The 55,000-nt window shown below is 43.3% G+C and overlaps 1 protein-coding gene and 1 gene segment (V, D, J or C); one reads left to right on the forward strand and one right to left on the reverse strand.

The window, feature by feature from the left end:
• Positions 1-25,640: 25,640 nt before the first annotated feature.
• Positions 25,641-27,414, reverse strand: LOC308380112 (immunoglobulin kappa constant-like). The segment is given in 2 exons: positions 27,312-27,414; positions 25,641-25,969 (listed from the first exon to the last, which is right to left on the reverse strand).
• A 12,177-nt stretch (positions 27,415-39,591) lies between these two features.
• On the forward strand, positions 39,592-44,433 carry LOC308381076 (alpha-N-acetylgalactosaminidase-like). Its single transcript, XM_080858586.1, has 9 exons — positions 39,592-39,621; positions 39,978-40,134; positions 40,438-40,578; positions 41,440-41,651; positions 41,813-41,907; positions 42,112-42,273; positions 42,560-42,757; positions 43,577-43,717; positions 44,014-44,433. The coding sequence occupies exons 2-9, from the start codon at positions 39,980-39,982 to the stop codon at positions 44,233-44,235; spliced, it is 1,326 nt and encodes a 441-aa protein (XP_080714712.1). The 5' UTR covers positions 39,592-39,621; positions 39,978-39,979; the 3' UTR covers positions 44,236-44,433.
• Positions 44,434-55,000: the final 10,567 nt, after the last annotated feature.

The following is a 55,000-nucleotide window of genomic DNA, read 5'->3' on the forward strand; positions in this document are numbered from 1 at the left end:
TACACTTGTGAAACACACAGACACACACATGCACACATGCGCGCACACACACACACACACACACACACACACACACACACACACAGATACTCACACACACACAAACGCACACACATACACACACACACACACACACACACACACACACACACACACACACAGGAGATGGGGAAAGGGGTGGGACTGAAATAATGTGTGTGTTAAAACATGCTGAAGCAATAATGCTCTCTAATGTGCTCCATGTCCGTCTCATAAAGAACTGTACCTGGTGCCACTCTGGCTACTGCTCCACCTCACAGAATCACACAGCTGATGAAAACACACACACACACACATCTTTAACTTGCACACACTTGGCACACACCCACACACAGACTTACATGACACACTACACACTCACATACACACACACACATAGACATACACCATCACTAACACCACAACAGCCCAGCAGAGAGTTCATGTCATACAGTACACAATGAGATTATACTAAATTGGTGTCTCAAATTAATTTAGTTACATTACAGACATATGCATTCACACACGTACACACGTCTGTAATCCTTTCAAATATACTATGGGGGCTCAAGTACTTTTTTGCCACACATTCTAACTATATATCACTTTGGTTAGAGAGATGGGTAAAATCTTCACAGAACAAAAGGCATTTTTCACATTTTTCGCCAAGTGCGGCCGTCTTTGTCGGCTGTCTGTAACAGATGCCGAGGCCCTAAGAGAGGCTGTATATCTTTCACATAAAACGTTTGCCTTTCACAGGGGGAGCGGGACATTAATGAGGAGCCCCTCTTTGCTCTGCCTTAAGACGAGTAATAAATGACCGGGGTATAGGCAGCAGGGGAGAAAGGAGAGGGAGGAAAAAAAGACAGAAGACACAGAGAGAGAGGGAGACAGGGAGAAAAAGACTAAATGATGTTAAAGGAGAGACAGACCAACCTACCATCAAGAGAGAAAGACTCACTGAATAGATACCAAAAATAAGAAGTAGTAAAGAAAAAGTGATAGAGTGTGAGAAAGGAGAAGAAAGGTGGCCGGGCGGGAGGTTTGAGTCAGACACATCTGTACGCACGTTCTACTCCGTGAAGCACCCAGCAGAGAGCTGCCCGGGGTATTTGGCAGCGGTACAGCTCAGGGCACATGGGAGCCCAGCCCTCCACCAGGAGAAGGGAGGACCAGATGGACCATCTCAGGCCTGCCCTGCCCTGTGTTTTCTAGATTATTTTGCATTCATTTGTGACCTCTGGAGTGTGTGCAAACAGAGGCAAACAGTACTTCTAAAATACACACCATACATATAGACAACATGGAAATACTGAGAGGTGCTGTCTCTTAGCTACATTGTTGTTACAGGCCTTGTTACAAGCATTTGTAACTTTCATCAGTAGACCACAAACTCCTCCCTGTACATTATACACAAATGAAGAAGAGAGAGCCTGTGTGTGTGTGTGTGTCTCACCCTCTCTGTGTGTAGGTATCTCACTCACTCTGTCTGTGAGTGTGTGTGTGTGTGTGTGTGTGTGTGTGTTGAGCGTCATGTCTGTGATATCTCAGTTGTTTGTGGTGCTGATAGAGACTGTGTGTGTGTGTGTGTGTGTGTGTGTGTGTGTGTGTTTGTGTGTGTGTGTGTGTGTGTGTGTGTGTGTGTGTGTGTGTGTGTGTGTGTGTGTGTGTGTGTGTGTGTGTGTGTGTGTGTGTGTGTGTTTGTGTGTGTGGGTGGGTGGGTGGGTGTGTGTGTGTGTGTTTGTGTGTGTGTGTGTGTGTGTGTGTGTGTGTGTGTGTGTGTGTGTGTGTGTGTGTGTGTGTGTGTGTGTGTGTGTGTGTGTATGTGTGTGTGTGTGTTGAGCCTCATGTCTGTGATGTCTCAGTTGTTTGTGGTGCTGATAGAGACTGAGGCAGGCCATGTTTGTGGCGCTGGTCTGTTTTATATTACCTTTCATGGCTGCTTTACCGTTCTGCCTCTGAGAAGAGATTTTATGTGAAATTGACCCCAGGAAACCTTTTCATCTGCCAGAATGCAGACCCCACCGCCCACACCCCCGTCCCCCTCTCTCTCTCTCTCTCACACACACACACACACACACACACACACACACACACACCCACACACTCTCACACACACACACACACCCAACCACCCCCACCCACTAATTTGAAAAGCTTGATCTTCCGTGTGCATGAAGCTGCCACAGGAGATTCTTGTATTTATAGTGGAAATAACTCGTTTGATGAATTCTCGCACCTTTGAAATCCATTCTGCATCCCACTCACTTCAACTATCGCTACGTCCAACTGGGGGAGTTTACGAAGCGTTTTTATTGCGATGAGGAGCAGGAGCTGACCAGCAGTTCCTTTTTCGACACTTGAGCCAGTATGTAAAACACTCCTTAGCTCCTCAGTTAAAACACAGTGGAGCACTTTGACTCGCTTTCTTTTTTTCTCCCCCCTTCATCACCAACACAAGTGTGTGTGTGTGAGACACTGAACAACTGTCTTTTCACACACTTATCCCCCCAGATCTAGAGACTAGCACCAGATGAAGACCTTATGGCCATAAACATTGCGACTGATAAAAAGCATACCTTGGAAAGCACTGAAGAGTTTGGAGATATTTGACTGTCCTTTGCTATATTTTTTTTGTCCTTTATAAAAATCGCTCGCCTGTGCCAAAGCTCTTCAAGACATGGCTCAGATTCTCGACCATTAAGCACCGCTCTCCCCCCGCGTTCAGATACTCAACTCAGATAACACACTTGATAGACAAAATACAGATAAGCCTGAGCACATTTCAATTGCGATGCTGATTCGATAGAATAACAATCTGATGATTTTACACACAGTGGACGGCGAGTCAGTCTCGAAAAAAAAAGGTAAGCCAAGCTCGAGACTTACACGCAGATGACTCATGCACATTAGTGGTTAAGTCAGTAGTTATTGTTCCACTGATGCTAGGCTATCAAATCTCATGAAGTTTACAACCCATCACTGCTGTTCTGTGGATTAGACATAATACTCCTGCCTGAAGAGAGCCCTTTGTAAAAACGTGGCCGGTTGACATTTTCACTGCTGGTGCTGTGCCTTGCTGAGCAGCCGTTGTAACCCAAACGAGCCCGGGCCTCCACGGCGATGAGCGATGCCGCTGTCATACTCTCCCCCAGTCTGCTCTGACACAGCACAACAGGCGGACAAACACTGCCACTGGAAGAGTCATACAACCTTTGCCCCTGCAAAACAAACTGTCTGGCAAGCCTTGTGCGGGGTCACGGCGAACTCTTTTCTCTTTCAAACTAATTGAGAGCATTTTAATGGTGAGTGTAGACAGTGGGTCCATTGGGGTACGTGAAAACCAAGGCAAGAGAAGAAGAAAAAAAGAAAGAGTGTAATGAGAGAGCGAGTGAAAGAGAGATGAGAGTGAAATGAGAGAGCGAGTGAAAGAGAGATGAGAGTGAAATGAGAGAGCGAGTGAAAGAGAGATGAGAGTGAAATGAGAGAGCGAGTGAAAGAGAGATGAGAGTGAAATGAGAGAGCGAGTGAAAGAGAGATGAGAGTGAAGTGAGAGAGCGAGTGAAAGAGAGATGGTATTTGTTCCTTGTGGAGTCTGAGACACTGGCCTGTCTGGGGTGTTCATTTCCTGTTGGGCTCAGATGGAGGTGAGAGGTGGGCGGACCGTTTCCTGCCTTCTGCTGATGCAGTAGTGGAGAGGAGAGAAAGAAAGGAGAAGAGAGGAGGAAAGGAGGAAAGGAGAGATGAGGAGAGGAGGGGTAGAGAGAATGAGGAGAGAGAGAGACCTCAGAGAGGTGAAGGAAAGAGGAGAGAGAACTGGAGAGAGAGGAAAAGTAAAGGAGAGAGGAGAGAGAATACTAAAGATAGAGAGGGGAAAAAGAGAGAAGAAAGTAGAGGGAAGAGGAGGGTGGAGACATGTTTGGAAAATGTCTGAATCTGCTTCACAATTTGGTGAGAAAGGTGACGTTCCTAAAGGCCCCAGGCAAACAGGGAAACCGCTGACCTTTTACGACGTCACACACACACATACTCATACACACACACGCTCACTTTCCCACTACATCCACAAATACAGCTGACCCGATACCTCTCTCACCCCCGTATGTACACATCAACAGCCAGGTTCTGGTTTGTGCGGGCAACCATATGAAGGCTCCACAATGAGACGCCACATTGTGGGGTGGCCTGGAGACGTCACTCCAGTGACCGTAGACACGACCGTAGACACGACCGTCTGGACGAGCGGTGCTTTCCCCCGCTCCTAGTGACTGCCTGCTGTGTGGGAAGCTTGTGTGTGACTTAGGGAATGTAGGTTAGATCAACAACGCAAGGGCTTCCGCCGAAACACAAGATGTTTGATGGGGTAACATCTCCATCTGTTGGTCATTGCAGGAACAGCTGTATCTGTATGTGTGTGTGTGTGCGTGTGTGTGTGTGTGTGACCTTAAAAAGGTGTGTGGGGTGTTGCCATTTTTGCCCTTCTCAGAAAAAGTCCCCTTCCTCTGACTAAGTTGAATGTGAGGAAACATTGTAATGGAACTTGGAATGGAAAGTGGTTTCACTGACCCTGCTTTGATGTGTGTGTGTATGTGTGTGTGTGTGTGTGTGTGTGTGTGTGTGTGTGTGTGTTTGTTTCAACATCCTTTCATTCTGACCCAAAGACCCCCTCAAACATTTCCATTAAACCTGGTTTCTTTCTTTCATCTTTCAAATAAAGCAATTGGATGCCATTCCTAACACGATCAAAGGCCTCAGGAGTTTTACGGGGGAAATATTTGGCTAGTGTTTTATTATGAAAAAGACCAAATCCAACCTACAGCTTTTTTTCCCCCTTTCTCTCTCTCTCATAGTTTTCAGCGCTGTCCCACGTGTTGCACTGCTCCTGAGCCAGTCTCGTAAACCTGACCTGCTATCCCAGGGAAGCACTGCCAAATTGCAGAGGTAAGTACTTAGCAACAAAGATCTCTCAACAGCCTCATTACTCCAGTGGACAGCACTTCAGATTGCTGCTACACTGTGTTTTATGTTACGCTAACTGAGATTATGGTCCATTTCCTTTGTGCTAATGAGCTGACAATTAATGGCCCATAAACCAGCCAATCACGCGGACGTGAATGGCAAACCCGGCCAATAAGAAGCAGCCTGGGTCAATGGGCACTTTTAGGGTATCATAGCAACCAACATAAGTGCCTCTTGGATAATAGCAGAGTCTAGAGACAATCCAAAGACTAAAGAAGTACACTAGACTTCAGAGCAAGTGACCAAAGCAACACCAGTCACTCTGGCTGGTTGTATGTATATTTTAAAGGCCTGGACACAGAAGTAGATGACATCTAAACCACTCACTGTAATGCCATTAGGCCCCAATAAAAACGGCTTAATTGGATGAGATAATCAGCGATTTACTTCATTGCTTCGGTGAATGGTGTTAGCCTTCTATGCTTTCGGACTCCTAACGATTCCCATAGTTGGTCTTAAAACATTCTGGACGGCCCTTCGTGGTGCCGTGGATACCTGCCAGGCTTGTCCTCTGGGATGGCCGATCAGCTATATCATTTTTACAACCCTTCACAATACATCAGGAAACGGCAATGTAGTACGGTAGTCAGAGAAGCCAGCTCAGGCAAAGGACTGTTTCTCCGTTTTGACAAAGAGGGATTGGAAGCAGATTCTCCACAGATGTTGACCGATCAGCCTCTAACACAGAGGGGGCTTGGTATGACTAACGGTTACAGTAGGCATTTGCCACTGTTTCCACAACACTGGGGCCTTGCCTAGTCCCTGCTGATGCTGTAGAGGCATGGACAGAGTCTGGAAAACATTTCCACTCAAATGCTGTGGTTTGCTGGGAGCTGTTTGGTGAAAATCAGATTCCTCTGCTGCCCTGCTGTGCTACCCTAAACAGTCTGAATGGCTATGAGTGCAAACACACACACACACAGACACACACACACACACACACGCGCACACACCGACACACACACACACACACACACACACACACACACACACACACACACACACACACACACACACACACACACACACACACACACACACACACACACACACACACACATTCAGGCCTGCTCTTTCGCTCCAAACTGTCATAAACACAAACAAAAGAAATATTCTTCATTACATATCAGTGGTTTCTGTTGGCTCCACGGCACAATGGATAATGCTCTGGACGTCTAGTAAAACATATCAGTGGTTTCTTACTGTCGATCCATACTCTCTTTCTCTCTCTCTCTCTCTCTCTCTCTCTCTCTCTCTCTCTCTCTCTCTCTCTCCCTCTCTCTCTCTCTCTCTCTCTCTCTTTCTCTCTCTTATTCTACCATACCGTCTGTGAGGAGACTTTTTCACAGAGTGTCCTCCACTGATTTATGTGCGTCTTTATGATCCATCTGTAGATTAGCCCTGCATTCAGTGGGAGGGGTGCTTCCAGGAAGCAGCATGACTGGGTCACCCAAAGTTGGGACTGATTGTACCTATCATCACTATTGAGCGCCCCCAGGTGGAGACAGTAGGAGACCTTTCACTCTACACATTCATATCTCATATCATCGAGAGGCTGCACTAACTCAGATTTTCACCTGCCCCACTATCTGTTTGTAAATGACAGCAAAACATTCTGATAAATATGTTTTGCAAACGTATATATCTTTTGTGGTTAAAGCCAAATGCATTGTCTATTCACTTGCGGTTTGGACATTGGTGTATGGTTTTTCAAAATATGTAATCTCACAAGAATGCAGTGGCACACTCACAGTGGTGCTGGGCTGTTTTTGCAGACGTAAGGGGACGGCTTTTTATTGGCTGTGTAAACTGTTTTGAGAACTTGAACCTCATATTGTATCATTGTATCATATCAATTGGGAGAAAACGGCAAACAATGAGACCGCATCGCAACCTCAAATCAAAGTAAATGTTCAAATCGTCTAATGGTTCATGTCTGATGAACATGTTATGGTGAAACATGATAAGCCATACACACACACACACACACACACACACACACACACACACACACACACACACACACACACACACACACACAGACATCGGGAGGTTCCAAAATCACTCTGAGTGTGTGTGTGTGTTGCTTCTAGTTCTTTCTAGTGTAGTAGTAGTTGTAGTCGCTCGCACTCTCTACCTTCAGCTGCTATCACTGGTTAGCCCTGAACACCCGCCCTGGGCCGTAAAGAGTGTGTAAGTCTCCCTCTGCCAAAACATAGCTTCTCCACCACCACCAAGACTCCTGCATTCAACCCCTGGCTGAACTACAGGGGATCTTGGAGCGGCGGCTGTTTCTGAGGAATGATTACAGGAACTGGGCTGCTGAACCCATTCAACACCTAAAGATGGTGGAGCTGATATACGGAAGGGGAGTTGGTGTTATGAAGATAATGCAGTAGGCTCCCTCTTTCACATAGAACTTGTTCTATTCAAGTATTTCTGATCACAGGCCATGCTACTTTTTTAAGCTTGCCATTCCCAGTGGGTTGAGGTGTGTGCAGGCAACTCTGCAACACCCTGACAGAGTTAACAGCATATCGTTTGGTACTCTAGGGCAGTGATCCTCAAAGAAGGGGCCCCAGATCCCTGGGGGTCTGCGACCGATAGCCAGGGGTCCGCGATATAATTTGCTATAAATTATAAAATTGTGTTGTATCATTTAAAATAAATCTACAAATAGGGGACTATTTGCGCCAATTAAACAAGCATATTTTGTCCATTACTCCCACCCACATTAACTCTAGGCCAATAAAAACTCTGATATGATTTTGACACGTCGATCTGTAATGAATCACTGACTTCACTCAGGGCACAACAGACGCAAAGCACCTGGAATGTAAGGGTTTGCGATGATGAGGGGATCCTTGGGAAATGGTCTGTCCTGTAAGGGGTCCCTGGCCCCAAAAAGAGTGGAGCTCTAAGCCAAATGGGGTCATGTATGTTCCACAAACACCACTCCCCATCATTTTATTCTTTCACTTTGTTTCATTCTATAAAACCTTACACATTACCGTATTTCAGGCACTCTATGTTTCTTTGACCACAGCAGAAAGAAGTTGTAACGTACCATAGGAAAGGACTGATTCCTGATCTGATTTACAAGTCACGTCCTGGAACAACAGGAGAAACAAGTCTGTCAGTGTAGAGATGCAGGCTCTGGCTCTAGGGTCAGCCACAGGTCTCCCCTCTATGAGTACAGTGCGGTATGACCGGTTATGATAAAAATCTCCAACTTGCTGTGTAAAATCTCAAGTCCTGTATCAGTTCTAATGTGGTGTGTGCATGTGATAACAGGTTATATTAGCAATTAGAATAGATGAGCTGAACCATTTTGAGCCTCTTATTGATGGGTTTTTAGAGATCCTGGAGACTATGAGAATATCTGTTTACCTTACCCCTTATGTTCCCTAAGGGTGGGGTCATTTTGATGTATTTTGAGCCAGTGCTGTTAGTGTGGAACTTCAAGCTATCACTTCCTCCATGGGTATATTTCTGGGTGTGGTTACTTACAACTGAAAAGACTTCAGAAATATTATTCACTTCTTCCTGAATAATATGCATACGTTTATGCAGTGCCAACTAACTGTAGGCTTACTTAGTGTATTGACCACATATGGCCTGATGAAAAAGGTACGATGGATTATTATATATTTTTTCGTAATTCCTTATGTAAACCTTGAACCTGAAACCTTGATTGAGTAAGAGGAGCAGAATACATGCAGAGATCAGACTTAAGGATAAAGAGGGAATGTGACGCCGAGTGCTCTCTCTGATAAGTCTGACACGAGTGGAATGATAGCGGAAGTTCCTTCTCAAGCGAAGGGTGTGTCCCCGCGCCTCATGTTTCGATGTGGAGTAGTGCGCGACACCTGCACCTCTCTCATCTCATCCCGGTGCGACTAGCTCAGGTGCTGTTTCAAGGTGCGCAGGGCAAGGGAGAGAGCTACAGTAGTCGCACACTTGAACACACCAGTGCAAGGTGATTCGGATCGTTGCCATGGCTTCACCAACAAACAGTAAGAGCACAGATTAAAAGATGCGTCTTACATTTAGTGCGCCGCAGATCCACGTTTCTGTTGACGCTGTTGCGGGATGTATTCTACTTAACATTGACTAGGGCTAGTGGTGTGACAACAATAATATTAGCTGCTGATTTATATTGGTTTGAATTGACTTAAAGTATAGGTTAATATGTTGTATTCTAAATCCTGATTTTGTAATGTCCAAGTCCTTTGACTGCAGAGGGCGATAAAGTGGATGAGATAGAGAAAAGCGCAACGATCTATATGATTACCCTGAACACTGAAACCTGTCCAACTGGATAAGTGCGTTTTCAGTAACTATTTAGAATAGATAACCACGACAATACTGTATTTGCTGAGGGTTAGGTAAATAAAGGAAACATTTTTGACACAATTTATTTCTGTGTCATTATAGTTTTAATAGTACAGTTCTTACAATAGACATTCAGCCCCATGAGTTGTTCCTGCATGGCAAGTAAGGCAAGGCCCATTTGCAGAGGTAATCCTGTGTGCCTTTAGCTTAACTTTAGAAAATAAATAAGAAGACAGATATCTTTTTATTCTCTGACACATCACTAAATGAAACAATTCTTCTCACAGATCCAGGGTTTTGGTAAATCACAGGGTGTATCAAACCAGCTGTCCTTAGCGGTGTAATACCTGAAGATAATAACACAGAGTTCATCTGGACTGAAAGTAGGCTGATCAACTCCCCAGAAGGTAGTGAAGGCCGTCGTCCCGTCCACCCAATGAAAGACCTTATCAGCCTCCTCATCAGACAGACCAATCCAGGCCATCTCATGAAGACTGTGAAGAAACCTCTGTTCCTCTTCACTGTTGATGATCACTAGGTCAGCACCTCAGTCTTTACAGTCCTGGCGGCTCTCACGCCAGGACTTTGCCTCTGTAGACACGTAGTAGGTGCTGCTCTTAAAGGCCACCCATCCATCACACGTACCCTCCATCCGACAAAGCCTCATCTTTAGCTCCTGATGGTCCTCCTGTAGCTGGTCTTTCTCTTTGATGCAGCTGCTTGCATCTGCTTTCAGCTGCGGTATCTCAGCAAACCTCACGCTGGCCAAGTTGATTAATTCAGCCTTTAGCTGGTCTATCTCGGCAGACTTTGCGCTGGTCAGGTTGTTGATGTCCGCCTGCAGCTGCTCTATCTCAGTGGAGCTCATATAGTGCACTCGAAGGAAGACATTCAGGCTCAGCTGCAGAGCACACACCACAGTGAAACCCACTGCGACCAACAGGTAGATCCACGTCATGCGTCGTGTGTCAGTCAGCGTCTTCTCCTGGATGTCCTGGGTGCCTCTGGTTTTTGTGTGCAGGACTTCTGCAGGTCTAGTCCCAGCTCGCTGCCTTTCTCGCCTTGTCCTTTGGCCCTGAACAGAGAGCGCACTGCCATTTGCATTTGATTCATTATCCATTGTCAGATAGACCCTCTTCAAGTGGACCACCTTTCTGTTGAGCCTTCACTGTAGAAAGTGACTTGGTATCTGTGTTAGATGCTGGGTACCTTCAACAGTAAATGCTGTTGTTCGTGAGCATGTATATCTATAATTATAATTTCAGGGAAGTAGGAAAGTGGAAGTGGGCAACCCAAAGCCTATCACACTGCCCACAGTACCAAGGCATGAGGCTCTTGGACGTTGATAAGGAAAGTCAGTTCTGGGCTTAGGTCAGTGACTTCCCCAAGCCTGAGGGTCGATGGAGAAGTAGAGTTTCTGCAGAATCAGTGTGTAATCATAGCTCGTACTTAGTGAGGAAGGGACCATTTACATACAATGCAGTCACATTTGTGTGTTAGTGAATGAGACGTATGAAACCTGAGACAGACATATCATGCTCCTGCCCCCTCCTTTCCTCTTCTCTCTTGTACTGTCATACCTTACTTTATTGGTGTTTTTCACCAAGCAAAGACAACCATGTTACCTCATGTGCTAAAGCTAGCATGTAAATGTGTGGTAGTGAATGCAGTGTATGACTCATGGACTTCATATACAACATGCTCTTTCTCTCTCTCTCCTGCTTCAGAGGCGAGGAGCCCAGCGATGGAGGTGGCCATGGGCTTCGTCCTGGGTGCGATCGCCGGCTGTGCGGTGGGGGCCACCGAGGGCCCCATGAACCAGGTGATGACGGAGCTGACCTCGGGCCTCCACCTGAATGTCATGATGGACGCTGTGAGGCAAGTGGGGCCCTTGGGCGTGGGGACGCTCCTCGGGGCCACGGCCCTCACCACCGCCATGGTGTCTGCCGTCACAGGGGTGATGCTGGCGGCCCTGGTGGCTCTGGTGCAGCTCAGGGCGAGCGAACATGAAAACGGATCACCAGGAGTCGGGGTGCTGGTGTGGGTGACCTCCGGGCTTGCCGCTGCTGTCGGGGCGACCGCCAGTGGAGCGACGCTTGGGGTGGTAATTGAGATGCTCACACTGGGCTCTGGGGCGGTTGGACTGCTCTGGGGACTGGTAGCGTTCAACCTGCTGAAACCGCTCCTGCTTGTGGTCTTCCAGTTCAGGGGCAAGCAGGACTGCTGTGGGCTCCTGGATCAGAGCGAGAGGGAGGAGAGGCAGAAGGAGGTGATGGAGGACGTGCAGAGACAGAGGGTCACTGTGGAGATGGAGCAGAAGATAACTGTCCTGGAGGAGGAAGGAGGAGAGGTAGACGCTAAGCACCAATCCGTCTGGGAGGCGCAGTGGAAGGAGAGGAAGGAGGCTGAGAGGGAGGAGAGGGAGAGGTTGGCGCTGGAGACGGAGAAGAGGAGCATTTCCAAGCGCATCAGGGAGGTGATGACGAAGTATGTGGACTTCCTGGTATTCGCTAGCATCCCGATGACAGTGACGGCGACCGTGACGACTGCGTTCGGGCTGTTCGGGTTCGGGGACTACCGCTTCGTCTTTGTGGTTCTGCTGGGGCTGGTTCTCCTCATAGCCTTCATACTGATGAGGTCCACCCCGCTGAGCTTCTGGATGTTCGCCGGCTGCATGGGCATGTTCGCCACCTTCGCCATCGCAGTGCTGACCGTGCACGCCGGACAGGAAGTGGCTGGGGCCTCGGCCAAGATGAGAAAAGCGGGGGTGCCGGTCAACCGCGATAACACCATTGCCAACATGAGCCATCGCTCGTCCCTGGAGGCGATCGCCGCTGGCTTCTTCGTGGCCAAGCTGTGTCAGGTCGCTCTTGGGGCCACCGTGGGAGGGCCCCTGGGACGGCAAGAGGATGGGAAGATTGTGGTAGGGGCAGCGGGGGCTGTAGTGGCCACCCTGGGTCTGGTGCGAGCCTCTTCCACATTTCTGGGATTTGGCGGGACGGCGGGGGCCCTGCTCGGGGCAGTTGGGGCAGGTGGGGTGTCTCTGGGGTCTGCGGCGGCCATCGCTGTGGGCTGGTCCACGTGGGCGGGGACTGTTGGCACAACAGTGGGAATGGTGACCGGGGCGTTAGCTACTGGGAAGTGGGACGTTCCCAACTTAATTCAAGTGCCTGTTGCATACATGTTTGCCATGACCAACCCTTTCTGAACTGTGTTACTGCTATTTTCTTGTTTTAGTCAGATTAAACAAACAGCTTAAAGGTTTGAAATAAAAAAGTTTTTGTTTTCAGTGTCCTTGGACGTACTTAGAGTTCACCAAGGCAACAGCATCCACATAAATAGTCCTGCTCAGAGTACAGAATTGTATCCTCAGAGATGCCTCAATCACTGCTGACTGCCAGGACTGTTATCAATAAATGTACTTTTTGGAGAAATTTGGAAAAGTTTTTGTATTTTTACAAAAATAAATGTACATAGTTTTATTAGGAAATGTGTATGAGTAAAGTATAAGATGCAAAGACATGCCACACAGCATTGATATCTTATAATAAAGGATTAATGATCGAGAGAGATTTTGGTATTTGACCATATGTTTTCTCTCAATATTTAGAATAATATTCTATTGTGTCTTACATAAAGCTGAAATGTCATACATGTAGCTGACTGTGGTTACTGCGTCTGCGTGCAGGAGTTAGATCAATGAAGTAATCTGAAACCTCTAGCATATGAACACAAGGGGGCAGTGTTGTAATGTGTGTGTCAGGCCAGACACAGTTTATCATTTTACCAGGAAAAAGAGCTTTGCTGCTTGTGGATGTTGGTTAACTATCTGTTTATCTGTGAAAGTAATCAAGTGCTAATATGTTTTGAGTTTATGTTATATAGTTTTATGTTTAAAAGGAAGGGAACCTTAATCAAGGTATTTATTCTATAATTCTATTTTATACTTATTCATGGGCTCTCTTGGAATTTATTACTGATGTGAATTATCCTCATGAAACAGGAGCGTTTGTGCTGAAGTTAATAAACAGTTGAAGATATAGTTTATAGTCTTAAGACTTTAGACTTTAATTACATTTAGAAGTCTAAGGTGTTGATCACAAAGATAAATAGTTCATAAGTGGGGTTTACTAAGGACCAAATGAAAGTGTCAAATTAGTGGCACCTTTTCAATCCTTTCATCTGTTGAATTCAGGATTGCAGCAATAGGCCTATTACGCAAATTAGATTTGATCTGTTTGCTTGATTTACAAAAATCCTTAATTTTGAATACATTTCTTCAGTAAACATACAAATCTGATTGTAAGGAGATTCAAATCAGGAACTTCTTTAAAAATGTTGTGTTTAATATTTAATTCATCTATGAATAAATGTTTATACTGAATACCACATATACGTAAGGGATAATGGCCGACGAGCTGTGCAGTTCTACAAAGTTAATGTATGCTGCGGGGCAAAGAACTCTGTACAACTGCACAGCTCGGAGGCCGTTATCCCGCTTATCTCCCGTTTACAACATCCAAAAATTTTTGTATTATTATTATTTAGAATTTCCTTTATCTTTAGGAAACTTAATATGCATAATAACCTGGGGCCGTATTCACAAAGCTTTTTATCTTACCACTAAGAGTGCTCCTAACTCGCGCTAAAACATTTTACGTAGGAGTAATTTCTTAAAAGTGATTCACAACGCCTCTGAGACCTACTCATACTAAGGATAATACAAACTCCTAAGCTTAAGATAAAAGCACCGTTGCTATGGATGACGTCGATTCTCATGCACGAGTTTAGAAGGGATGAGGACGGTGATTGGTTGTTGACAGGCTCTCTCATTAAAAACTCATTCGTGACGTCCCTCTAACAATCCCACTATATCAACTGAAAATAAGAGAATAACCTAGGCTTCAAATTAAGTCATATTAAAACGTTATGGACAGTGCAGTTAGCAGAATGCACACGCATGATGACAAGTTTGTGCATCCAACGGGAATGACACTTTGCACGTTAAGAGAAATAGAAGGCGATCAAAATAGTCCTATGGCAATTGCATGTAATCAAGTACATACTGGTCCCAGGACCAATGTCATCCCAGCGGCATCCAGCTGGTAAATTCTCAAAAACCTGCTGCAGACCGCTCTCTGTTGAAATGCACGAGTCATAGGTACATCCAGGCCACGGTGGACGAAATAGTCCTCATCTTTTGATGGGGCAATTATTGTAATGTGTGTCCCGTCACTGGACATTCCTGCGATCGCCATGGAATTTACTTTGATCTTGTGTAATAGGCGATTGTCCAAAGGCAACTGGATAAACTGTTGGATGATGTGGGGTCTACAGTGCGTTGATAGTTTGATGAATTAAACGGCTGACTGATGATTCCCAGTGTCGTCATTTGCGTTTTCCGCGAAGCCAAATAGGCTATCTTTATGTTTCCAAACATTTCACTTCGGGACACATCGTTGTTTAAAGGCGTCATTGCATCCCGCGCTAATTCTACGACAATATTAATACCTTCACGGTTTAAGCAATGTCTTTTATCAATTCCAAGTCGGCTGCAGCCATCTTACGATTTTTTTGTGAATAACTCTTAGTGACTTAGGAGTCCTCATGAGGAGTTTTAAGCTGTCTTAGACTTAGGTGCTACTTTTAGGGATAAAATACTTTGTGAATTGCTCTTAGTAAAAAAAAATAGGAGTCCTACATTTAAGACTGACACGCCCATTATTTTTAGGAGTTTCTCCTAAATCGCCACTTATGAGCTACTTTTAGCCCTAAGATTCTTTGTGAATACAGCCCCTGATGTATTCTTGATTTGAAGCCTAGTGCTCCCGTTAGAGAAAGTAGTGCGTTTTTTGAAGAAAAAAAAAACGTTACGTTGGTTGTCAATGGTAACCATTCAAGAGCATTGATATGGAACGGCGATTTAACTTTTCTACTGGGACTACGTCCAAGGTGTCCATCTATACGAACTTATTGTACACCCCATTAGCCAATCAGAAAACAGTATTTCGTTCCAGAGGGAGATAATCATCTCTAATTAAATGATTAAAACTTGGCCTGTGCTGTATGTACAGGAAGGTCCATAAGGTCAGTGTACATAATTGTGCGAAACAGATTAAAGAAACAGACACCAGGGGCCGTATTCACAAAGAATCTTAGGGCTAAAAGTAGCTCATAAGTGGCGAATTTAGGAGAAACTCCTAAAAATAATGGGCGTATCAGTCTTAAATTTAGGACTCCTATTTTTTTTTACTAAGAGCAATTCACAAAATATTTTATCCCTAAAAGTAGCACCTAAGTCTAAGACAGCTTAAAACTCCTCATGAGGACTCCTAAGTCACTAAGACTTATTCACAAAAAATCGTAAGATGGCTGCAGCCGACTTGGAATTGATAAAAGACATTGCTTAAACAGTGAAGGTATTAATATTGTCGTAGAATTAGCGCGGGATGCAATGACGCCTTTAAACAACGATGTGTCCCGAAATGAAATGTTTGGAAACATAAAGATAGCCTATTTGGCTTCGCGGAAAACGCAAATGACGACACTGGGAATCATCAGTCAGCCGTTTAATTCATCAAACTATCAACGCACTGTAGACCCCACATCATCCAACAGTTTATCCAGTTGCCTTTGGACAATCGCCAATTACACAAGATCAAAGTAAATTCCATGGCGATCGCAGGAATGTCCAGTGACGGGACACACATTACAATAATTGCCGCATCAAAAGATGAGGACGTTTTCGCCCACCGTGGCCTGGATGTACCGATGACTCGTGCATTTCAACGGAGAGCGGTCTGCAGCAGGTTTTTGAGAACTTACCAGCTGGATGCCGCTGGGGTGACAGTGGCTATTGGTCCTTAGACTTAGGTGCTACTTTTAGGGATAAAATACTTTGTGAATTGCTCTTAGTAAAAAAAAATAGGAGTCCTAAATTTAAGACTGACACGCCCATTATTTTTAGGAGTTTCTCCTAAATTCGCCACTTATGAGCTACTTTTAGCCCTAAGATTCTTTGTGAATACGGCCCCTGGTTTAGAGTGATTCACATGTTATTCAACAAACAAACATGTGTGTGTGTGTGTGTGAGTGTGTGTGTGTGTGTGTGTGTGCAAAAATACATTGAACTGGTTCACACATTTAATCGATAACTCCTTAGAAACTGTTCTTAGAGACTCTCCAAATACTCCTGACATTGTTGTTGTTGATGATCTTTTAAAAACTATCGTGATTCTGGAAGTGGGTTGTTGTTTTGATATGTATATGGACCTGTGTTTCTCTGAAAAAATGTTAAAATACCAGCCATTAATTCATGCTCTGTCAGTAGGTGGTTATCATACAAAACTAGTTGTACTAATCTATGGTAGCCTTGGACATGTACATCGTGTTAGAGGTTTGCAAATTGCTGGAGTTGTTAAGAAGAACTCCAAGCAAATAGCCAAATACTGCTCTGTGTCAGCAATCATAGGCAGGCTGCATATACAGTGGGGAAAATAAGTATTTGAACCCCTTGCGATTTCACAAGTTTGGCCACTTGCAAAGAAATGTGTGATCTATAATTGTAATGGTAGGTGTATATTAACAGTGAGAAACAGAATATCAACAAAAAAATCCAGAAAAATGCATTTTATAACATTTATGACTTTATTTGCATTTGATGCAAAAAATAAGTATTTGAACCCCCAAAACTGACTGACAAAAATGACTTAGTACTTGGTGGAATAACCCTTATTGGCAAGCACAGACGTCAGACGTTTCTTGTAGTTGGTCACCAGGTTTACAAACATCTCAGGAGGGATTTTGGTCCACTCCTCTTTCCAGATCCTCTCCAAATCTTTAAGGTTGTGTTTTCAATGGGAGGGAATGAGGGAATGAGGTTCAAGCCCAATATTCCACGTTACATGGCCCCATCCATAGTCCCCTTGATGCGGTGGAGTCGTCCTGTACCCTTGGCAGAGAAACAGCCCCAAAGCATAATGTTTCCACCGCCATGCTTGATGGTGGGTATGATGTACTCTTGGGGTCATATTCAGCATTCCCCCCCCTGTCAAACACGGCAAGACGAGTTGATGCCAAAGAGCTTGATTTTGGTATCATCTGACCACATTCTGTCTCCCAATCCTCCCTAGAATCATTCAAGTGTGCAATGGTAAACTTCAGATGGCCCTGTACATGCGCTTCCTTGAGCAGGGGGACCTTGCGAGTGCTGCAGTACTTCAAAAAATGACGGCGTGGTGTGTTGCCAATGGTTTTCTTGGTGACTCTGGTCCCAGCTGCCTTGAGATCATTCACAAGCTCCCCCTGTGTAGTTCTGGGGTTATTCTGCACCTTCCGAATGATCACTGATTCCGCACGAGGGGATATCTTGCATGGAGCCCCAGACCTAGAGCGGGTGACAGTTGTTTGGTGTTGCTTCCATTTATGAATAATCGCACCAATAGTTATCTGCTTCTCACCAAGCTGCTTGCCGGTGGTTTTTTAGCCCATTCCAGCCTTGTGCAGGTCTACAATCTTATCTCTGACGTCCTTGGACAGCTCTTTGGTCTTGCCCATGGTGGTGAGGTTGAAGGTGTGAAGTATGATTCTTTGGACAGGTTTCTTTTATACAGGTCATCAGTTGAGATCAGGTATACCTTGTTAGACCTAATGAGGACTAATCTGTGTGCTTTTTGGGCACATAACTGGCCATTGGGAGCCAGGATTATTGCTGTTTGCTTGGGGGTTCAAATACTTATTTTTTGCATCAAATGCAAATAAAGTCATAAATCTTATAAAATGCATTTTTCTGGATTTTTTTGTTGATATTCTGTTTCTCACTGTTAAAATACACCTACCATTACAATTCCAGATCACACATTTCTTTGCAAGTGGCCAAACTTGCGAAGTCGGCAGGGGTTCAAATACTTATTTTCCCCACTGTATGAAGAAGGCGCTGCCATCTCTACCCCTGATATGCCTTTTTTTATTCATCTACTGATTCACTTGGTTGCAAATACTTGCACAGTGTTTGTGTTGTTGTGTGAAACATAAGGCTCTTTACTAATATTTGGATGCTGTGGTGTTGTATCAGTATTGGTCATTCCAAATAAATGAATCAAATGTGTGTGTGTGTGTGTGTGTGTGTGTGTGTGTGTGTGTGTGTGTGTGTGTATGACTTCAGGAGAGGAGAGGTCGAGACCTACAAGCATTTAGACACAAAAACAGCAATTATTAGTTAAGTTCAGGCCCGGTTCTGAAGGGGTAGCAACGGGAGCAATTGCACCCGGGCCCGTGTAGAGGGGGGCCCGTTCTCTTTGATCCTTTCTGATATACCGAGTGTGTCTCTAACAGCACAAGTTGACCCTGTGGCCTGTGCAACGCAATCTCCCTATTGGCTGTTAGCGATTTTTTTTTTTTTTAATGTATCAAAACACATGTGGGAAAATCGCGACGCAGCCTGGTTAGTTAGACGCGAGCCTCGCAGCCTGCATTCTATCAACGAATGTTACGAGATGAGGTTACTAAAATATTCTGCATGTCTACTCAGTTTAAGAAGTGCTTCCCAAGTAAAGGTTTGAAAAGAACTTCAAGCTTCAGACTTTCTGTTAGGGAAGCTGTTATCTATCTGCAGAGCAAATGTCAGGCTCATACAAAAACATTAACGTGAATTAATTGATGCTAATACCTAGCACGGTGTCTATAGGATTTCCCATATACGTTTGCATTAAGCTAACGTATTTTCTACCACAGTAAAACATGCAATACTATGTGATTGTTTTTAGAAAACGAATGTTACGTGATGAGATTACTAAAATGTAGTCTGCATGTCTGCTCAGTTTAACAGTGCTACCCAAGCAAAGGTTTGAAAAGAACTTCAAGCTTCAGACTTTCTGTTAGGGAAACAGCTTTCTATCTGCCAAGCAAATGACAACACTCGCAACCTTTGGGAGCATGAACTGCACTGAGTTTTTGCGCAACAATTAACCCCAACCTGAAGCAAGCAGCCGCCTTTAGTAGGCTAAAATGTCGGGACACAAATCCGGTTCGCTAAAGAGAAAGGAAAGTAAACGGAGGAGCGAAGGTACAAAAAAGGAGGCAGAAAATGCGAATTTATACATATTGGCTGAGTAGGCCTAGTACACAAACGGCAGAGGATACGGGCCCTGAGACAGATGTTGGCGCATCCACTAGACTGTCTGCGTTGGCTGTGTTGTCCATCGAAAACCGCACGGCAAGACAAGTGGATTACAGTGACATAATCGCAAGATTTGTTGCGGCCAAGACACGACGCATACAGTTTTAAGGTAGGGCAATGGGGAATCAAGACAGTCCGCTGCGGCTGCATGCTTTCAGTTCAGTTGTGTTGATGTTGTTTAATTGATCGGATTTAGACTAGGTTTTTTTTTGCGGGGGGGGGGGGGGGGGGGGGGGGGTCTGGCTGTGCGATGTTGCACCCGGGCCCAGAATAGCGCCGGACCGGGCCTGGTTAAGTTTAGTTACATTGACATTGATCTTTTTTAGCATTTCTGCTCCATGGTCATAAAACCAATCACTTTTACATATTACGGTGCTCTATCAGTTAAGATACCAAACATTTGGAAAATATCTTTTGATATTTTGACATTTTTAAAGAGTTTTGTTCCTATTAGTGTGATTGTGATCTATGAAAGAGAGGGAGAGTCTACTGTGCGGTGGAAAAGTGCAGCCTGGCCTATCGTCATCATGTAGCTACATCTATGGCATGATGAAGAAATCTTCCTTCTCAGCTACTGTACTACATGCATGGCTACAGACAATTGCACGTCCAACAAAAGATAACTTGCAAGATCTGTTCTTATATCACAATCATTTCAAAAAATGTATAGATCACCAACAAGCACACATTATGTGAGTGACATTAATAACATATACTATATCACAAACAAGCTGCAACAAATTATAAAAAATATATCACCAGCAAGTACACATTATGTGATTGGAGGGCGTTTTGGGTAACCATTGAGAATAGGTTACCACGACAATACTGTATATGCTGAGGGTTAAGTGAATAAAGGAAACATTTTTGACAGAAATCATTTCTGTATAATTTTAATAGTAATGTTCTTGCAATACACATTCAGCCCACATGAACGTAAAGCTTGTGTTCCCAGAGAAATCCTGAGTTGTTCCTGCAGTAAGGCAAGGCCCATTTGCAGATGTCATCCTGTGTGCACTTAGCTTTACTTTAGAAAATAAATGAATACACAGATATATTTGTTATTCTCTGACAGACCACAAAATGAAATGATTCTTCTCACAGATCCAAGGGTTTGGTTCATCACAGGGTCTATCAAACCAGTTGTCCTTAGCGGTGTAATACCTGTAAATAAAAACACAGTGGCCTGAAAGTAGGCTGATCAACTCCCCAGAAGCCAGCGATGGCTGTTGTACCGTCCTCTCAATAAAAGACCATATCAGCCTCTTCCTAAGTAATTAATCCTTAGTGATTATATGAAGAAAAGTATCGCCAGCCAGGTTGTTTAATTTAGCTTTTAGCTGTTCTATCTCAGCAGATTTCACACTGGCCAAGTTGTTTAATTCAGCCTTTAACTGGTCTATCACAGCAGATTTTATGCTGGTCAGGTTGTTTAATTCAGCCTTTAGTTGCTCTATCTCAGCAGATTTCACGCTGGTCAGGTTGTTTAATTCAGCCTTTAGCTGGTCTATCCCAGCAGACTTTGCGCTGGTCAGGTTGTTGATGTCCCCCTGAAGCTGCTCTATCTCAGTGGAGCTCATATAGTGCACTCGAAGGAAGATATTCAGGCTCAGCTGCAGAGCACACACCACCGTGAAACCCACTGCGACCAACAGGTAGATCCACGTCATGCGTTGTGTGTCAGTCAGCGTCTTCTCCTGGATGTCCTGGGTCTCGCTGGTGTTTATGTGTGGCTCTTCTGCAGGTCTAGTGCCATCCCGCTGCCTTTCCCGCCTTGTCCTTTGGCCCTGAACGGAGAGCGTGCTGACATTTGCATATGATTCATCATCCATTTTCAGATAGACCCTTTTCAAGTGGACCACTCTTCTGTTCAGCCTTCACTGTAGAATGCAAGTCGGTGTCTGTGTTTGATGCTGGGCACCTTCCACTTTGAGTAAATGCTGTTGTTCGTGAGCATGTCTATCTATAATTATAATTTCAGGGAAGTAGGAAAGTGGAAGAGGGCAACCCAAAGCCTATCACACTCCCCACAGTACCAAGGCATGAGGCTCTTGGACGTTGATAAGGAAAGTCAGTTCTGGGCTTAGGTCAGTGACTTCCCCAAGCCTGAGGGTCGATGGAGAAGTAGAGTTTCGGCAGAATCAGTGTGTAATCATAGCTCGTACTTAGTGAGGAAGGGCCGATTTACATACAACGCAGTCACACTTATGTGTAAGTGAATGAGACATATGAAACCTGTGACAGACATATCATGCTCCTATCCTCTCCTTTCCTTTTCTTGCACTGTCATACCTTACTTTATTGGTGTTTTTCACCAAGCAAGGACAACCATGTTACCCCATGTGCTAAAGCTAGCATGTAAATGTGTGGTAGTGAATGCAGTGTGTGGCACATGCTACCTATACGACATGTTCTTTCTCTCTCTCCTGCTTCAGAGGCGAGGAGCCCAGCGATGGAGGCGGCCATGGCCTCGTCCTGGGTGCGATCGCCGGTTGGACTGCTCTGGGGACTGGTAGGGTTCAACCTGCTCAAACCGTTCCAGCTTGTGGTCTTCCAGTTCAGGGGCAAACAGGATTGCTGTGGGCTCCTGGATCAGAGTGAGAAGGAGGAGAGGCAGAAGGAAGTGATGGAGGACGTGCAGAGACAGAGGGTCACCATGGAGATGGAGCAGAAGATAGCTGTCCTGGAGAAGGAAGGAGGAGAGGTAGACGCTAAGCACCAATCCGTCTGGGAGGCGCAGTGGAAGGAGAGGAAGGACGCTGAGAGGGAGGAGAGGGAGAGGTTGGCGCTGGAGATGGAGAAGAGGACCAATACAATGTCTTGCTTTAGTCAGATGAGACAAACAGCTTTAGGGTTTGAAAACACAACGTTTTTGTTTTTAGTGTCCTTGGACATACTTAGAGCTCACCAAGGCAACAGCATCCATACTAGTAGTCTTGCTCAGAGTACAGAATTGTATTCTCAGAGATGCCTCAAGCACTGCTGACTGCCAGTACTGTAATCAATAAATGTACTAATTGAGAGAAATTTGGAATAGTTTTTTAGTTTTTAGAAAAATAAATGTACATAGTTTTATGAGGAATTGTCTACGAGTAAAGTATAAGATGCAAAGACATATGACACACATCGTTGATATCTTATAATAAAGGATTAATGATCCAGAGAGGTTTTGGTATTTCACCATATGTTTTCTTAATATTTAGAATAATATTTGTAGGTGGAGTCCAACCAAAGACTTCATTACACACAATTCCCTTATCACCTAAACTCTCTAATCTGCATTTCATTAGACAGCATTGGCTGCCAACAAGGTGTTAAAATCGTGACGTACTTTTGCTTATAAACTGCGTTGAAATGATACATTCTTTCTCTTTCTACACTGGCGTTTGCCAGGCTCACATCTCCTTCCACTCACCTCCAAGGGTGAAGAAACAACTTTCCTTTGTTCTCTCACAACGGAAGAGAACAGACTAAGCTCTCACCTTTGTCCACGGCAAAACAATTGCCTAAGATCTCTCGTTAGCTAAACACTGGCCGCTAACTGAGACGAAGTAAGTTTAGCAAAGCAGCTAACAATAAGACCTGCTAGTTAACTCTCCAGGACAACGAAGCACAACAGTATTCGCGATACTGCAGCATTCCGAGCGATCAACTCCTCCGAACTTAACTGCAGTGAAACAAAGACTTCACAGCAAGGACAACTTTCTCCATCTCCGGACAGCATCATCTCTTCTCTGCCTCCTCAGCGTCGATACGCCACCACAACACTTTTCCAAAGGACTGGTAAAAACATCGACTGGGCAGCTAGCTATCATTTAGCTATTCACAACCTGGCTAAGCATAGGACTGTTTACATATGCCATTGTTCATGTATTGTATCTGTTTTGTTTACCGAACATAACTGTTATATACTTTCATTGTTAGTTGGTAGTTGGCTTCGCCACACCATCTAAGGGTTAACGTTATGATTGCTTCTCATATACATCGGGACTTGCATGCGTTACTAACCATCTCCCTCTTCTAACATGGCATCTTAAATCACATACGATTACAAATACATTGGCCTTCATATAGCCACACACGCGAAGCACATCCTCGAACTTCGCGCTGCAAATATAGGCTCGTCCCTTACATACCACACATGTATGTTCACGAACGTGCATACACATGCACGCGGAACTACGGTGGTCAGGACAAAGGGACACACACACATACTTTCAGGCGCGCTCCTAAAAGCGCAACACCGAGTTTACAAGCTCGCTCACACACACACTCCCTCTCCCTTACACATACATATACTTCTTCAATTAATTAGTTAGATACATTTAGCTAGATTACATATTGTGTTATTTCTTTATCATTGTGTAAATAAATACTTTGATTTATATACGTACGCTGGTTTATTTAATGTTACACAAGAATGGACGTTGCCAACCTCTTCTATTCAGAACTCCAATGACCTTCAACCATACTATTAATAAGGTAACTTTGTTTGTAGTTATTAATTTAATTATTAATCAGAGTTCCAAATTGATAGTATAATATATTTTATGAGACTGATTTGTGGATTATCAACTTAATTGATCTGCCTTTGTGTTGAATGGTTGATCCCTGTCCAATCGGGTGAGATTACCAACATATTGTTGCTGTTGCTAGGACAGCACCAGTGTGTCTTGGTGGCCCTCGTGGAGACAATATCACAATTCATACACAATTGCACCCACATTCACCCGGCGCCTGCTCTCTTGGTAAGATACCTACATAATCTGGTACTCCCATATGAGAATGGTACCCATTCCACCTACATATTGTATTCAAATGTCATATGTAGCTGACTGTGGTTACTGCGCGCAGGAGTTAGATCAATGAAGTAATCTGAATCCTCTAGCATATGAACACAAGGGGGCAGTGTTTTAATGTGTGTGTCAGCCCAGACACAGTTTTATCATTTTAACAGGAAAAAGAGCTTTGCCGCTTGTGGATTATGTTGGTTAACTATCTGTTTATGCAACACTATCTCTGAAAGTAAGTTTTATGGTGCTTATATGTTTTGAGTTTATGTTTTATAGTATTATGTTTAAAAGGAAGGTAACCTCAATCAAGATATTTATTCTATAATTCTATTCTACTAATTATTCATGGGCTCTGATGGATGTTATCACTGATGTCAATTATCTTCATGAAACAGGAGCGTTTGTGCTGAAGTTAATAAACAGTTGAAGATGTAGTTTATAGACTTCAGACTTTAGACTTTAATTACATTTACAATTATAAGGTGTTGAATGAAAGTCACAAATTAGTGGCACCATCTGAATCCATTCATCTGTGGAATTCAGGATTGCAGAAATATTATGCAAATTTGATTTGAACTAAATGTATCTGTTCGCTTCATAAAAATAAAAATGTCCTTAATATTTAATACATTTCTTCAGAAAACAAACAGAAACACAAATCTGATGGTAAGGAAATGCAAATCAGGAACTTTTAATGTGTTTAATATTTAAAATGTATGATTAAATGTTTATACTGAACACCACATCCTCACCTCTTATTAAATGATTAAATAAACTTGGCCTGTACTCTATGTACAGGAAGGTCCATAAGGTCAGTGTACATAATTGTGTGAAACAGATTAAAGAAACAGACGCCAGACAGCTAGTGTCATGATAAAATAATCAAAATGACAAGAAGTGATTAGAAACATATGTTTATTATTTTAGGATATTTAAAGCCAGAACGGTGCACATTAAGCTGATCGTAAGGCAGACAACACAGACATTGTTGCTAAGGAAGTTTTACAATCCACTTAATTCAACAAACATGGACTCTGTCTTTGACATTTTGTAGCAACAGGAAGAGTTAATACATTTGCTACAGTGGACTGAAAGCAGAAGTGATACAATGAGCGTTGGCAGCTGCAGGTTTCAATGACTGTGTGTGTGTGTGTGTGTGTGTGTGTTTGTGTGTGTTTGTTTGTTTATCGGTGTGCGTGTGTGTGTGTGTGTGTGTGATTGGTGTGTGTGTGTGTGTGTGTGTGTGTGCATGTGCGTGTGTGTGTGTGTGGAACTGGGTCTGGGCTCTGGACTACTGGCTACTCACACTGGCTCTTGCTGAGTGTGTTGGTAGCAGGGTCCTTCAGGCTCTCATGCTGGACCTGACAGGTGAAGCTCTTGGCGGCCTCCCAGTCAGCCTGCGGGAGCCATAGGGTGCTGCTCATGCTGTAGGTCTTGTCAGACGCACGCACCGACTGGCTGTCCTGTTTGTCCCCTGTGGCCACCTGTCCGTCCACCAGCCAGCTCACAGTCACGTGATCAGGGTAGAATTTGCTGACCACACAAACCAGTGATGTTGGCACACTGGGAGACGCCTCTGTCTTGGTTGGACGAAGAATCTTGACTTTAGGAGAGGAGATGTCACGACCTACAAGCAATTAGACACAAAAACAGCAATTATTAGTAACATTGACATGTATTCCATTCGCCCATGTTGTTATCCAAGGCGATTTACCATATAACCCAGGCATACTATACTATATCTCTATTAGCATTTCTGCTCCCTGCTCGTAAAACCAATCACTTCTACATATTACAGTGCTCTACCCATCTAAACCCATCTAAACATTTAGAAACTATCTTTTGATATTTTAAATCTTTTAAACAGTTCTGTTCCCATTAGTGATCTATCAGAGAGAGGGATAGTCTACTATATGGTCATAAAAGTGCAAAAGTGCAGCCTGGCCGTATCTTCATCATGTAGCTACATCCATGGCATGATGAAGAAGTCTTCCTTCTCAGCCACTGTACTACATGCATGGTTACAGACAATTACATGTCCAATGCTAATTTGCAAGACATGTTCTTACTTATATCACAATCATTTCAAATATTGTTTAGATCACCAACAACTAAACCTTGTGCGATTGACATTAATAACAGATAATATATTACAACAAGTACACCTCATGTGACTGGCACTAATAACAGATAATACATCACCAATGAGTACACCTTGTGTAGTTGGCATTAATAAAAGCACAATTCCACATCTGAAAGTCTAACAGCAGTGTGTTTTCAACCAATTGGACCTGATTTGAATTGATAACCTAGGCAGAAGATCTTCCAGTAGACAGTCAGAGTAGTATCTTTCATTAATTTATGTCATGAATAAAAAATGATTAATTTCTCAACGTCACGATTTAATAAACACAATAAGTCTTTTCAACTTTTTGCACTGAACCACAAAATCCAAACTAAAAATAAAATTAAAAAAACATTATTCTATCTATGATAAATTCCAGGTTATTATATTGTTCAATATTATGCTTATCTTATTAGACTTAAATGTTAGACCACAGAGAGAAATGAAGCACTTACTTTTCACTGTCAGTTTGGTTCCTTGGCCGAACATGTACCACAGTGACAGAAGTAGTGGGAACCGTCGTACAAAAACCTCCTGGCTGTGTTCACTCACTCACAGCATTACCGCCACCTAAGATATCTACGCTGAAACACACATGCTGTTAGAAACACTTGTTTGTGAAAATCACTTATTCTAGTGTAGGTATTCTGAAGGAATTATGCATACTGAATTTATGTAAACTGTAATTTGGATAACTTTGTAGATTAACAAGTAGATAAACAAAAGATACCTTCAAATTAAAATCTTGAAAGTCTTTAAATGCATTTTCTGTGGTGTTGGTGTGTGATGTAGTTTTTGTGTGATTTATGGCAACAAAATAAGTTTTTGCCTACCTGCATCTTACGGTCGCAGGTCATCTCCTCCACCGAAGTAAAGAGTTTGACTCCACGGCCAAAGGTGTAGTCACAGCCACTCACAGATGGCAGCATAATAATTCCATTGATCATTTCGTAAATATAATCTCTCTTCATAAAATACAATTATATATCCAGTTGAAACAAAGTCACACACCCACTCAGTCGTGGGGTCTACAAACGAGGAGGAACATTTAGTCTGCTCCAAATCAGTGTGGTAATCAGTACAGTCCTGCATCCTTATATTCAACATTCCTCACTGAAAGCGCTGTAAAAACGTTGATCCTTCCTCCTCCGTAACGAATCCCAGGGCAGAAATGTCTGAGTGCCTGGCTGCTGCACAATGCCTGTGATGGCTGTTACTGTGCCTTATGATGTACTTCAAGGGGCTAAATGAACTGTAAGTGAGTGTCAGTTTGCCATTGTTTGTTAGCTCATAGAGGCATGCATGAGTAACCTGAGGAGGTCAGTGAAGTGTGGAGTGGAGGGGAGGTTTTTGTATGGTGATATTCCACTGTGTGAACGGTTCTGTGTGAGTGTGTCCACAGTGATACTCGGCCTCATCCTCCAGATGGACTCCACTGATGGTGAAGGTGTGGTCAGCACCCGTGTATGAGCTGCTGAAACGACTCGGGGTGCCAGAGAAACGGTTTGTACTGCGGTAAATTAGTAGTTTAGGTGGTTGTGCTTGCTTTAGCTGGTAAAGATTCATGAGATTGCCAATACACTGGGAGAATCGACAAAGAATCCTCACATTTCCCTCTTGCTGGGCAGATACTGGGCAGATCCACTGTGTAGATCCCCAGAGTACCTGATATGCGTATTGTAAAGGAGAAAGCAAGATCAGTGAACCTCAAAATTACTAATGTAAACTTAACAGCCAATGAAAAACCAGAACATTAATACAATTCTGACATACCTGTTGCCCAGAGAGTTAAAAGAGCTATCATCTGAACAGCTGAGCCCATTTTGTTTGCTGTAGTCCTGATGAGTCTCTTGGTGGTTTAGTGTGAGACTGCTTTAAAGGCAGAGGGAGAAATAGCATGCAAATAACTGTCACAAACTGGGGTACAAAAAGTATCTGTCTCCACACCCAGTGATCTGACTTCAACCCTGTGAAATAGCATGCAAATGACTGTCTCTGGTCTGCTGGAAGTCAACTGGGGTATAAAAAAATCTTCTTCTTTTCACCCAGTGATCTGACAAAACTACACTCGTGTTAGACATTTAGCTGTGTTGAGAACTGAACTGTACATATCTGCGACTTCTGGACACATCTAATTTGGCTCCTTTTGCTCCTCTTTACACCTGGGAGGCATCTTACGTATGTCTCATTTAGCTCCATATGTTAGGGTTACTCCATATGCGGTTTTACCTGAATTAATATCTGTTCAGTAAGTAAGACCAATTGATCATAAGGTACAGCTGTACATGATATAATATGTACTGAAATGCGAGTTAGAATACATACAACCAATGACCTTTATGGTGCATTAGCAGTGTCTGTCCAATGAATATGTGATGTGGCAGCAAAACCTGGTAAATGAGAATGTGAATGAGTAACTTGGAAAAGAGAAACTTTAACTTTTTAAAAGACCATGGGCATTGTCAGATGCTAGTTTTAGACATTATTGACTCCATTATTGATGCCAAATATGTAGTTAAAATGACTATCCCAAATATGAAATGAAAATATCTATCCCAAATATGAAATGAATACAGGGCTGGACTGGGACAAAAAATCGGCCCGGGCATTTTGAACCAGACCGGCCCACTTAATTCGATAACACACCCTTTGGTCTCTCGAATGTCTACACACCAACCAGGCTTTTAGCTAGCAGGGCGTCTGCCCTATCGTCTACAAAAAAATAAGAAGAAATGGGACGCCCTACTTTTAGGCAGGACGGCCTAAAGACGCCCTATTTTTCTCCCGTTTTACCTGTTAACTTTCGCTGAATGTGATCAAAATTCACCGTTTCAGTCGCTTCAGCGAAGTCTAGAATCATATGCCCTGCCAATTAGAAAATAGCATTGCTGTATTCCCGCTACAACAACGTTACATCATGATTCCAACGAAACATTGATTCATGGGCTCGCAGAAGCTACAGAAGACAGCTGTCTCACTGCACGTCACTGAACCTACTACTTTATGAGTTCAACAAGAGTTTGTGTGTTAAGGTGGTGGTCTTAATTAATCTAAATTCAATACAATACAATACAATATACATCATACACTTTAAAGCTTTGTTCAGAATACGGAGGTTTAAGATCGGTCGATATTTTCCGTCCTTTTTTGGAACCAGAAAATAGCGACTGAAGAACCCCCTGTTCTCGTCTACGAGAGGTACAGACTGTATTGCTCCCTTTCCTAGAAGGGAGTCTATTTCCTCCTGTAGGAAACGCGCTTGATGAGGTTGCACTAACGTTTGTACCACGCCCCTGAACTTCGGGGGGCAAACTGGAGCGTATAACGGGCTATCATAATTCGCTATCTGGACAAATTGGCATATTTTCATAGGGTTTGGGAATACTGGGCTTTCGGAACATTGACATGGCACCGCGCACCAATAGGCTAAGGGGCTTGCCCACCACTCAAACACACAACATAGAGTGTAGGCTAACGGCTGGCTGTTTCAGAGTAGAGTAGGCTGAGGGCTAGCAACAGCTACAGACTTGTCTTGTATTTACAATGCAAACGAACTTGGCCATAGAACATAGGTCCTAAGTCAAACATATTTTAGAGACGTTTGAATTCATGATCAGTAAGCTTACCGTAGGTCGTTGTATCGTATCTCCCTGGCTGTCGCCACCAGTAGGCCTATCACTTTCATCCACGGTACCTGATGATGGCCCTGCCGTGGCAAACATTTCCGATATTTTGGCACATTTGGCAGTGTAGGCTTGAAAAGCAATCCTCTTCTTATCTCGCAGTTTCTCCGCACCCTCTTTTCGCTTTCTCTCCATTTTGGACTGGAGGATTCTAACGAAACGTGCGTTTCTGTGCACCGCCCAAGCCAAAGGAAGAAGGTGTTTGGTGATATGATTGGACGAGCCCCTTGTCACTAAAGAAGACAGCCAATGGGCCGCAGACTAGCATGCGCTTGTCAAGCATGTCAAGGCCATGGGCCACGCTGAGTTTGTTTCCCGTCCTAATGCATTATGTAGGCAGGTCCAAACCGAAAGGGGTTGGTGTTGGGTCAGCCCAGGGGATGTGATTGGGCCAGCCCAGTGTCAATAGGGCCGCTCATGAACTACTTTCGTGGGCCAGCCGGTCAGACCATTATATGGGAAAAAAAAATTCTAAAAAAAAAAAAAAAAAAAAATTTTTTTTTTTTTTTTTTTTTTAAATAATAAATTCGGGACTCTCGGCCCATATTGCACCTCGGCCCACCGGGAAAACGCCCGGTATGCCAGATTGCCAGTCCAGCCCTGAATGAATATGTCTACCCCAAACATGAAATGAAGATTACGATCCCAAATATGAAATGAAGATGACTATTCCAAATATGTAGTGAAATGACTTTCCCAAAGCAACTCGGATCATCAAGGTGTGGTCAGCATCAGTGTATGATCCACTGAAATGACTCTATAAATATATAGATCTATAAATGTGCTCTATAAATAAATAAAATAAAAAATAAATAAAACTTACTTACTAGTGAAAATGACTATCCCAAATATGAAATAAAGATGACTTTCCCAAATATGTAGTGAAATGACTTTCCCAAAGCAACTCGGATCATCAAGGTGAGGTCAGCATCAGTGTATGATCCACTGAAATGACTTGGTGGCCCAGAGAACCACTATAGATCTTGAGTTTGGGTGGTTGCCCAGCCTGAACTGGTATAGCTCCATATCATCATACATCACTAGAGAATATTTGCAGAAAATCTTTAGTGTCCTCAGGGTTAGAGTTAACCATTAACCCTGCACCGTCTCCATCTCCACTGATGCTGCATATATACTGTATGTTCAATATAATACAAGGTCAAATATTCTAGTAATATATAAGATGTGTTGTGCTATAGTAAATTATTCAACAATAATAATCAATCAATATATTGTACAACTGTGAAATGTTTTACATCATATAGAGTTGTTTTCTTGCAGCTGTCAGGATCTTGTATGTGCTTCACTCATGGGTAAACTGTCATGGGCAGTGAAGCAGAGAGAGGAGCAGGAGGTTTTTGTACGGTGATATTTCACTGTGTGAGCGGGTACTCTTCACTCTGCTGGCAGTAGTACACGGCTTCATCCTCCAGCTGAACTCCGCTGATGGTGAAGGTGGTCAGAGGACCATTCAAAAGGCCACTGAACCTCTGTGGAGTACTCGAGGCCCGATGTTCGCTATTATCAATCAGTAGTTTGGGAGCTTGTCCAGGTTTAAACTGGTACAGCTCCATATCATTTCCAATATCTTTTGAGGCTATACAAAGAATCTGCACAGTGCCCTGAGGCTGCGCATGGATGACTGCAGGAGACTGATCCACTGTGATGATCCCCACAGAGCCTGGTTGACCCAGAAAAGAAGGATTCTCAAATGAGAAATGTACCGTAGGTTTAAAAATGTATTATTGATAATAATAATACATTATTGTGACAGAATAATTTCTATTTTATTACTTATCATCGAATCTTACCTCTAATCCAGAGAGTTAAAAGAGATATGATGGGAAATGTAGGGCTCATGCTCGGTGCCATAGCTCTGATGAACCTGTTACCTGTCTGAGAGGAGAAGCTGTGTGTGTGTGTGTGTGTGTGTGTGAGTGTGTAGAGGACGACTATTATAAAGACCCAAGAGGTGAATATGCATGCAAATGAACATCATGTCATCAAATGACTCTAGTATGGACAAATACAGAGAAGTAATTCAACGTGTTAATAATGATGTATTAGAGGTTGGTGATTCTGCAGACTGCAGACAAATGATTCAGACATCATCTCACACACATTTAACAGGTGTTGGATTTTTGCTCTTCTGTGTGTGCTTTTGATATTATGAGATGATTCTTCTGTCCATTTCGTCATCCACGTGTTATGTACTTCATCTCTATAAGGATAAATTCTAATAGTGTTTGAATGCACATTTTAAACCTTTAAATAAGGGACATGTAGGTTACCTATATGATCACTATATCATATTGAAATAAACATGAACAATGATATGAATTGATGAGTGTGGGACATACAAAACTTTTTTTTAATTCTTAAAATGTTCTTTATTGGAACCAATAGCAGGGATGGTCAACAATAAGCATGTCAATCATATTTCATTTTGTAATCTTCCTGCTGCATATTTCTGATTAGTGGTGGTACATTAAGGGTTAGTTTTGGTGCAGCTGTCAGGATCTTGTATGTGCTTCACTCATGGGTAAACTGTCATGGTCAGTGAAGCAGAGAGAGGAGCAGGAGGTTTTTGTACGGTGATATTTCACTGTGTGAGCGGGTACTCTTCACTCTGCTGGCAGTAGTACACGGCTTCATCCTCCAGCTGAACTCCGCTGATGGTGAAGGTGGTCAGAGGACCATTCAAAAGGCCACTGAACCTCTGTGGAGTACTCGAGGCCCGATGTTCGCTATTATCAATCAGTAGTTTGGGAGCTTGTCCAGGTTTTAACTGAAAAAGCTCCATATCATCTCCAATATCTTGCGAGGCTCGACAAAGAATCTGCACAGTGTCCTGAGGCTGGGCATTGATGACTGCAGGAGACTGATCCACTGTGATGATCCCCACAGAGCCTGGTTTACCCAGAAAAGAAGGATTCTCAAATGAGAAAAGCACCGTAGGTTTTAAAAATGTATTATTGATAATAATACTAAATGACTGTGATAGAATAATTTCTATTTTATAACTGATCATCGATGTACATGATTATTCTTACCTCCAATCCAGAGAGTTAAAAGAGATATGATGGGAAATGTAGGGCCCATGCTCTGTGCCATAGCTCTGATGAACCTATCACCTATCTGAGAGGAGAAGCTGTGTGTGTGTGTGTACCGTGTGTGTGTCGCATGTGTCTGTGTCGCATGTGTGTGTGTGTGTGTGTAGAGGACGACTGTTATAAAGACCCAAGAGGTGAATATGCATGCAAATGAACATCATGTCATCAAATGACTCTAGTATGGACAAATACAGAGAAGTAATTCAACGTGTTAATAATGATGTATTAGAGGTTGGTGATTCTGCAGACTGCAGACAAATGATTCAGACATCATCTCACACACATTTAACAGGTGTTGGATTTTTGCTCTTCTGTGTGTGCTTTTGATATTATGAGATGATTCTTCTGTCCATTTCGTCATCCACGTGTTATGTACTTCATCTCTATAAGGATAAATTCTAATAGTGTTTGAATGCACATTTTAAACCTTTAAATAAGGGACATGTAGGTTACCTATATGATCACTATATCATATTGAAATAAACATGAACAATGATATGAATTGATGAGTGTGGGACATACAAAACTTTTTTTTAATTCTTAAAATGTTCTTTATTGGAACCAATAGCAGGGATGGTCAACAATAAGCATGTCAATCATATTTCATTTTGTAATCTTCCTGCTGCATATTTCTGATTAGTGGTGGTACATTAAGGGTTAGTTTTGGTGCAGCTGTCAGGATCTTGTATGTGCTTCACTCATGGGTAAACTGTCATGGTCAGTGAAGCAGAGAGAGGAGCAGGAGGTTTTTGTACGGTGATATTTCACTGTGTGAGCGGGTACTCTTCACTCTGCTGGCAGTAGTACACGGCTTCATCCTCCAGCTGAACTCCGCTGATGGTGAAGGTGGTCAGAGGACCATTCAAAAGGCCACTGAACCTCTGTGGAGTACTCGAGGCCCGATGTTCGCTATTATCAATCAGTAGTTTGGGAGCTTGTCCAGGTTTTAACTGAAAAAGCTCCATATCATCTCCAATATCTTGCGAGGCTCGACAAAGAATCTGCACAGTGTCCTGAGGCTGGGCATTGATGACTGCAGGAGACTGATCCACTGTGATGATCCCCACAGAGCCTGGTTTACCCAGAAAAGAAGGATTCTCAAATGAGAAAAGCACCGTAGGTTTTAAAAATGTATTATTGATAATAATACTAAATGACTGTGATAGAATAATTTCTATTTTATAACTGATCATCGATGTACATGATTATTCTTACCTCCAATCCAGAGAGTTAAAAGAGATATGATGGGAAATGTAGGGCCCATGCTCTGTGCCATAGCTCTGATGAACCTATCACCTATCTGAGAGGAGAAGCTGTGTGTGTGTGTGTACCGTGTGTGTGTCGCATGTGTCTGTGTCGCATGTGTGTGTGTGTGTGTGTAGAGGACGACTGTTATAAAGACCCAAGAGGTGAATATGCATGCAAATGAACATCATGTCATCAATTGACTCTAGTGTGGATAAATACAGAGAAGTAATTCAGCGTGTTAATAATGATGTTTTACAGGTTGGTGATTCTGCAGACTGCAGACAAATGATTCAAACAACATCTCACAAACATTACCAGGATGTTTGCTTTTCACATGTGTATGTGTGTGTGTGTGTGTGTGTGTGTGTGTAATATTATGAGGTGATATGATTTTTCTGTCCATTTCCTCATCAACATATTATACTAAATCTCTATAAGGATACATACTAATAGTGTTTGAATGCTCATTTTGAACCTTTAAATCAGGGACATGGAGGTCATCAATATGATCACTATATTCACTCATATTGAAATAAACATGAACAATGATGTGAGATGATGTGTGTGGGACATACAAAACCTTTTTTATTTCAAAATGTTCTACATTGGATCAAATGGCAAGAATGGTTAACAATAGGCATGTCAATCATATTTCATTTTGTAGTCTTCCTGCTGCATATTTCTGAGTAGTGGTGGTACATTTGGGTTAGTTTTGGTGCAGCTGTCAGGATCTTTTATGTGCTTCACTCATGGGTACACTGTCATGGTCAGTGAAGCAGAGAGAGGAGCAGGAGGTTTTTGTACGGTGATATTTCACTGTGTGACTGGCCGCTCTTTCACGTGTGTCTGTGTAGAGGAGGACTGTTATAAAGACCCAAGAGGTCAATATGCATGCAAATGAACATCATGTCATCAAATGACTCTAGTGCGGACAAATACATAGAAGTAATTCAACATGTTAATAATGATGTATTAGAGGTTGGTGATTCTGCAGAATGCAGACAAATGATTAAGACAACATCTCACACAGGTGTTGGATTTTTGATCTTTGATCTTTGATTTTTGTTTGTGATATTATGGGGTGAAATGATTTTGATGATAAATATTAATAATGCACATTATAAACCTTATAATAAGGGACGTGTACTGTAGGTAACCAATATGATCACCATATCAAGTTGAAATAAACATTTACAATGATATGTGATGATGTGTGTGGGACATACAAAACTTTTTTTTTATTCCAAAATGGTCTACATTGGAACCAATGGAAGGGATGGTTAACAATAAGCATGCCAATCATATTTCATTTTGTAGTTTTCCTGCTGAATATTTCTGAGTAATGCTGGGTTAGTTTTGGTGTAGCTGTCAGGATATTGTATGTGCTTCACTCATGGGTAAACTGTCATGATCAGTGAAGCAGAGAGAGAGGAGCAGGGGGTTTTTGTACGGTGATATTTCACTGTGTGACTGGCCACTCTTCACTGTGTGCACAGTGATACTCAGCCTCATCTTCTATCTGAACTCCACTGATGGTGAAGGTGGTCAGAGCCCCACTGTAGGAGCCACTGAAACGACTCGGGATGCCTGACATCAGGGTGACACTGTCATGAATGAGGTGTTTGGGTGTTTGTCCAGGTTTAAACTGGTACAGTTCCATATCATGGCCAATATCTTGTGAGGCTCGACAAAGAATCTGTGTCCTGAGGCTGGGCATTGATGACTGCAGGAGACTGATCCACTGTGATGATCCCCACAGAACCTGGTTGACCCAAGAAAGAAGGATTCTCAAATGAAAAAAGCACCGTAGGTTTAAAAATGTGTTATTATACAATCTTTTCTATTTTATAAATGATCATTGATGTAAATGATTATTCTTACCTCCAATCCAGAGAGTTAAAAGAGATATGATGGGAAAAGTAGGGCTCATGCTCTGTGCCATAGCTCTGATAAACCTATTACCTGTCTGAGAGGAGAAGCTATGTGTCGTGTGTGTGTGTTGTGTGTGTGTCGTGTGTGTGTGTCTAGAGGAGGACAGTTATAAAGACCCAAGAGGTGAATATGCATGCAAATGAACATCATGTCATCAAATGACTCTAGTGCGGACAAATACAGAGAAGTAATTCAACATGTTAATAATGATGTATTAGAGGTTGGTGATTCTGTAGACTGCAGACAAATGATTCAGACAACATCTCACAAACATTTATCAGGTGTTGGATTTTTGCTCTTCACATGTGTGTGTGAGTGTGTGTGTGTGTGATATTATGAGTGATATGATGTTTCTGTCCATTTCCTCATTAAACTTATTATGTACTTCATCTCTATCAGGATACATATATTCATAGTGTTTGAATGCACACTATAAATCTAATAATCAGGGACATGTATAACCAATATGATCACCATATCAAATTTAAATAAACACGGACAATGATGTGTGTGGGACATACAAAACATTTTCTCAAAATGTTCTACATTGGAACGGGATGGTCAACAATAAGCATGTCAATCATATTTAATTTAGTAGTCTTCCTGCTGCATATTTCTGAGTAGTGGTGGTACATTTAGGTTAGTTTTGGTGCAGCTGTCAGGATCTTGTATGTGCTTTACTCATGGGTAAACTGTCATGGGCAGTGAAGCAGAGAGAGGAGCAGGAGGTTTTTGTACGGTGATATTTCACTGTGTGACTGGCCACTCTTCACTGTGTGCACAGTGATACTCAGCCTCATCTTCTATCTGAACTCCACTGATGGTGAAGGTGGTCAGAGCCCCACTGTAGGAGCCACTGAAACGCTCTGGGGTGCCTGACATCAGATGGACACTATCATGAATGAGGTGTTTCGGTGCTTGTCCAGGTTTAAACTGGTACAGCTCCATATCATTGCCAATATCTTGTGAGGCTCGACACAGAATCTGCACAGTGCCCTGAGGCTGGGCATGGATGACTGCAGGAGACTGATCCACTGTGATGATCCCCACAGAGCCTGGTTTACCCAGAAAAGAAGGATTCTCAAATGAAAAAAGCACCGTAGGTTTAAAAATGTCTTATGGTTAAAAGTAGTACATTATTGTGATAGAATAATTTCTATTTTATAACTGATCATCGATTTAAATGATTATTCTTACCTCCAATCCAGAGAGTTAAAAGAGATATTATGGGAAATGTAGGGCTCATGCTCGGTGCCATAGCTCTGATGAACCTGTCACCTATCTGAGAGGAGAAGATGTGTGTGTGTCGTGTGTGTGTGTCGTGTGTGTGTCGCATGTCTGTGTGTAGAGGAGGACTGTTATAAAGACACAAGAGGTGAACATGTATGCAAATGACTGGTAAAGATTTCTCTGCACTTACTTTGCTTTCATGTTAACTTTTGTGTTTCAGAATAAAGTGCATGAAAGAAAGTACATTCTCATTATGATTTAATTTTGTTTTCATGGTCATTGTAGCTTTTAGACTCAACTATTCCAGTAAATCTTTCCTGCAAAAGTAAAGCATTGTCCATTGGCTTATATTTTCTTTTCTTTCTTTCTTTCCTTCATTTAGTGTTCTTTCAAAATGCATGTTTCTCAGAATCAGATACTTTTTATGATATTTTCAATACAGCAGAATTTTACCACTATCTAGTATTAGGGTTTTTATCTTTGTGGATAAAGGATGTTTGGCAGGTGCCTTTTCATTAGTACCATTCCTGTGCAGATATGGTAGTTATGTTATCATCTTCATCTTATCCTACACATTTAGGATAAAGCACTCTCCATCCATTATCAGTCCACTGATGACACATCTATTTTAATTTGATCTCTAATCAGTGTTTTTAAAGTGCTTTTTATTGAAACCTGTAACATGTATTCATTTGATCAACTCTTGTTGTAAAAATGAACAACCCTATGTGGAATTAGAGTACAATGGGGCTGTGCATTTCTGCTATAGCCTACAGTTTCTCAAGCCAAAACGTCAAAAAGTAACTCAGTCAGTCATTCAATTCAGTCAGTGCATAGGCTACAAGTGGTATTCAGATTAAGTAAAACAACATGGCGGATTAGTTTGGACAAACAGAAATATGAACAGGCACAAAATGATTTACGTAGCCTATTTGATGAATCACTTAATTTATTCAGGCTACAGAAAATGAGACGCCTAGAATGTAAATAAATAAAACTGTATTGAATATTTAAAACACTATCACATTCTTGAAATGTAAATTTCAAGTCAGTATTGTGAATTATGAGAAAGAAGAATCCTGTGCCCGTTTTTCGATTAGATTTGCATGCGTGTTGCAGTTTCGTTTTCACGGAAACATCCCTCACTGAGATTTTCAGCGAGTCACTCCTCTGCGGAGCTGCTATCTCTGTCCATGCAAATCAAGGCAAGTCCCCCCGAGGCCTCTCAGATCCGCCACAGAGGAGCAGAGCAGCTGCAGGTGTCTGAAACGCGCTTGCCACGAATGAGTGACTTTACATATGTGTGTGTGTGTGTGTGTGTGTGAGAGAGATACTGTACATGCCCAGAGCACACTTTAAAAGACAATTAAGTACAGTGTGCTTGGGTTTTGTAACTAGTCTGAACTATTTTACTGATTTAATGCCAACAAGTTCTACAATATCACAATGAATTTGGGGTATACGGGGAGATGAACATTACAACGGATTCAGTCTGTAACTTGGCAGACCATTTTAATTCACAGGAGTATCCGAACTTCAATAAATTGTCTAAAGGTAAAAGAGATGTATGTTGTGAACTTTTGCAGAATCAACCAAGTGATTCGTATGTCACTGAGGTAAGCTGCAGTGCTGAGGGGTAAATAAGATGTTGCACAGCACCACCTTGTGGACAGTTAGGATTTCTCTACAACGTATTTCGACCTCTGCTAGTTACGGTATGATGAGGAATGTGGATAAATCGATATATCCAACAAACCAGTAAATATAGTAAACACACTAAATTATGAATTAAGTGTAAATATAACACGAAATACAAATGGAGGCTGAAAATCTGTAGTACTGAAAATCTGCACTTCCCAGTTGTGATCATGTGACCACCGAAAATAAGTCATGTGATTGAAGTGCATGCTGACCAGACCGGAAAAATACGAGGCGCTCAGGTAAGGAGGTAAGTGTCAAAGTCGAGTTTCCGTCTGTGTGACTACAAAAGTAACAGGATACAAGCTTGTCCTGTGTGTCTTCTGTAATGTCATGCACGCACTAGTTGTTTGGGTTTTTCCGAGTGCACCTTGGCCGTAGCCTACTAGCTGACGTGTTGTGATGCCAATATACGGTAGCCCACCTTGTGTAATGTAGTTTATGACGTACACCACAGTTTGGGTTATACATTCTTAAGTCTCTATTGAGATTTGCTGATGACGGTTAAGCTGTTTACTTAGCCTGGTTTGTACAAATGTTATCCATGTGAAACATGAATAACGTGAAGTTATGGCACACTGACATAAAGCTGTTTCCCCCCAACAGAGATGAAAGTCTCACCTGGGATTTTCTTGCTGGCATTCGCTGCAGCCACCTCAGCACTGGATAATGGGTTGATGAGGACCCCTCCTATGGGCTGGATGGCCTGGGAGCGCTTCCGCTGTAATGTGGACTGTGAAAATGACCCCAAGAACTGCATCAGGTATACAGAGATAGATCACTGAGGCATGGGGAGAGCATCACAGGCAATAATGGTTCAGTAGTTGTTGTGGGATATGTAAAAAAATCAGCTCTTCTCAACTTAATTTGGATTCAACGTATTGATATTGTCAGCTGATGGGCATTACGGCATGATCATGTTGATGTATGCCTTGAGTGTAAATAAAAGTCTTCGAGTTTGTTTACACCCCTACCCACAGATACCCAGTGTATCTGCAAATGTTAACCTAACTCTTTAGGCATTGAGTCAGTTGGTCCCCTCTCATCTGTGTGTGTGTGTTCCCAGTGAGGCTCTCTTCATGGACATGGCCGACAGGCTGGCGGAGGACGGCTGGAGAGAGCTGGGCTACGACCATGTCATGATCGACGACTGCTGGACCTCCATGCAGCGGGACAAAGATGGCCGACTGCAGCCCGATCCACACAGGTGACTCTCCAGGCTATGCGTCACGTGGCATTGTGACCAAGGATAGAAATATGATCTAGGAGTGAGATATTGCACATTGCTACATTAGTGTAGTGGTGTTAGTAACATGGTTTGTAAGAGTTTTAAAGAGGAGTCAGTCATACTTTCACTTTTTGGGAGGACGTTAAGATTGTGGTCAGGGCTGCTGCTGGTCATTTGGGTTCCCTTGGCGGAATATTATAATAGTTATATTTATTAATAATAATGTGAATCTCTTAGAATAATTAATATATTACGCCAGCATGATGCTGTGTGATGTACTGATTAATGGTGTGTTGTCACTTTAAGATATTTGGTTTAGGCTAAATTATCATATTTTCGACCTTTTTACCAAGATATGTTAAATGGGTGGACTGAGTTACACCTGAAATAGAGGAGACTAATGCGTAGGCTAGCCTTCCAGCGGACGCTTTGTGTTAATTATGTCTTAAGTAGTTAAGCAGCACTTTCTGAAAGTTAATCGCATACTCACTAACTTCAATGCTGGCTTGCGTTATCTCTTAGCCCCATAGACTAGGCTTCCAACATCCAGCCTAAGATCCGTAGCTTTCATTACATTAGCTAAACTTGGACCTTTCTGGTTTATGTTTATATCTGATGTAAATACTCCAGTTTTGTATGAGTACTGTCTGCCATTCTTCCACGTTCAGGTAGAAAGATGAGTTGCTAATGTTGAATGTGATCTCAATGTGGCCCAGAAATATAACTTTATTGGTGTTTTGTCTTTTTAAGGAGAGGGAATGAGGGGTTTGGACTGTAGCCTTGTGTTTGTCACTTGCCTGACTTTCCGGCGTCTCTTCCTGGTTTTGTGGTATTTTGTAGGTTTCCAGGAGGGATTGCCAAGCTGGCGCGGTACCTCCATGAGCGGGAGCTTAAGCTGGGCATCTATGCCGATTTTGGCACACACACCTGTGGGGGCTACCCTGGCACCACCCTCGACAAGATTGAGACTGACGCACAGACTTTTGCTGACTGGAAAGTGGACTTCCTGAAATTTGACGGCTGCTACTCAAGCCCAAAGGAACAAGAGAAAGGTCAGAGTTCATGTTGGAAATATTTTATGATCCCCAGGTTGACAAATTTAACAAAGATGTGTATTTCACTCAAATTCGTATTAACATAATTTGTGATTACTATTTTTGAATAATTTTATTACAATTTGGTTGATACATTGTATTTATTGCATTTAATTCAGGGTACCCACTCATGTCAAAGGCTCTGAATGCAACAGGACGCTACATTGGTTACTCATGCAGCTGGCCAGCCTATCAAGGGGGACTTCCTCCAAATGTAAGCCACTACCAGGTTGATGTGAATTTACCATTAGACTCATAAAACACCAGCTGTTATGTTTTAAGCTTAAGTTCTAGCATCCAGAATCTTAAACTCGATTAGAATACAGTGCTGCGTATCTGAGTAATCAAGATGCAGAGATGGGGCCAGTTGAACTCTTGCTGCTGTGAACTCTTCCTCAATTTATCCTCCCATTGTTAGATTAACTACACACTCCTTGGGGAAATCTGCAACCTGTGGCGTAACTACGACGACGTTCAGGACTCGTGGACGAGTGTGCTCAGCATTGCCGACTGGTTCTTCAGCAACCAGAACCAGCTGCAGCCTGTGGCCGGACCAGGACACTGGAACGACCCCGACATGGTTGGTTCTGATTAGAATCAGAAATTGTTTTATTGCCAAGGCGGTTTTCACATACAAGGAATTTGTCTTTTTTGTTTTGTTTGTTTTCCTTTGCCGTTATCCTCTCTCCCTTTCTACACTGATACTCTTTCTTCCTCTTTTTCTCTCCTTGTTTCCTTTCCTCCTTTCATTCTCTTCCTCTCATCTCTTCTGGTTCTCCTCTCCTCCTCTCTCTTCTGTTCAGTATACTTAATACTAAGTAAGTGAGTATGGCTGATGAACTTGTCTCGTCTCATCTCGTCCTCAGCTGATCATTGGCAACTTTGGCCTCAGCCCTGACCAATCCCGTTCTCAGATGGCTCTTTGGACCATCATGGCTGCCCCGCTAATCATGTCAAACGACCTGCGGACGCTGACCAGCGAGGCCCGGAATATTCTGCAGAACAAGGCCATCATAGCCATCAGCCAGGACCCCTTAGGTATCCAGGGCAGACGCCTGCTTCAGGTAATCTCACCTGAAAGCCCCTTATGCATTTGCAAAGATAATGTGATTATGGCCAGCAGAACTTATGTTTATTTACAGAGTAGTTGTAGTTCTATGCAAGGGTGAGACATTTCTGTTTGCTTGTTTTTGCTCGGCTCCAAGCACATAGATCTTTAAATCCTCTTAATTTGAAGCTATGAATGCTACATTTGATCCTCTTAATTTGAAGCTATAAATGCTACATTTTATCCTCTTAATTTGAAGCTGTGAATGCTACATTTTCAATTACATTTTATTAATTTATATAGCTCCATTTATACAATATATTATCTCAAAGCACTTTACAGAGCTCAAGGCCTGAAACCCCTTAGCAAGCACAAGGCCATAGTGGCAAGGAAAAACACGTTTTTCAGACATAGAATCAAACAAATACTTCTAACATATTGGCATGCATGAGGCATCGGGTACATCAGGCACACATGCTGGTTGCAGAGTATAGAAAGGGAGATGCTAAGGTAAGAGTGTAATGCCAGCATACTCAACATATTGAGGATCTTCATGTACTCATAGGGCTCCTATGAATAGAATGAGCTGATTGCAATAGTAGACCTTAGCAGAGAAATGTGTAGGTAGGCATGCAGTCAAAGTGTGTGTGTGTGATGCAATGTGTAGTATAACTTAGAGTTAGTGCTATTGGGAGGTGGGAATGGGCAGCAGGAAGCAGACGACTAGTCTGCCTATGTCCCTTTTTCTCTTGTTCCTTTTGTGTCTCTTTATCTGACTGCTTCCATGAATCTTCTCATTCTCTTCTCTTCTCTCTCTCTCTCTCTCATACATCAGGAGAAGAGTCGTATCGAGGTGTTCTGGCGTCCTCTGACTAACTCGGCCAGTGCTCTGGTGTTCTTCAGCCGTCGCACAGACATGCCCTATCGCTACCAGAGCAGCCTGGACAGACTCAACTACACCGCAGGCCTCTATGATGTCTGTACAGCTCATCCTTATCCATCTCCTCTTCTTTATACATACCGTTCCACCTCTGATGCATATTTACCATCAGTGTTTAAGGATCCTATTGCATGCAGAAGAGGGGCCGTTGTTATGGATTTATAAGTTGATTTGCTGTTGATTGTCAGTGGAGATCGTCTGTTTGGGCTGAAGTGATTGTCCTGTTGATATGAAAATGACTGGACTGAGCTTTTAGTCAGTGGACTCTGTGTCTGGTAACATGTAACTTGAGCTATTTTCTAAGTAATGTGTGTGTGTGTGTTCTGTTGCAGGTGTATGATGTGTTCACTGGGGAGGTGTTGTCTCTGCCATCACACACTACGCCCTTTACGGTCTCCATCAACCCCTCCGGAGTGGTCATGTGGTATGTCTATCCAGTCACACACCACAAGCTAACCGAAGGAGCGGGAAGATATCCCAACGTCCGGAGGAAGTACAGAATGTCGTCGTTGAAGCACAGCCAACCGAAAGGAGAGCATCACTTTTTCACCTGAGAAAGAAACAGATTCCAATTTTGTTTCCTTCACAAGGAATCTTATTTGTGCTACGCCTAAAAAGATGGGAAAATGTACTTGACTTTTCAGGAACAAAATTCTGCCCCTGAAGATTTTTGCACTTTTATTATGCACAGTTTTGATTTTTTATAATTCCTTCTAATGTCTGATATGAAACAATAAAAGAAAGTGCCAGTGCTCTTGTGTTTGAGAATGTTGCTTTGTTCTTTCAAAATGTATTGTGCACAAAGTACTGCCTTAACTCAAATTACAATATGTTCTAACTTTACCCACTTATAATTGATGTTATGTCACAGCAAAGCTTTTACTGTCTCAAAAACGAAGCCTGAAGGAGAGACCTGTGATAAGAGGCAGGGCTGAACTGGAATTTATAGTTTACTTAACAACTTGGCACACTTCTTTTAGCTCTGGCTCCTTTGAAGAGCACCGATTTGCCCTTTAGTGCATCTGGTCACCACTGGGTGGCAGTACAGTATGCCATGGACGGTTATCACCTTGCATGCTGCACGTACGAATAATATCACTTAATGTATTCAGATTTGCACTCCTGTCCTCAGGCAGAGAGGTCAACTGTTCTGCATAGAATAGTTTTTTCTCTGCACAGATTTGGCGGCAAAACAGTCTATGTGTTTTATCAGCACTGTAGACCAGGGGACGGCTCAAGCTTTTGTATGACGTGTGTATCAGATTACATTTTCATGTAGATAATGTTCACGCATTTGTTCACACGGACTGTAAAGTAATTGCAGTCATGCTTTAGGCGCGTGTTCACTTCAGCTGTGTTGCCAGTGTATCACATTTGGTGTAGAAGTTCACATCAAGGGGATTATCGTCCACTGCTTATCACGGATCCAACAGTCAAAACACTGATAAGATTAAATTGACTAATTCATGTCAGGGTGACCAATAGTGCCCTCGCTCAAAGAGGGAAGGAGCTGCAACACGAAGGGAGGACAGAGGAAGGCAACCCAGAGATGAAGGCGTGTGTGCAGAGTTTCTTTTTGAACGCACACAAAGAACAGACACAGAGGAGCATTTCACAGAATTTGAATGATAATTTCGAATGGCTGCACCTTTTAAGGATTCTGATGAAGCCTGATCAGGGCCAACATGATGAATGTGGCAAATCTGACTGAATTTCAGCACTGTGTCTTGTAATGGGATGTGGATGTGTTAGTAAAATAACACAGCTTCAGTGTTCCACAGATGCTTTTTGGAAGACATCTAAGATCTACCTTATTTAATATTATCTAACAAATTTTCAATTTATCCTTCAATAAATCTCCAAATATATCCTTCATTGAATGTGCCAATCAATCCTGAAATATAAATTGAAATAAGTTAAGTACCAATAAATTGAAAGATTCATTGATGTATTTAATTATTGATGTGTTTATTGGACAATATATTTATGGATTTGATGATGATTGATGGATATTGATGAATAGATTAAAACATATAATTAAAGTAATGTCGCAAAAGTCCTCCATACCATACACACTGTACTGCTAAAAGAAACACAGTCACATTAAAGGTGTAATATTTAGGCCAATCTGCATTGCCATGGTCCAACTGGTAGACCTTTGGGTCTGAGAACACCAAGATAATGGGGTTTGATTCTTTGGAAGCTCATGTACTGTTTAAATGTGGGCCTTACCTCTAGTGTAAATCACATTGGGAAAATGGCTGCTAAATGGATCAATGTAGCTATGGAGACACAAGGTCAGTCAAGGCCGTGTAAGTAGCCTCGGAAAACATGCTGGGAAGACATTAAGTGAAATCCTGATTCAAGGGATTTGTGTCTCTTCTATCCCCCCTCCCGGTCTGTTTGTAAGATTGAAGCCTGGCTTTCTACCACCCCTAGTGACTGACTGGAGCTGTGATGCTGCCCAGAGACGTCTGTTGGGGAGTGGTCAAGATCGCAGTGCTGCAGAAGAGTGGTGCCCTACAGTAACCTCCACATCTGACTTCACTGCTGAGCAAGGGGTTGTTTAAAGCCCAAGCAGCCTGGAGACTACTGAGGGAAGATGAACACCATTAATGAGTTCCTAATTTAATCTTTGAACAATAGTCAGACATTTTTCTTCCCATGTACAAGCTTTTGCTTTGATGACTGCCTTTAACACACCATTCGGCCTTTGTAACAAGGATTTGATGCTTGAATGAGGGACAGTGTAATATTTATCATGCTTCTCTCTTCGTCATCTTAAATTACTTTATTGTCATTCACTCTCTAACAAGCAGATGAACTGAACAGCAGTGTGTGAGGTCTCTCTGGTTTGTAAAAACGAGCGACTATAATAGACACACATCAAGGAGCTCTTCAGCAATCAACATCAAAAGCAGAATGCAGAAGGAGGACTCATAAGCATGGCCATTTCGTATTTGGGTTTTGAAAGGTCTGACACGGCAGATTCCAGGAGGAGATGTAGAGATCTTCGCCCAACATTGTGCACCATAGAGAATCCCAGACCAGGTTTGGCAGACAAGTCCTGAGGTTCTTTTTACGTAAGTGGCAGTTGAAGGTGGTAAGGATGGAAGATAATAATTAGACCTTCAGTCCATCATCAATTAAGAGCAGGTAGCCCCTGAGGTAGAGCGAGAGAGTGAGAGAGAAATGGAGGTAGTGCAAAAGGTCGACAGAGAAACAGAGGTGCAGGGAGAGAGGGAGAAGGAGAGAAAGAGAGCGTGAGAGACATAAAGAGGTAGCGAGAGAGAGAGAGGAAGAGAGGTAGCTGAAGAGAGTGAGAGTGTGAGCGCTGGGGTCCGGTTGAGAGGCCTCTCGTTGGCCCACCGCCCTGAGTGGCCCCAGGGGAAAGCGGCCCATGTCCACCCACGTCTTTCCCACGGCCCGCTTAAGGGTCAGCCGGGGGTCATCGGAGGTCAGCCGCACTCTGCCAGCTGAGATCACTCACGCCTGACTCCACCCGGCAGGGACCAGCTAGCCTGGGACTTGCTGTACTCTTAGATATACATCGCCAATGCCCATGGGCATCCGGACGCTAGGTTTCTGTGTGTGTGTATGCATGTGTGCGTGCATGCGTGCGTGTGTGTGTGTGTGTGTGTGTGTCTGTGTGTGTGTATGTGTTTAGACTCTCACAGGCAACCTCAAGATGCTCTAAAGATGCACTCTTGAACAAAGTGCCTCTGGCTGGTTCAGGCTCCCAGACTTGCCTCCCAGAAATGGTATTTTTCATTGGCTTTCCAGGTTTCTGCCTTCCCCTGCTTTACACTGAAATAAACTCCCAAAGTGAACACAGCTGGGGAGTCCAGAGACACACATCTGGGGAGTCCAGAGACACACACTCACAGCACAGACTCTCAGTCACACACTGACTAGCGAGACGTTGATGACTTTTTTTTCTCCTCCATCCTGCCCCTCAGTTTGCACACCATCAGAGTGAGACCTCTGATCTCAACAGGAAGTGACATCATGAGGTGACTGCGCAGATGCAGCCCTGCACCTTCCCGTGGCTGTACGTTGATGTGACAAACACCACACCTTATCATAGTCGCCTACCTTCACCACACCATACCATAGCTGCCTACACCAGACCATAATATAGCCGCCTACCTTCACCACACCACACCATACTATAGCTGCCTACCTTCACCAAACCAAACCATACCACCAAACCATACCATAGCCACCTACACCATACCATAGCCACCATCCTTCACCACACCAAACCATACCATAGCCGCTTACACCACCCCACACCATAGCCACCCACACTTCACCATACCATAGCCGTCTACCTTCACCACCGATGACCCCCTGGCCCCCCAGCACACCCCCTCAGGCTGAGTAGCCCTGCCGAGAGAGTCTGAGCCTTTACTACACCGTAAAGCTGGAGGCCAGACTGTACCGAGGCACCTCTGCCCCCACGGACAATCGTCCGCAGATGTTCCCTCTGTCCTCTCATGGAGGCTTAAAAGGGGAACCCTGCGCAGACACATTTTTCCATTTAGCCCACCTCAGCTCCCTCCAGGAAGCAGAGCTAACTCTAGCCAGCGCTAGAGGCGTTGCAGCAGCAGCAGGGGTCAAAGGTCATGTGTTTCTTCTCCTCACCCCTTGTCATCCCTCCTGAAACTTGTGGATTACATAATTAAGCAAGTTGTGAAATGAAAAAGGGTCCCCTGTGGGCCTGTGATTGCACAGGCCCACAGGGGGCAGCGGTTCCCTCTCAGAGCCAAAGACTTGCCCAATCTGAGAAAGAGCTCATTTCAGCCATACTCCACGTGCTTCGCTCAGCATTGTGAGAGGCAGAGATGTGTCTCCTCTTTACTTGGATATCTACTATTAATGCCTGTTCAAAAAAGTCTACCTACTTACCTACTTCCTTACCTACCTACGTACTTCATCTAGCATACTCAAAATGGGGTCAACCTTTCAGGGTCAGTGAATTCATTGATTGCCAAAAAAGAAACTTTTTTGCATTTTTTTTTTTGTTTGTTAATGTAGCTGGCGAATATAATCCGGGCACTCTGAGCACACAGGTGAGCAAACTACACACTTTTGACAGACTGACAGGTGATTTTTTTTGCAAACATTCAAGGCTCCCAATTATTTTCAGTTACTGTAACTTTGCTTTCTGAATTCATGGAAACCTGCTTTTAAGAAATGCTTATGATTCTTATCATTCAGTGTCTACACAAAATGTCAGTAACCATGGGGCTACCGCGGGGATAATTTAGTGCCATCAAGGATGTTCATGGACATTAATAAATTGACTTTTAAGGACTTTTCTTTGAACACCCCAAACTCCTGAAACTAACAATGACTCTGGTGCGAAGCTGGAATATGGAGCAGGCCTCTGTGGGATGGGAGAGAGGAGCATTATTTGCCGGAGCGGGACTTTTTGAGAAAAGAGAGCGGAGCATTATTTGCCTGAGCGGTACTTTTTGTGAAACGCTTTGTGCTGCTGAATGGGCCTGGGGCCTGATCTTCCCCTGGGCTGCTGATGACAGACATAAAGGAGCTGATTGTCGCTGGGCCACTGAGGCTTGGCATCGGCACGCCGTTCCACAGAGCCTTTGAACGCATGTGACTTTGCGATTCCATTGTGTTTAAAGATAGACGGACCATCAAATCAATGGCAGTGTCTGTGTGCCTGGACGGCTTGTGTGGAGATACTTTAAAGGGGGAAACAAACACGCACGCATGCATCCAGTCTCTCTCTATCTCTTTCTCTCTCTCTCTCTCACACACACACACAAACACACACACAGACACACACACACACACACACACACACACACACACACACACACACACACACACACACACACACACACACACACAGAGGCCAGGCTGTGGTGTCCAGCCTCACGTGCAGGCTCCAAAGAGGGAGCCTATGGCCCCCATTGATTAAACCCCTCCACACTTCTCATCACAGAAACGTAACACTTTGCCCTTTGTTGCTCTTTCTCATCACGACACACTGAAGAAAAAGAGAGACGTGACAAGGGAGGGGAAGCCAGAGAACCGAGACTGAACTGGAATTAAGAAATGTCTCCCTGCACTTTATCACGTAGCCGCTCTCTCTCTCTCTCTCTCTCTCTGTCAATGACTTCTCTCCCTTGGTGTGTCACACTTCCTCCCTCCATCTCTCTCTTTCACGCCATCATTGACTCTGCAAACGCAAGCTCCAGAAATAAAGAGAACCGCTTCTTTTCCGACTCACATAGCTTGTAATGGGTCTTTTACGCCACCACTTCCCTGTTTCTCTTTTCCCTGGAAAGTATCAGAGTGGAAAGGTGGACAAAATAGGTCAGCGCTGTGCTGTCGGTGGAAGCGAAACTGAACCACTGGAGCAAAAATATCATTCCAAACATCAAGGCAATGTGAAAGAGGAGGAACAGGAACGAGGCATCTCAGATGGCGCCAGTATTCCATATATATCCCCATGGCAGCAGTGCCAAGGGCAAGGCATGCTGGTTCAGCCATCCGCCCAGTCACCACCCACTATATCATATAATATCATATGTTATTTGTATGTTCTGTTCTAATGTTCTACGTCGCACTGTGGTCCTCAAGAAAGGTGATTTTATTCCCATGTTTATGAAGAAATACAGACTTGCAGTAAAACTGACTTGACTTGACTTGACACTTACTCAGCACAGGGCATAAGACAGCCCATCTCATTCATGACAGAAGCTCTATATCTACTCTGCATCAAAACTGTCGGTTTCGTCTGAAATAGGCTGCCATGTCCATTTGAGAGGATGTAGCAGCCTGGGTATTTCCTGTCTGGTTTCCAAGAGCTGACCTCACACGCCCATGTGTGTGTTCACATCTGCTATCTCCACAGTGTGTCCACCGTAGCCAACTGTGGTCTACCGCCGTGTTTATTTATGGTCGTGTTCTGTTCCATACAACGTTCCACGAAGGCTGGTGTTTCTTCGGTGACATTGACCAGTAACAGCAGTTGAAAGGTGAAATACATTCAGCTCACAATGGCTTATTCCATAGAATAGATTATACATCATGAATTAAAATCATATTTGGCACATTTCCACCAACGGTAATAATAAATTAAAAATGTCTAACTTAAAATATAAATGACTACCCCACTGAAATACTTAATCATCTGACTTAGTCACCTGCAACACGTCTAAGCCCATAACAGCCCAAACTCATTTTCCAGCCAAGTCATGACTGAAAACCACCAACTACTATTAATATCTGAGATGTATTTCTAAATACAGTAAAGATAAGTGGAAGTTATCCCATATCTACGTTTACAACATGTCAAAATTTGCAACAACTGATTTGCAGATGACCTAATTGTTTTCGTACCAAAAGCTTGCTGAAGTGCATTAATAGCTGATCAGCCATACAGCAGTGGCATACAAACAGTAATTTGTAATTCTCAAGACCTTAGACTAGAACAAATATGTCTCAACTTCAGTGTATTGAAACAAACAGCTTTTGTACTGCATTGAAAACTCACAAGTAAAAACAAAGGTTTGGAGAGCTTACAAAAAAGCGTTAAAGAGGCAGGGCTAGATAACCTACAGTGGGGCTAGGCAGGGCTTAAGCACAGGCTGGCAGGGCCCTGGTTGAGAGAAGAAGTTGGCTTTTATTGGATCAATGTAAATGCCCACTTCTCTGTACTCTTACTTGGTATTGGGAATTGATAACACCACGATACAAATACAAATACAAAATCTGATCTCTGTGGTGTCAGGTATCAATCGCTGCATGTCAGAATAGAGAATTCTCTCAGACTGAAAAATTGGCTGTCCTACCTGTCAAACTATCCAACGTGTTCTATCTGACAAGTCGTCGGCAAAGCCTTCCATCAATCTGAAATAAGAGGCATGCGTGTCAGTCTGCAAATATTTCTTTATTAACAAACAAAAGGGAAATCGGGTTGGCATGCTGTGAAGTACTGTGTGAGTTCATTAGTAGGAGCCCAACAAGAGGTGTGCATGTGTTGTGTCAAAGATGGCATAGTCATGATGATGGTGTCTTTTCATTGTGGTTGCAAATAGGTGCATTTCCTGGATGGCCCTTTGATTTAACGATTTGATGATTTGATGATTTGATGTAGCCCCAGGGCCCATTGTGTTCTTAACCTGGCCCTTTGAAGAGGACACTTGCGACTCTTAATTTAGTGATGATGAAAGCAATGTGAATCCAACGTATAAAGCTACAGTGCAGTCAGACCAGGCGAACTGACACCTCAGTCGACACGTTTATTTTCCTGAATGCCAGGTTTTATGGTTTGGCAGGAGTGAACGGATGAGAGGCATTCCTGAGAGCCTACCTGCTGTTGAACAGAAAACCGTACGCATGTTAAAGCAATCATCACAAATTTCACAGGCTAATGCTTGCATGTGGTTGTGGACACTTACTGTAATGTCATGATGGAGCAGCAGGTGGTTGGAGAGGGGGAAAAAAAACACTCATCTCATTGTCGTTTGTCATTTCCACCAGTGGGGGCAGTGTTGGCAAAGCAGACTGTCAGACTGCAGCCCTGACTGGAGTGACCACCAGATACAAAGAGACCAAATGTGGGACAAGTAGTAAGTTTGTGTGGGACAATGTGTAACATGTTACCAACACTGAGAGTTACTGAAAAACTTTGTATTATGCCTTTCGGCTTGTCAACACTTTGTCTTGTAGTCAACTCCACAGCTCACCGTGATGTTGCCTGGTAGCTTTTTACCATCTGACTGTTTGTGTTTTTTTTTGTTACATAACAGAGTTCACCGGCCCAAAGTCTGCACAGGCTGACTGACAGCCCCCACAGCCTCTTGATGAATGCCTTCAATGCTCTCTTCTCAGCCATTGGATGAAAGCCAGCCTTTAAATTTGTTTTTAAAGTTGTATGAGCCAGGTTAGTGCTTCCATGTGTTCTTATTTCTGACAATGATGCAATGCAGGACACCTGGCCACCTTAGCTGTGACATGGCCATCAGAGTAAGCTGACTTTTATCATGGTGTCTGCACACACCCAGCAAGCGGGGCTTTGTGTGTGTGTGTATATGTGTTTGTGTGTTCGAGAGAGAGAGAGTGTGTGTGTGTATGTGTGTGTGTGTGTGTGTGTGTGAGAGAGAGAGTCAGTGTTTGTGTGTGTGTGTGTGTGTGTGTGTGTGTGTGTGTGTGTGTTTATGTCTGTGTGAGAGAGAGAGAGAGAGAGAGTGTGTGAGTGAGTGTATGTGTGTGTGTGTCTACAAGAGAGAGAGAGAGAGAGACAGACAAAGTGTGTGTGTGAGGGAGAGAGTGCGTGTGTGTGTGAGAGTGTGTGTGTGTGTGTGTGTGTCTGTGAAAGAAAGAGAGTGCGTGTGTGTGTGTGAGAGCGAGAGAGAGAGAGAGAGTGAGTGTGTGTGTGTGAGAGTAAGAGAGAGAGTGAGTGTGTGAAAGTGAGAGAGAGTGTGTGTGTGAGTAAGTGTGTGTGCGAGAGTGAGTGAGAGAAAAAGAGCAAGAGTGAGTGCATGTGTGTGTGAGTGAGAGAGAGTGAGTGTGTGTGTGTGCGTGTGTGTGAGAGAGTGAGAGGGTGAGAGAGAGTGAGTGAGTGTGTGTGTGTGCGTGTGTGTGAGAGAGTGAGAGAGTGAGAGAGAGTGAGTGAGTGTGTGTGGGTGTGAGAGAGTGAGAGAGTGAGAGAGAGTGAGTGAGTGTGTGTGGGTGCGTGTCCACTGCTTTGTGCTGCTGTCTGCACTTTGTGCAGAATGCTAATTGCTGGATCCACTGGCTTCTGATCCAAAACTTCCCTCTGTAGATTAACCGGGGTGACCTTGCCAGGCCGAACTAATCCACTCCATCACTGTGACTAACTGCCCTTAATACCCCCCTCAGCAGCTGTCCCCACTGACCCACTGGCAGATCTCAAGGGGGGGGGGGGGGGGGGGGGGCGGGGCGGGGGACCTGGACAACTGGACAACTAGAGAGTCTTCATTGTAGACTAATTACATTGCCCAGCAGGCATAACTAACCACTTAACTAAATATTATGCAATTCCAAATGCAGACTGTCCTTATTCTGTTACATGTCTGTCTGTTCTATCTATCCTTCCTCTGTCTTGTGCCCTTGCAGATCACCTGTGGAATGTGGTACCTGTCTCAATGCACCCTTCTGTCCGCTGACAGACAGGACCTATCGTCTCTCAAGGACTATTAAGGAGGCTCTGAAGGCTGAGTGATGATCGGGACGCGACCCGGTCACAAATTATATCAGATTCCCCCGTCACGGGGCACAAATTCACTCCATGTCCGTGACGTCAAACAGGAGGCCTGCACACAGGAGAAGAGTTAACATTGTAGCATGTCACTCCGTCCTGCACGCTCGCTCTTGTCCGGTCGCGTCTTCAGCTACGGGGCTTTCGTGACTCAAGCGATGCCAGGCCTCCGGCCCCTGCTCTGGCCACACTGTTCCAGAACCAGAACTTTCTGAATGGGTCCACTGAGGCAGAGCCGGACCACCGGCACGAACAACGGTGTCCAATTAACCATCTCTGATGACCCATTATATAACCAATTATTTAGCACAGTACTGCTGTATTTTAGCCTGACGATGTCATACTCATAATTCTAGTCAGAATATGAGTCTGAGACCGGACCACTGGGCTGTGATTATGGGGCGTGTTTCAACGAACCAGGAAAGAAAATTCCTCTTCGCTGAATTGGATACCTAGAACCAATCAGAGCAACGTAGTATTATTACCATCTGATAGATTAAACTTTTACCTGATCCCGTAGGAAGGACGGCAAAAACATCTTTTCAATCGACAAATGCCTTGATCGCGTTTCTCTGTTCCTCTTTCAAAATGAATGCGCTGTCAATATCTGTTGAGATATGCCTGCTCACGTTACTTAATTAGCACTCAAGGCTAGAAGCTACCATTAGTTCTAATGTTTTTTTTGTCTACGCTGCTAGCATAACCTTTCAATAATGGTCTAGAGTGCATAAGTTAAGACCTACAATCCTAGGCAACATTGGTGTTGCGTATACACAACTAACCGAGTCAATGTAGACATAAAAAAAGTCGTGTAGATACCTTAAATCATATCAAATATGTCCCACTAAGCTCCCGAGACGGCGCCATCTTTGTTCGATGTATACCGGTATTCTATCTATGTCTGTCCATCAACGTATAAAGCCCGCCCTTGCAATTTGAATGGTCAGATCCCTTTTCGGGGCCGTTTAAACCCTCCCAACTAGCTCGACTCCAGACTGAATCTCCCACACCAAAAATTTTGTGGGCGGAGTTCAGGCTGGTATCCAGGCTAGCTGTAT

This window comes from Sprattus sprattus (genome assembly GCF_963457725.1).
Source record: "Sprattus sprattus genome assembly, chromosome: 19".
Classification (NCBI taxonomy): Eukaryota; Metazoa; Chordata; class Actinopteri; order Clupeiformes; family Clupeidae; genus Sprattus; species Sprattus sprattus.

Excerpts from the sequence above, each read along its gene's own strand:
- LOC308381076 (XM_080858586.1), top strand. The coding sequence starts at position 39,980 with ATGAAAGTCTCACCTGGGATTTTCTTGCTGGCATTCGCTGCAGCCACC. Across the intron at positions 40,135-40,437 it reads GACCCCAAGAACTGCATCAG|TGAGGCTCTCTTCATGGACA; the intron begins GTATACAGAGAT and ends GTGTGTTCCCAG. Across the intron at positions 42,274-42,559 it reads ACTGGAACGACCCCGACATG|CTGATCATTGGCAACTTTGG; the intron begins GTTGGTTCTGAT and ends TCTCGTCCTCAG.